The sequence below is a fragment of the Ranitomeya variabilis genome, chromosome 4 (genome assembly GCF_051348905.1).
Source record: "Ranitomeya variabilis isolate aRanVar5 chromosome 4, aRanVar5.hap1, whole genome shotgun sequence".
In the NCBI taxonomy this organism is placed as follows: domain Eukaryota; kingdom Metazoa; phylum Chordata; class Amphibia; order Anura; family Dendrobatidae; genus Ranitomeya; species Ranitomeya variabilis.
This window is the reverse complement of record NC_135235.1, coordinates 754,159,377-754,231,465: the sequence shown is the minus strand read 5'-3', so window position 1 is coordinate 754,231,465 and position 72,089 is coordinate 754,159,377. Positions and strand designations below refer to the sequence as shown.

Sequence of the window (72,089 nt, the reverse complement as noted above, 5' to 3'; positions counted from 1 at the left end):
TTCCTCAGTATCTCGACTACAAGAAATCTCTGTAACGCTTTCAGGTTACTTGGTTAGAAGCAATCAAGGACTGCTTGGACCTTAACGGGGTCCATCTGAAACCCCAATGCAGAAGCCAAATGTCCTGAGAAGTGGACCTGCTGTACCTCAAATTGCCATTTCTCCAGGTTAGCAAATAAAAGAACCTGGAGAACCTGTCTGACATGCTCACCATGTTCCTCCAGAGTACGTGAGGAACTCAATATATCATCCAGGAAAATTACCACAAATCTACCAATCAGTGAGAGAAAATATAATTAACCCCTTCATGACCCAGCCTATTTTGGCCTTAATGACCTGGCCGTTTTTTTGCAATTCTGACCAGTGTCCCTTTATGAGGTAATAACTCAGGAACGCTTCAACGGATCCTAGCGATTCTGAGATTGTTTTTTCGTGACATATTGGGCTTCATATTAGTGGTAAATTTAGGTCGATAATTTCTGAGTTTATTTGTGAAAAAAACGGAAATTTGGCGAAAATTTTGAAAATTTTGCAATTTTCACATTTTGAATTTTTTTATTCTGTTAAACCAGAGAGTTATGTGACACAAGATAGTTAATAAATAACGTTTCCCACATGTCTACTTTACATCAGCACAATTTTGGAAACAAATTTTTTTTTTGCTAGGAAGTTATAAGGGTTAAAATTTGACCAGTGATTTCTCATTTTTACAACAAAATTTACAAAACCATTTTTTTTAGGGACCACCTCACATTTGAAGTCATTTTGAGGGTTCTATATGGCTGAAAATACCCAAAAGTGACACCATTCTAAAAACTGCACCCCTCAAGGTGCTCAAAACCACATTCTAGAAGTTTATTAACCCTTCAGGTGTTTCACAGCAGCAGAAGCAACATGGAAGTAAAAAATGAACATTTAACTTTTTAGTCACAAAAATGATCTTTTAGCAACAATTTTTTTATTTTCCCAAGGGTAAAAGGAGAAACTGGACCACGGACGTTGTTGTCCAATTTGTCCTGAGTACGCTGATACCTCATATGTGGGGGTAAACCACTGTTTGGGCGCACGGCAGGGCTCGGAAGGGAAGGAGCGCCATATGACTTTTTCAATGAAAAATTGGCTCCAATCTTTAGCGGACACCATGTCGCGTTTGGAGAGCCCCCGTGTGCCTAAACATTGGAGCTCCCCCACAAGTGACCCCATTTTGGAAACTAGACCCCCAAAGGAACTTATCTAGAAGCATAGTGAGCACTTTAAACCCCCAGGTGCTTCACAAATTGATCCGTAAAAATGAAAAAGTACTTTTTTTTCACAAAAAAATTATTTTAGCCTCAATTTTTTCATTTTCACATGGGCAACAGGATAAAATGGATCCTAAATTTTGTTGGGCAATTTCTCCTGAGTACACCAATACCTCACATGTGGGGGTAAACCACTGTTTGGGCACATGGTAAGGCTCGGAAGGGAAGGAGGGCCATTTGACTTTTTGAATGAAAAATTATCTCCATCGTTAGCGGACACCATGTCGCGTTTGGAAAGCCCCTGTGTGCCTAAACATTGGAGCTCCTCCACAAGTGACCCCATTTTGGAAACTAGACCCCCCAAGGAACTCATCTAGAGGCATAGTGAGCACTTTAAACCCCCAGGTGCTTCACAAATTGATCCGCAAAAATGAAAAAGTACTTTTTTTTCACACAAAATTTATTTTAGCCTCAATTTTTTCATTTTCACATGGGCAACAGGATAAAATGGATCCTAAAATTTGTTGGGCAATTTCTCCTGAGTATGCCGATACCTCATATGTGGGGGTAAACCACTGTTTGGGTGCACGGCAAGGCTCGGAAGGGGAGGCGTGCCATTTGACTTTTTGAATGGAAAATTAGCTCCAATCGTTAGCGGACACCATGTCGCATTTGGAGAGCCCCTGTGTGCCTAAACATTGGAGCTCCCCTACAAGTGACCCCATTTTGGAAACTAGACCCCCCAAGAAACTTATCTAGATGCATAGTGAGCACTTATAACCCCCAGGTGCTTCACAGAAGTTTACAACGCAGAGCCGTGAAAATAAAAAAATAATTTTTCTTTCCTCAAAAATGATTTTTAGCCCAGAATTTTTTATTGTCCCAAGGGTAATAGGAGAAATTGGACCCCAAATGTTGTTGTCCAGTTTGTCCGGAGTACGATGATACCCCATATGTGGGGGTAAACCACTGTTTGGGCGCACGGCAGGGCTCGGAAGGGAAGGCACGCCATTTGGCTTTTTAAATGGAAAATTAGCTCCAATCATTAGCGGACACCATGTCGCATTTGGAGAGCCCCTGTGTGCCTAAACATTGGAGCTCCCGCACAAGTGACCCCATTTTGGAAACTAGACCTCCCAAGGAACTAATCTAGATGTGTGGTGAGCACTTTGAACCCCCAAGTGCTTCACAGAAGTTTATAACGCAGAGCCATGAAAATAAAAAATAATTTTTCTTTTCTCAAAAATGATTTTTTAGCCCACAATTTTTTATTTTCCCAAGGGTAACAGGAGAAATTGGACCCCAAAAGTTGTTGTCCAGTTTCTCCTGAGTACGCTGATACCCCATATGTGGGGGTAAACCACTGTTTTGGCACACGTCGGGGTTCGGAAGGGAAGTAGTGACGTTTTGAAATGCACTCTTTGATGGAATGCTCTGCGGGCATCAGGTTGCGTTTGCAGAGCCCCTGATGTGCCTAAACAGTAGGAACTCCCCACAAGTGACTCCATTTTGGAAACTAGACCCCCAAGGGAACTTTTCTAGATGTGTGTTGAGCACTTTGAACCCCCAAGTGCTTCACAGAAGTTTATAACACAGAGCCGTGAAAATAATAAATGTGTTTCCTTTCCTCAAAAATATTTTTTTAGCCCAGAATTTTTTATTTTTGCAAGAGTAACAGGAGAAATTGGACCCCAAAAGTTGTTGTCCTGTTTCTCCTGAGTACGCTGATACCCCATATGTGGGGGTAAACCACTGTTTGGGCACATGCCGGGGCTCGGAAGGGAAGTAGTGACGTTTTGGAATGCAGACTTTGATGGAATGGTCTGCGGGCATCATGTTACGTTTGCAGAGCCCCTGATATGCCTAAACAGTAGAAACCCCCCACAAGTGACCCCATTTTGGAAACTAGACCCCCCAAGGAACTTATCTAGATGTGTGGTGAGCACGTTGAACCCCCAAGTGCTTCACAGAAGTTTACAACGCAGAGCCGTGAAAATAAAAAATCATTTTTCTTTCCTCAAAAAAGATGTTTTAGCAAGCAATTTTTTATTTTCACAAGGGTAACAGGAGAATTTGGACCCCAATATTTGTTGCCCAGTTTGTTGTTAGTACGCTGATACCCCATATGTGGGGGTAAACCACTGTTTGGGCACACGTCAGGGCTCGGAAGGGAAGTAGTGACATTTGAAATGCAGACTTTGATGGAATGGTCTGCGGGCGTCACATTGCATTTGCAGAGCCCCTGATGTGCCTAAACAGTAGAAACACCCCACAAGTGACCCCATTTTGGAAACTAGACCCCCGAAGGAACTTATCTAGATGTGTGGTGAGCACTTTCAACCCCCAAGTGCTTCACAGAAGTTTATAACGCAGAGCCGTGAAAATAAAAAATAATTGTTCTTTCCTCAAAAATTATGTTTTAGCAAGTAATTTTTTATTTTTGCAAGGGTAACAGGAGAAATTGGACCCCAACAGTTGTTGCCCAGTTTGTCCTGAGTACGCTGGTACCCCAAATGTGGGGGTAAACTACTGTTTGGGCGCACGTCGGGGCTTGGAAGGGCGGGAGCACCATTTGACTTTTTGAACGCAAGATTGGCTGGAATCAATGGTGGCGCCATGTTGCGTTTGGAGACCCCTGATGTGCCTAAACAGTGGAAACCCCTCAATTCTAACTTCAACACTAACCCCAACACACCCCTAATCCTAATCCCAACTGTAGCCATAACCCTAATCACAACCCTAACCCCAACAAACCCCTAACCACAACCCTAACCGCAACACACCCGTAACCCTAATTCCAACCCTAATCCTAACCCTAATCCCAACCGTAACCCTAATCCCAACCCTAACCACAACTGTAACCCCAACACACCCCTAACCCTATCCGTAACCCTAACCACAAGCCTAATCTTAACCCTATTTCAAACCCTAGCCCTAATTCCAACCCTAACTCTAATTCCAACCCTAACCCTAAGGCTATGTGCCCACGTTGCGGATTCGTGTGAGATTTTTCCGCACGATTTTTGAAAAATCTGCAGGTAAAAGGCACTGCGTTTTACCTGCGGATTTACAGCAGATTTCCAGTTTTTTTTTGTGCGGATTTCACCTGCGGATTCCTATTGAGGAACAGGTGTAAAACGCTGCAGAATCCGCACAAAGAATTGACATGCTGCGGAAAATACAACGCAGCGTTTCTGCACGGAATTTTCCGCACCATGGGCACAGCGGATTTGGTTTTCCTTAGGTGTACATGGTACTGTAAACCTGATGGAAAACTGCTTCGAATTCGCAGCGGCCAATCCGCTGCGGATCCGCGGCCAATCCGCTGCGGATCCGTGGCCAAACCGCTGCCGATCCGCTGCGGATCCGCGGCCGATCCGCTGCGGATCCGCGGCCGATCCGCTGCGGATCCGCGGCCGATCCGCTGCGGATCCGCGGCCGATCCGCTGCGGATCCGCGGCCGATCCGCTGCGGATCCGCGGCCGATCCGCTGCGGATCCGCGGCCGATCCGCGGCCGATCCGCTGCGGATCCGCGGCCGATCTGTGTGCACATGCCATAACCCTAACCCTAACCCTACCCGTAACCCTAACCCTACCCCTAACCCTACCCCTAGTTCTAACCCTAGTTCTAACCCTAACCCTAGTGGAAAAAGAAAAAAATATATTTTCTTTATTTTATTATTGTCCCTACCTATGGGGGTGATAAAGGGGGGGGTTTATTTATTATTTTTTTTATTTTGATCGCTGTGATAGAACCTACCACAGCGATCAAAATGTACTTTGCCGGCCGGCAGATGCGGCGGGCGCACTGCGCATGCGCCCGCCATTTTGGAAGATGGCGGCGCCCAGCGAGGAGGCGTACGGACACCGGGAGGATCGGTAAGTATGAAGGGGTGGTGGGGGGGTGGATTGGAGCACAGGGGGGGTGATTGGAGCACAGGGGGGGTGATCGGAGCACAGGGGGGAGCGGACAGCAGGACGGGGGAGCCGGCAGGCGGACGGAGGGGACCGGAGGACTAACGGAGGACTGGGGGGGCGATCGGTGGGTGTGGGGGGGGTGACTTCAGGTTTTCCAGCCATGGCCGATGATATTGCAGCATCGGCCATGGCTGGATTGTAATATTTCACCAGTTTTTTAGGTGAAATATTACAAATCGCTCTGATTGGCAGTTTCACTTTCAACAGCCAATCAGAGCGATCGTAGCCACGGGGGGGTGAAGCCACCCCCCCTGGGCTGAAGCACCACTCCCCCTCTCCCTGCAGATCGGGTAAAATAGGAGTTAACCCTTTCACCCGATCTGCAGGGACGCGATCATTCCATGACGCCACATAGGCGTCATGGGTCGGATTGGCACGGGTTTTCATGACGCCTACGTGGCGTCATGGGTCGGGAAGGGGTTAATGACATTTTCATAGACTGCCGGAGCATTGGTTAACCCGAATGGCAGCATCAAATGTTCAATCTGCCCCTCAGGTGTACTGTGTGCGGTCTTCCATCCGTCACCATGGCGATACGTATAAGGTTATATGCCCCTGCAGCGCCCCAGAGTCCTGGCCCTTTGTTTACCCGGGGTCTCCGCTGTTTCAACCACTGAACTGAGAGTCATAAACTGTGCATGACCTAACTTTCGCAACGTTCAAGAGTCCTCACCTCCCATAAAGGGAAGCACTGTTATGTTTAATTGTTTATTTCAAAATTCTGTGTGTTTTCTGTTAACATGTATTGTTGTTCTTATTTTCCCAGTCCGGGAGTACTGGATTTAACCGGGGGGGAGTGCAGCGCCCCAGAGTCCTGGTCGTTGCAGTAACGTCGCTCTGAGGCTAAGGGGGAGTGATGTTGCGTCTGATTGCACTAAAGGAGTTCACCTGACCAGGTATCACACACACTACACTTCACACTCCGGCCACCAGGGGGAGTGGTTCTATCTAGTAGGCCACTCCTCCCACTCTGGTAAAACTGGGGGTTGGACAGGAAGACAGGGAGAAGTAACTGGAAAGAGCTAGAGAGAGGACCTGTCAGGGATGGGATCACTCCTAAGAAAAGGACAAACAAGTGAGCAACGGGAATACAGCAGAGAGGCGATAGGACCAGAAGGAGTCGTGCTGTAAGATCGAGGCAACATCCTTCTGAGGCGCAAACAGTCGGTGGCCGGAATGCCGAGCAAGTAAGAGACTACAAGCATTACTTCAAACCACGGCCAGACAGCCAATTATAGGTTGGCTGTCTCACTTAAACACCTAAGCAGACAACGGAGGCAGCTGTGGGAGAGGGGCGACTCTAGGGTCCCGGAAGAACTCCAGGCCTACCCCGTCATACGGGTGCGTCCTAGCCATATCATCTGGGGGACGGAGAGAACGAAATCAGAGACAGACACAGCAGTTGTGAGGACTATCCCGGGGTGCTCAGCAGGGAAGGACTACAACACACAGGCGCTAGGAGGTAGACACTGATTCCCACCTGTTAAGGGAACTCCGGATGTGCCATCGGACCGGCCGGTCTCAGACAGCCCTGTTAACAGTGCTCTGGATTGACTACCTCGAAGCCTTCAGTAAAGAGGTAAAGAGACTGCAGCCTGGTGTCCTCGTTATTTACCGCGACCTGCGCCGCACACCACCGTTCACACCTTTCATTGGACGCTCCTCAGCAGGGTCACGGGCCGGGTCTAGCCACCGTGACAACCCCAGAGCAGAGACTCAGAGGCCCGGTACCGGGTACCCCTCGGCCCTGCGGCAGTGGGGGCGCTCCATCTTGGCGTCACGAACAGGATCTACTTAAGCCTGAAGAATCAGGTCATGTGTGCATTGGAATTGTGATTTATTGTGCTTGGATTGTGACTTATTGCAAAGACTGTGCATTGTTATTGCCGCCAAGAGTTCCCGCCACAATTCGCCATTACCGCGCACGGAGGGAGGAGCCTTAGCTTCGTGGGCGGAACCAGTCAAAAGAAGCGCGGAACGAGAAAGCGCAGTAAAGTGCCAACCCTGGAAGAGGAACTCCGACCTCCAGCAGGTTAGTGGGAGGAAGGGACAGCCATGTCTGAGTCAGGAGGAGCGGAGGCGGCGGTCGCAGCCGTGGACACAGAGGCAGCTCCGGTCCCCATAGCGGGCGTAGCCGCGGCCCTAATACCACCACCGGTGGCCGCAGAGCCCGCTGCCCCATCAGCCAGTCAGACACTGCCGCTACCACAAAGGCCATAATGCCCTTCTCTATGCCGTACCTGCCCGGAGCGGCCTGGCTCCCGCGATACTCTGGGGAGTCGCATACATTCACTGACTTTAAAGAAGGGATCTGCAGCCTGCTCGAGTTCTATCCCCTGATAGAGCCTCAGAAGGTTCTTATGATAATCGGCCAACTCTTCGGGGTGGCTCTGAGAGAAGTGAAGTCCTGGCCCGCCGCGGATAAGGGAACTGCACAGCAGGTTTTTGCAAAGCTTAAAGCCACCTTCGATAACCGTACTGCTACAGAAATTAAATTGACTTTCTATGGATGCAAACAGAGACCGCAGGATAGCTTACGGGACTATGCCCTTAATCTCTAGGAGGCGCTGGGGGCCATTAAGCAGAGTGACCCTGACAGCATGCAGGATGAGGATAAACTCCTGAAGGAGCGGTTCATTGAGGGGCTCCTGTGCAGTCACCAAAGGGGCCAATTGCACTTCCTGGCCATGCAAAATCCAGACTTGACTTTTGCGCAATTCAAGGATAAAGCTATCCAGGCGTTGAAGGAGTGACAGCCCAGCCGTACAGTGCCTCCCAGGCGTCCCGCTCTCACATACCACCAGGAGGTGGCGTCGGATGCCCCAGTTGCCGCCGAGGCCAATGCCCAGAGGCTAGAGGATGACTCCCCTGCAGGACTCCGCCTCCAGATGCAGGAGCTGACCAAGAGCGTTGCTGCCCTAGCCCAGACGGTGCAGTCCCTACAGGAGGCCCCCAAGGAGAAGATCCAGCTGGCCTCCAGACCAGAGGATGTCCCTTGGATGCGACAGAGGAGGACTCCGCCGACCAGAGGCCGGGACGACGATCGTTTCCATCGGGACAGACGACCCATCTGCCGCCGCTGTCATCAGGTGGGCCACCTTGCAAGGTACTGTCCTTTAAATGAGCAACCCCTGGGGCAAAGGGCCAACCCCCAGGAGTAGGACGATCAGGCCCGCAGCATTGGAGAGCCAAATACATTGCAGGGCGACCAGTCCTTCCTGTTGTGATTGACGGTATCCCCATGAACGCTTTGCTGGACACCGGTTCTCAGGTGACGACTATGCCCTACGTGCTTTATAAGCGGTAATGGGAGGACACCGATATTACTCGTGGCCCCGATGACGATTTCACCATAATAGCCAGTAATGGTCAGCCGTTGCCACAAGTGGGGTATAAAGAGGTCACTATCAAGGTGGGGCGGGTGGAATTGAAGGCCCAAGGGATTGTGATTGTTGATATTGACCGCCGAGAATGTAATCCCATGATGACTATCGGTACCAATGTTATAGAAAATTGTCTTGCAGAAGTTATTGTCTTGTTGCAACAGGTAGCAGAAACCACCGGCCACAGTGAACAACGCGCCCTGCAAAAAGAAATCCGAGCTCTGATGCAGAGACAGCAGGTAGAGCTGACTGGTGGTGAGATTGGTCGTGTCACTGTGAGTGATTCAAACCCCATCACGATACCCCCCAGGAGTGAGATGTTAATATGGTGTCGGGCAGCCATAGGCCTCAGGGGTAAGGACTACCAGGCCCTGGTAGAACCCGTATATTCAGACAATAGGCCTACTATCCTGACAGCCCGGGGGGTGGTCGACGTCCGCCAGGGGAGGATGCCCGTACGTGTCCTCAATTGTGGGGAGGAAGAGGTCCACCTCACCAAGTATGCCACGCTCGCTAAACTGTTCGCTGTCCATAATAGTGTGATACAGACACCTGGACCCTTGGTCCCGTCAAACGTGGCGGAGGACAACGGTTCTGCAGGGCACTCGAAAGATTGGTGTTGGGAATTGCATGTGGGCGCTGACTCCACCCCATCCCATCAGAAACAGGGGGCCTACAGGGTGGTTCACGAGTACGAGCGGGTATTTAGCAAACACCCCTTAGATTTTGGACAGGTGAAAGGGATCCAACATCACATCCCCACGGGAGATCACCGACCCATAAAAGAGAGATACCGCCCTGTACCCCCAGCTCATTACCAGTGTGCCAAGGACATGTTGCGAGAAATGAAGGAGGCTGGGCTGGTGAGAGACAGTTGTAGCCCCTGGGCAGCTCCATTAGTCCTTGTTAAAAAGAAAGATGGCACAATGAGGATGTGCGTTGATTACAGGCAGTTGAATCGCATTACACATAAGGATGCATACCCACTGCCCAGGATAGAGGAGTTTCTGGCTGCCCTAAAATCTGCTAACTACTTCTCTACCTTAGATCTCACCAGTGGGTACTGGCAGGTTCCCATGGCGGAGGCGGACAAAGAGAAGACGGCCTTCACGACACCGATGGGTCTCTGCGAATTCAACTACATGCCCTTCGGATTGTGCAATGCCCCGGGGACGTTCCAGAGGATGATGGAGTGCTGTCTGGGGCACAAGAACTTTGAAACCGTACTGCTGTATTTGGATGATGTCATTGTCTTCTCTAAGACCTACGAAGACCATCTGAAGCACCTGGCTGAGGTGTTTGAAGCCCTGTCCAACTTTGGCTTAAAGGTGAAGCCGTCTGTAACAACTCTGCTGGCATCACGGCATGGCCTCACATCTCTCACACTATCTTACCCACTGCTCCAGGTCATGTTGTGGTTTCTGTTTCTTGCCAGCACCATGTTCTATGTCTCTGCTCTCCTGCATGCTTCATGGCTGTGTGTATAGGGGGCCGGCGCCTGAACTCTCTGGTTCTTATAGGAATCAGGTGCATCTGTCCAATCTGTTCCTGACCAATTACCAAGAGGCCTCCAGTATATAGTGCAGCTCCACCCAGTGTTCTGGGCCTGTGCAATGTGTTAGCTCAGTTAGTGTCTTGCTTCTGAGTTTGCCTGGCCTTGCTCTGAGTTACTCCCTCTCTGGAGGATTCTCTGTGTTATTTCCTTGGTCTTGTTGTCTTCCCACCAGGAGGCAGTATATCCTGGTCCCAGTGTCTTTGTCCTTGTGTCTTGTTCCATTGCCTTGTCTGCACTTAGTCTTACCTCGGTCTCCTAGTCTTTAGCTTCCTTCCCTGTTGTCTTTCCTTGTATTCTCAGTCTGCTTTCACTCCACACTCTTGCAGCTCTGCCTGCTCTGAACCTTTGTGACTTTACCTCTGCTCCTCCCTTCTGCGTTTCTGCTCCTCTCTACTCTGCTTATCTTCTGCTGTTGCAGTTATCCCTTGCTGCAGCTTCTCTCCACATTCCTTGTGGCTCTGCTCAGCTTTGCTGCAGAGACCTCTCCCGCAGCTCCTCTCCGCTCCTTGCGGTTCTACCTGGCTCCGCTCCTTGCGGTTCTACCTGGCTCCGCTCCTTGCGGTTCTACCTGGCTCCGCTCCTTGCGGTTCTACCTGGCTCCGCTCCTTGCGGTTCTACCTGGCTCCGCTCCTTGCGGTTCTACCTGGCTCCGCTCCTTGCGGTTCTACCTGGCTCCGCTCCTTGCGGTTCTACCTGGCTCTGCTCCTTGCGGTTCTACCTGGCTCTGCTCCTTGCGGTTCTACCTGGCTCCGCTCCTTGCGGTTCTACTTCTCCTGCACTTGGCTCTGCCTCCAGCTCTTGGCTCCGCCTCCTGCCTGTCTGCACTTGGCTCCGCCTCCAGCTCTTGGCTCCGCCTCCTGCCTGTCTGCACTTGGCTCCGCCTCCAGCTCTTGGCTCCGCCTCCTGCGGTTTTGCACTTGGCTCCGGCTCCTGCTCTTGGCTCCGCCTCCTGCATTTCTGTTCTTGGCTCTAGCTCCTGTGCTTTCGCTCTGCATCCGCTCTTGCGGTCTTTATCTACTTATTCCTAGGTCCTCGTGTCTGAACAGGTTCTTACCCGTTCTACATACCTGCCTGCAGACCGGTCCCTACCGGTTCTTCCAGTGTACCAGTCTTGTCCACCAGTCCTGCCAGAGAGCCAGCCATGCCCGTCTGCCTTTCCAGAGAGCCAGCCGTGCCCGCCTGCCTACCAGAGAGCCAGCCGTGCCCGCCTGCCTGACAGTGTTCCTGTTGTACCCGTCTGCCTGCCTATGTGCCAGCCGTGCCCGCTTGCTTGTCTATGTTCCGTTCCCCGGTGGGATCAGCAGCCACAACCAGACTCCACCCTGGAGTGGTACCTGGTAGCTTCCTATTGCACAAGTCTGACCTCACCATCAGAGGCTCCAGCGAACACCTAGGAAGCTACTTAGTTACGCCCCTTCCAGGGAGGTTTGGTCTGTGGCACAGTGGGGCCACACACCTCCGCACGCCCACGCCAACCAGTCTGGGCACGAGCATGACACCGTCCAAATGTGATCTGCTGAAACCCAAGGTGCAGTACCTGGGCCATGTGGTGAGCGCTGAAGGAGTGGCCCCAGACCCCGACAAGGTCACGGTGATCCAGGACTGGCCGAAGCCCAGCAACCTCCACGAAGTCCGGCAGTTCCTCGGGCTGGTAGGCTATTACCAGAGGTTCATTAAGGACTTCACCAAGAAGGCCGCGCCCTTGCAAGACCAGTTGGTGGGCCAATCAAAGAAGACCAAGGGGAGGAACACCCCATTTGATTGGAACGAGGGGCTGGAAGGATCCTTCACTTGCTTGAAGTCAGCACTGACGGTAGAAGAGGTACTGGCCTACCCTGAATACGACCAACCGTTTGTGCTGTATACGGATGCCAGCAACGTAGGATTGGGGGCCGTGCTGTCCCAGGTCCAGAAAGGCAAGGAGAGGGTAATCGCGTATGCCAGCAGGAAGCTTCGTCCCACGGAGAGGAGCCCTGACAACTACAGTTCCTTTAAGCTGGAATTCCTAGCCATCGTCTGGGCAGTGACAGAGAGGTTCAAACACTACCTGGCCTCGGCGAAATTCACCGTCTTCACGGATAACAATCCGCTGACGCACTTGGATACCGCCAAACTCGGGGCCTTGGAACAGCGGTGGATGGCCCGGCTGTCCAACTACGACTTCACCATCAAGTACCGGGCAGGACACAAGAATGCGAATGCCGATGCCTTGTCCCGAATGCCCAATTTGCCAGAAACGGGGGAGGACCCGGAGGCACTTGAAGAAGTAGAGCTGCCTGCATTCCATCGCCCCAAAGCCGCTCAGAACTCCCATCATGTGAAGAACAGGCACAAGAACAAACAGGATGCCACGCTGAATCCCCTGCCCCATCACGGATGGGCGGAGACCCAGGATGGTGACCCCACGGTCCGTCAGGTTAAAGAGCTCTTGACGCAGGTAGGGTTGCATCCTGGCCCAGATGATCCACAGGAGACCCAACAGCTGTGGAAGGGGAGAAACAAACTGTTTATCCATGATGGCAAGCTGTGCCGGAGGAGCATCGACCCACGTACTCACGAATTGGTATGGCAGATAGTGGTGCCAAGGCGAGATGCGCCCATGGTTCTGGGAGCCTACCACGATGGAGCCGGACACTTCGGATGGAAGAAGCTGGAGAGGCTACTCCGAGGTTCTATTGGATTGGCATGAAGAGAGCCATTGAGAAGTGGTGTCGAGAGTGCGGTCCATGTAGCCTACGCAGGAAGGACCGTGGCAGGCAACAGGTTTCCTTGCAGCCTATCATCACCAAACGGCCACTCGAACTGGTCTCGCTGGATCACGTGAAGCTGACACCTAGCCGGTCAGACTATGTCTACGCTCTTACCATCGTAGATCACTACTCCAGATTTTTGGTGGTTGTGCCTGTCAAGGATCTAACGGCCAGGACGGCCGCCAAGGCCTTCCAGCAGTACTTTTGTAGGCCCCATGGCTACCCGGAGAAGGTACTGACCGATCAGGGACCAGCATTCGAAGCGGAAGTGTTCCAAGAGTTCTGCCAACTGTACGGGTGCAAGAAGATCAGAACCACACCGTACCATCCTCAAACCAATGGGATGTGCGAAAAGATGAACCAAGTGGTGATCGACTTACTAAAGACCTTGCCCGTAAAGGAACGGAACCTGTGGCCAACAAAGTTGCCTGACTTGGTGGACATATACAATCACATCCCAGTAAATTCCACCAACTGCACTCCAGCGTACCTGATGCGAGGAAGGTCTAGCAAGTTACCCGTTGATCTGGACATGGGGGTCCTAACCCCCGAAGATACCTCGCCGGATGCCGATTGGGATACAGAGAGGCAGCAAAGGTACCGCAAGGTACAGGAGTGTGTGGAAAGAAGCCTCGCTCAGGCCAGGCAAAAACAGGAAAGGGACTACAACCAGCATGCCCCTGCAATTCCCTTGCCACCTGGTGAGCAAGTACTCAAGCAGAAGAGAAGGCTACACAAGCTTGACGACAAATGGGAAGCGGAACCGTATACCATCCTGCCGTCCGATTTCGACAATACTAAGGTCTGTCTCATCAGCAAGGATGGGGGAGAAACCTCAACGGTCATGTCCAGAGACCACCTTAAGGTATGCCCTGATAAGCTGAAAGAGAGGGAACCAGATCCAAGAACCTCACCACCTGCAGAAGAGAAGATGATACACACTGTTCTTGGCGATTTTCCCCAGTGCTGGACTCAGATAAATCAGGCCATCGTAGTACCTGTCCTAACGTTCTATCAACCGAACCCACTAGAACTACCGGTTGTGCCAGAACAGCCAAGCCTGCAAACTCAGCAGATCCCGCCCGAGGATGCCATGCCAACCGTGGAACTGGCAAGTCCTCCCTCTGCTATTGGCGAACCTGCCGTACCCACTGTTGGTAACAGCAGCTCTGAGAGCTCCAGCTTGCCAGTGCTACCCAGACTCACTAGAAGCGTAGCTAGAAGACAGTGCACTACACCAGCGGTAGCAAGCATAGCGGGCCCTGTTAGGCCAATAGCAACCCCTGCGCTGCGAAGGTCTACACGCAGCACCCAGAATCAAACTCCCCTCCGCTACAAAACTTGGAAGTATTAATGAGGGCTGCTATTTAGTTGAAAATGTTTGTGTGCATATCTTTTGTTACAGGTTTTAAAATGGACAATGGAGTATTGGACAGTGAATTGCTCCAAAAACTTCTAAAAGGGGGCCCCTTTGTTTACCCGGGGTCCCCGCTGTTTCAACCACTGAACTGAGAGTCATAAACTGTGCATGACCTAACTTTCGCAAAGTTCAAGAGTCCTCACCTCCCATAAAGGGAAGCACTGTTATGTTTAATTGTTTATTTCAAAATTCTGTGTGTTTTCTGTTAACATGTATTGTTGTTCTTATTTTCCCAGTCCGGGAGTACTGGATTTAACCGGGGGGGAGTGCAGCACCCCAGAGTCCTGGTCGTTGCAGTAACGTCGCTCTGCCGCTAAGGGAGAGTGATGTTGCGTCTGATTGCACTAAAGGAGTTCACCTGACCAGGTATCACACACTACACTTCACACTCCGGCCACCAGGGGAGGTGGTTCTATCTAGTAGGCCACTCCTCACACTCTGGTAAAACTGGGGGTTGGACAGGAAGACAGGGAGAAGTAACTGTGAAGAGCTAGAGAGAGGACCTGTCAGGGATGGGATCCTGGCAGACTCCTCAGAGAAGGACAAACAAGTGAGCAACGGGAATACAGCAGAGGGGCGGTAGGACCAGAAGGAGTCGTGCTGTAAGATCGAGGCAACATCCTTCTGAGGCGCAAACAGTCGGTGGCCGGAACGCCAAGCAAGTAAGAGACTACAAGCATTACTTCAAACTACGGCCGGACAGCCAATTATAGGTTGGCTGTCTCACTTAAACACCTAAGCAGACAACGGAGGCAGCTGTGGGAGAGGGGCAACTCTAGGGTCCCGGAAGAACTCCAGGCCTACCCCGTCATACGGGTGCATCCTAGCCATATCATCTGGGGGACGGAGAGAACGAAATCAGAGACAGACACAGCAGTTGTGAGGACTATCCCGGGGTGCTCAGCAGGGAAGGACTACAACACACAGGCGCTAGGAAGTAGACACTGATTCCCACCTGTTAAGGGAACTCCGGATGTGCCATCAGACCGGCCGTCTCAGACAGCCCTGTTAACAGTGCTCTGGATTGGCTACCTCGAAGCCTTCAGTAAAGAGGTAAAGAGACTGCAGCCTGGTGTCCTCGTTATTTACCGCGACCTGCGCCGGACACCACCGTCCACACCTTTTATTGGACGCCCCTCAGCAGGGTCACGGGCCGGGTCTAGCCACCATGACAACCCCAGAGCAGAGACTCAGAGGCCCGGTACCGGGTACCCCTCAGCCCTGCGGCAGTGGGGGCGCTCCACCCCTCTCACGTTAAGTCTGTAAAACCATTTATCTCCAGGTAATTGGCTAAATAGGTCAGGTGTAAGGGGTGAAGGATAGGGAAGGTGAGCTGTGATTTTATTACTCTCTCTGAAGTCCAAGCATGGACGCCGCCCTCCATCCTATTACCAAATCCCACAGCGACTGGAGAGGAGCATGGCCGTATATGACCCTTAGCCGGACACTGGAAGGGGTTAAATAAGCGAGATTTCGGCATTTTAGCTCCTGGTGTGGAGGCGATAGCACAATCATATGCCGCCATATACTAGACGTCCGGTAACCGGTGATAATCCCCTCATGTGTGGGGTCTATTTGTCTCCAGAGAAATCACACGTTACATTCCACACAGAACATTGTGTAGAAAAGGCGGCGCGAGGTGATTGTGCCAGTAGTGAGGGCGAATAATGGCGGGAATGTCACTGACTGAGGAGAAGTCTCCATGTAGCGTCTTCACTGCGGATCACATGACCCCTGACTCCTCCCTCCTGTGACCTCATCACAGGTCCTGTGCACACAGAGCAGCCATATATGTGGAGTGCGGCTCTGCAGGTGGAGGTATGTGGAGATTCTTCCCCGCACCCCTTTCCTTTGCTTGGCGCCAAATCTGTTCTGCCTTTGGGGCTCTGGCCTTTATAATATCAGTAACTGCGTCATCAACGTCTCCTGACCAGGTGCACCCTCTAGACTCTTCCCTCCGGAAACCCTCCCTCTTCCCATTGGTGTCACATGGTCCCGTCTGGACGGCAGATAGCAGTCTGTACAAATGCAGCACAGCCCTGAGGAGGCTTTTTTATGACTCTCCTTTTTACACCCCTTATGTAATATATATGATGGCGCTCACACAGTATAATGTTTCCACAGTACTGGCATCTCTCATAAAAAAGGTATTTTCACACTACCGCCATACCCCCACACACAGTATAATGTTCTCATAGTACCGCCATACCCCCACACACAGTATAATGTTCTCATAGTACCGCCATACCCCCACACACAGTATAATGTTCTCATAGTACCGCCATACCCCCACACACAGTATAATGTTCTCATAGTACCGCCATCCCACCATACACAGTATAATGTTCCCACAGTACCATCCCACCTCATACAGTATTTTGTTCCCACATTAGTGGCTTCCCACAGACACAGGATAATGTTTCCACAGGACTGGCATCCCCCTCACACACAGTATAATGTTCCCACAGTACTGCCATCCCCCCCACTTTCTAATGTTTCCACAGTACTGCCCCCTACAAGCACAATATGGCACCATCCACCTCACTGACTACCTCCGACCACCGACAATTAATAAAATACTCGCTTAGTCTCATTCTTGGTGCAGAAACTAATGAACCCAGGATCTATGAGATATTTACCATACGATAGTTGGATAGGCAGGAGTGTATCGTCCATAAAGGTAGCCCACTCGGTTGCTATGATGCCTATGAATTGACAGGGCTCGGTGGGGTGTGGTATTGGTCACCCTCTCCTTCCCATCATCACAATTTCAGTGATATCCACATTCCCATGATGGTGATACCGATGAATAGATTAGTGAATCAGGGAGTGGAAAGCTCCTGATCCACCATTCAGCCTTCACTTCTGAGTCTGAGACTCCGTGCTCTGCAGGCACAATGACGTCACTACATCACACCTGTAGTACGGAGCCTCAGTACTCACACCGCACAGACCAGAGCAGCGCACCTCAGGAACCGGGTTGGCTGAGCAGTGTGTTTTTTTTTTTTTTCAAATATCAGGAATTGTGGGGGCATCATATTAAGAGAAGAGCTGTTGGGACTCTCATACTGAATGTGTGGCTGGTAGGGGCCATTATACTGGGGTTGTGGTGGACTGTAAATGCCTCCATACTGAGTGGGGGTTATTATTTTGTGTAGCAGGTTGTGGTGGCCATAATTAGAGATGAGCGAATATGTTCGGCAAATGAACGCCAAACATAAATTCGGTAGAAATATGGTATATTGGGATTCATGATCGGTAACACGAGCATTTTTCTTAAGATCGGAAAAAGTCGGTAACATTCGGTAAAAGATATAATAGAAGCCGGCAATACATGTGCCACATTTAATAAAATCACAGCCACCAATGTGGAGACTGGGATTCAAATCCTGGCTCTGCCCTGTTGGACATAATATACCAGTAGTGGTCCATAACACTATGGTGCCTACCTCAATAAACATGAGAGAGTCACGAACAAAGAGAGTCATGCCGGCTCAGATGTTGCCTGGATTAACAAGGTCTGCATCAGATGTCGAGGAACCAGGACAATCTGATGATAAATGGACTACTGGACCAAACCATACATGGACAAGTCAAGAGAACCTGGATCTGATGAAATGCTACTATAACAGCAGACCAAATGGGAAAGGATATATGATGCATATGAAGACACTCTGGATGGACACAAGACCTGCATGTCCACTAACTGAGAAACAACTAGTCACCCAACGTTTCAATATCATAAAGAGAAAGCTATTATCACAACTTGAGATGGATCAACTGCACTGCAGATCCACCCCACATGAACACCTGGAAGAACAACATGTGCAACCCCCAGAAGATCCTGATCCAACCCTTCCATTAGAGTGCACTGCAGCTGGTCTGAAACAGAAGATCTTAGATAAACTAAATACCATCAATACCAGAAATCGAGTGCCAAGGCTCAGCAAAGAAACACCACCAGACAGTATGCTAGAGGATGCCCATAGAGCACTTGCATCAATACCTACCACCACCATAACTCAAACTAATAATCTGATCTATGCTACTGTCTCAGCAATCATGGAAATGCTTGGCTATCCAACCAGCAAGAAAAACATAAGTATGTGCTCCCCTTGGAAAAGAAGACTAGACAAAGATCAAGGTGCCACGAAAGGAAGTCAGCCAACTATCAAAAATACAGAAGTGTGTAAAGATCAATAATAATACCAAGCTGGATAACTACAAAGGCCTGACCTCAACTGAATAGACGGCTAAACAAAGGCTCACTGCAAGACTAAGGAGATACATTAGAGAAGCTGAGGCCAAGAAGATAAATGCCCTGTTCTCCAAAGAACCATCCAAAGTGTAAAAAACACAACACCAGTGCAATGTGGCTGCAATATCTGAGAATGAAACACAGCAACCACCTAGAGCAGGAAGCAGTCACCATTACAGTAGCAGACATCCAACAGCGGGTCAAGGACATGAAGAGCTGGACAGCACCTGGCCCAGACATGATCCTCACCTACTGGCTAAAGAAATTCACAGCGGTACATGGTACATGAATTAACGGCAATGCAGATGAACCAACTGCTAGAAGCAGGCCACCACCCAGCTTGGCTAACACAAGGAAGAACAGTGCTGATCATGAAGGATCCTCACAAAGGAACAGTTCCATCCATCTACCGCCCAATAACCTGCCTTACAACAACATGGAAACTTCTACAACCACAAAATCCCACATCATTACATGTTAGGGAAAAGAAGAGATCCCACACAATATATTAAAATAATTATTTTTATTCAAACCAAAAAGGATAATAAACAGTAAAAGCAAAATGCTGTCTAGGAGACGCCAGAATTATTCAATAGAAAAATTCCCCAGACATATTCAACACATTAATACAAACAATTCCCTTATTATCAACCAGTTTATGAATATTTGTAATTTCCACACCTCTATATTCCAACCAAACTCAATATCTCCAAAAGCAGGATTGTATTAGCATCAATAATCCTGTGTCATGGTTAACCAACAGGAAAAAAGGAGACCTGTCTTTACCAATCACCACATGGTCTCCATAAAAAATAAATGCAAATAACCTTCCCCTGATATTTGGTGGTTATTTCAAATAATACAATGGGAAACAAAGGTTGATAATTACCTAGTGTGTGGCTTGTTCTGGCGCCCCCTCACCCCGACGTGTGTTTCGCTGCCAGCTTCTTCCGGGGGCGTGTCAAGGTGAGGGGCAGCCGTGTTTTTATACAAGCGTCAGCCTATCAGCAGAAGCCTGGTGCCGGTCAGGTGATACGGCGCATTGCGCGTCCTCCCCGCCTCATATGTGCTCCCTCCTAGCAACGCTCAATGACACGCACGCTTCTTTGCGTGTCAGTGTAAGAGCGCAGCCTGGAAGTGATGGAGTCCGGGATGACAGCGCATGTGCACCACTGAATAGCACCACATGCACCGCTGATGTCCAAAGCAAAGCCCGGTGCCGGTCAGGTGATACGGCGCATTGCGCATCCTCCCCGCCTCCTGAGTCCTCCTTCCTAGCAACGCTCAATGACACGCACGCTTCTTTGCGTGTCAATGTAAGAGCGCAGCCTGGAAGGGATGGAGTATGGGATGGCAGCGCATGCGCACCACCAGACGGCACCACAGGCACCGCTGATGTCCAAAGCAAAGCCCGGTGCCGGTCAGGTGATACGGCGCATTGCGCTTCCTCCCCGCCTCCTGAGTCCTCCTTCCTAGCAACGCTCAATGGCACGCACGCTGATTTGTGTTAGTGTCAATATAAGAGCGCAGCCTGGAAGTGATGGAGTCCGGGATGGCTGCGCATGCGCTCCACCCAGCGGCACCACAAGCCCAGTCGCTGTCTGAATAGAAAGGTGTGGAATTAAGTAAATCAGACTAAAATATAAAGGACAATTCTCATCATTACTATAATAAACACAATAACCCTCTATATAACATCAATGTATATATAAAGCAGCCTCCCTTTATGGTGCTGCTGGGTGGAGCGCATGCGCAGCCATCCCGGACTCGTCACATCCAGGCTGCGCTCTTATATTGACACTCACACACAAATCAGCATGCCTGCCATTGAGCGTTGCTAGGAAGGAGGACTTAGGAGGCAGGGAGGACGCGCAATGCGCCGTATCACCTGACCGGCCCCCGGGCTTTGCTTTGGACATCAGCGGTGCCTGTGGTGCTGTTCGGTAGTGCGCATGCGCTGCCATCCTGGACTCCGTCACTTCCAGGTGGCGCTCTTACACTGACACTGACATGCAAAGAAGCGTGCGTGTCATTGAGCGTTGCTAGGAGGGAGGACATAGGAGGCGGGGAGGACACACAATGCGCCGTATCACCTGACCGGCGCCAGGCTTCTGCTGATAGGTTGGCGCTTGTATAAAAACACAGCTGCTCCTCACCTTGACACGCCCCCGGACGAAGCTGGCATCGAAACGCGCGTCGGGGTGAGGGGACAACAGAACAAGCCACACACTAAAAAATTATCTGGCTAACCAACCAGACATTGTGATAGTAGACAAGGATCAGAAGACAGCAGTGATAAAAGATGTGGCAGTGCCAAGTGATAGCAACATCAGAAAGAAGGAATATGAGAAGTTGGAGAAATACCAGGGCCTCAAAGAGAACTGGAGAAGATGTGGAAGGTGAAGGCAACAGTGATTCCAGTGGTGAGTGGAGCTCTTGGAGCAGTAACCCCTAAGTGGGAAAAATGGCTATAACAGATCCCAGGAGCAACATCTGAAGTCTCTGTCAAGAAAAGCACAATGCTGGGAACAACTAAGGTTCTGCACAGAACCCAGGTCTCTGGTAGAGGACCCGAGAATGAGAAAGAACAACAAATACCACCCCCATTGGGGGTGAGAAGGAAGTTTTTTTTTATAGATATCAGTGACACAGTGTATATATATTACATAGATAGACAGATAGAAGAAAAGCCAGTAATTCTGAAGCCGTCGTAGTGTAAAATCACTACAGGAGCCGACAGGATAGAAGACATGGATTACATACAGTAAATAGAATAGGTAGATATATAGAAGTCAGTGACAAATACATTAGTACAGTGTGTGCAGCTTACTATATATGTATTTATTAATAAAAGATAATTTTTCTGAAAAAAATGGTGTTGGCTCTGTGAGATCCCCGCTAGCACCATGAGGAAGTAGCACAGTGCAGAGGCGAGTTCACTGGGAGAATTTCACTGCACTGAATTTCAACTCGCCTCTGCACTGTGCAACTTTCTCATGGTGCTAGCAGGGATCTCACTGAGGTCACCGCAGTTCAGCCCGGCTGGGAACGCAGCCTCAGTGACGTCACTGACTCTGCGTTCCCAGCAGCTCATTCACCAGTGGTTCTCAGCCTGGACGGTCACATCTTGGCACTGTCCAGGTTGAAACCTATTTCTCCCCCAGACATGGATTACGGCGTGGGACAGAACGACAGACAGGTATGGTATATTGTTGTTTTTTTATTTTAGTTTTAGTACAGGAGATTGAGGGCTTTGGTGGAATTAGGCAAGGTCATAAGTATTGTTTAATTGAGATTATTAAAGGAGTCTGTGTCATTTTTTCAATTCACTTTATTCTTGCTGTGTCTTTATTTACCGTATAACTATAGGATTAGTAATGAATAGGTGTCTTACTCTCCATTACTAAGCCATGGGCTTGATGTCACCTGACAATACAAAGGTGACATCAACTACACAAATTTGAACCCCACTTGCCACCACTACAGGGCAAGTGGGAAGAGCCGGGCAAAGCACCAGGATTGGTGCATCTAATAGATGTGCCTTTTCTGGGCAGCTGCGGGCGGCTATTTTTAGGCTGAGGGGGTCAATATCCATGGCCCCTTACCAGCCTGAGAATACCAGCCCCCAGCTATCAGCTTTAGAAAGGCTGGTTGTCACAAAATGGGGTGGACCCCATGCCATTTTTTTAAATTATTTATTTAAATAATTAAAAAAAGCTGGGGGACCCTTTTACTCTTGATAACCAACCTTGCTGAAGCTGACAGCTGAGGGTTGCAGCCCCCTAGCTGTGAGATTTGCCTGGCTGATTATCAAAAATAGGGGGGAACCCATGCCTTTTTTTTATTATTAATTTACAGCGCAAGAGCAGCTTATGAATACTCCCCATCATCTGCTCCTGCTGTCACGGGTATGTTCACACTGGGCGTTTTTGCTGCGCTTTTTTGACATAGAGCATGTCACTTCTTTCAGCGATTTTGCAGTGTTTTTCACCCATTGACTTGGATGGATGGTAAAAAAATGCTGCAAATACGAAGGTTAACCTTTTTTTGCAGCGTATTTGCTGCAGAAAAGTCAAGGACAGCAGGATGTGACCTCATACTCGGCTCTGCTACCTCTAGATGGCAAGATGCATGATGCATCCATACAGCCTGTCATTGAGCAGTGGACCCAAACCTCATTCACTTGAATGGAGGGCCCGACAATACAGTGTTTGATACTCTGTCATATGCATGACAGCGCGGCAAACACCGCTTCTGAATGGCGGTCAAACCATCCCCGCTGGTCAGAGTGCCGCAGTTCCCCCACTGTCAAAAGACAGCGGGAGCGCTCAGCTGTGATCGGAGGTATACAGGTTACCTCCGGTCACTGGTGTCAGCTGATGGGACAACTGCTCCTATCATCCAACACCTGCTAATAACAGTGAGAGCAGGAGGGGATGATAGGAGTATTTATCAGCTGCTACTGTGAGGTAAATACATAATTAAAAAAAAATCTGCATGGGTTCGCCCTATTTTTGATAACAAGCCAGGCAAAACTCACAGCTGGGGGCTGCAACCCTCAACTGTCAGCTTCAGCAAGGCTGGTTATCAAGAATAGAGTGGTCCCCACACTATATTTTTTTAATAATTCTCCCGGTGAACTCACCTCTGCACCATGTGACTTTCTCACGGTGCTAGCGGGGTTTCTCACCGAGGTCACTGCAGTTCAGCCTGGCGGGGAACGGAGCATCAGTGATGTCACCGGTAGACACTGAGGCTGCACTCACAGCAGCTCATTCACCAGTGGTTCTCAGCCTGTACGGTCACATCTTGGCACCGTCCAGGTTGGAAACTATTTCTCCCCCAGACATGAATTACTGCATGGGGCAGAATGATGGAGAGGTGAGGGATATTGTTGTTTTATTATTTTTGGTTTATTACAGGAGATTGAGGGCTTCGGTGGAATTAGGCGAGGTCGTAAGTATGGTTTAATTGACATTATTAAAGGAGTCTGTGTCAATCTTTCAATTAAAGAACTTTTTTCTGGGTGTCTGTGTTTTTTTACAATGTGACTATGGGGTTAGTAATGGGGGCGTCTTATTGATGCCTCTCCATTACTAACCTCGGGGCTTGATGTCACCAGACAATACAAAGGTGACACTAACCCCCCCAACTATTACCCCACTTGCCACCGCTAAAGAGCAAGTGGGAAGAGAGAGGCTAAGTGCCAGAATTGGTGCATTTAAGGCTACGTTCACATTTGCGTTGTGCGCCGCAGCGTCGGCGCCGCAGCGCACAACGCAAACAAAACCGCGGCAAAACGCACGCTAAAACGCTGCGTTTTGCGCCGCATGCGTCCTTTTTGGCCGAAAGTTGGACGCAAAAAAAATGCAACTTGATGCGTTTCTTGCGTCCAACGCTTGCGGCCATGCGGCGCAAAACGCAGCACAACGCATGTCCATGCGCCCCCATGTTAAATATAGGGGCGCATGACGCATGCGGCGCCGCTGCGGCGCCCGACGCTGCGGCGCTGACCGCAAATGTGAACGTAGCCTAAGAGATGTGCCTTTTATGGGGTGGCTGAGAGCTGATGTTTTTAGCCTGGGGGGCAGTATCCATGGCGTCTTCCTAGGCTATTAATATCAACCCACAGCTGTCTGCATAGCCTTTGCTGGTTATTAAATATAGGGGGACCCTATATCACTTTTTTTGGGGTCCCTCATTTTAATAGCCGCTAAGTATACAGTTGTGAGCTGATAATAATAGCCTGGGAAGCTTCATGGATATTACCCCCTTCCTAGCCTATAAACAAACTTCTGTGTGTGAATCAACCTAAGATCTAACGTGATAGGAGATTACAGTGCGGGGAAGACGGGAAACCTTCATATAGACGGCCGGCAGGGATGTAGTTGATGCGCCCACAGGGCAGTGGGGTACTTGGTACCGGGTCCAGTTGCAAAAGGGATGTCACGGTGGATGTGACCCAGTCCGTGGCCCTGGGCATCAACATTAAAGGGGGTTAATGTTCAAGGTTTGTCGTGATTCCACTTGTGGAGTTCGGTCAATAGGGGGACTGACGCTGCATTAGAGGGGTCCCCTGGGGGATGTTGCAGCAGCCCAGATGATATACTTCCCACAGGTGAAGCGGGGTCCTATGGAGTGTGGCGTAGATGGTGTAGCCAGTGAATAAAATGGAGGAGACAAGTAATGAGTCTTTACCTGGTTTACTCGTAGTTGGCAGACCACAGTCCAGGGTACCAGGCACGGATGATGGTGGTCCGGCCGGCTCAGAGACAAGTCAGACTTCTCTTGTCCCAGTAGAGGTCCATGAGCCTTTCCTATTAGCTCCTTTCTAGGTGAGGTCCCTACTGCTTTAAGCTTCCTACAAGGTCCTGCAGTTTCCTCCTGTCCTGTGACAGGTACCTGCACGACGGGCAGCTTGAGCCTTTTTACAGGGACTCTTAGATGCACCGGGCTCCTCAGGTGCTGCTGCGTCTCAGGTGTGATGCAGGCAGGTAAAGTGTAGTGTCCTGCCCTTCGGTTCTGCTCAGTGTCGTAGAGTCCACGAAAGCCTCGGGCTCCCGGTTCCTGGCTGCTGCGCTGGCTGAGGGTGTCCTTCCACTGTTCCCCTGCTGAGCCCTGTTCCTCTCCTGTGCTCTTTCCCTTCTGGCTGCTCCACATGCAACCCAACAGGTTACTACTTCCCAGAGGATGCAGCTCCCTCCTGGCTTCCAGGCCTCTCACATCTGCTCCAGACGTCCTTCCACTACAGTGTTTCTCTTTCACTGTCCTGTGACTAACTGCCTCACTCCTCCTCCAGGTCAGGAAACATATAGCTGAGGGGAGCTCCCCTGAATCTGGGTCTTGAGCTCCCCCTCCTGGCCTGGATTTGGAATATGTTGCATGCAAGTTCATTACCTGGTGAAGAGAACTCCTTTGCCTCTGAGCATGACATCACCTTCCCTGAAGGAAAAGTAACATCACTGCAGCAACCAGTCATCTGGGGTGCTGCAGAGTCAGTGACCGACTCTGGCCATATATGTTTCTAGAGCCGTAGTAGAAGATGAAGATGTCGTCCTCATCATGAAGTAGTTATTTCTCATGTAATGAATATCTCCTGCAGTATTGCTAATGCCGATTCCAGTGTCGGTAAATGAGATGAGAATTAGCGTTATGGAAGATGAGTCTATGAGAAACGTATTCAGCTGCCGACTCCGAGGAAGAAACTGCTTGCTGTCTGTGGCTTAAATATATAGGTTTTATTTAAAGCACAGGCAGCCCCCTCATGCCCTCTCCTGCTCCCACCTGCTAACACTTTCTCTGCTCCTTCTCACTGCTGGTGATATCTCTCCAAATCCTGGTCCTCCTCACCATATTCCCACAGTCATTTCTACCTCCCATCCACGCTCCATCACAAACTTCCGTAACCTCTCTAACCTTATACCCATTCGCCCAGCCACCGCTTCCCCTGTCCCACTAACAGGAGCTCTGTGGAACGCTCGCTCTGTCTGTAACAAGCTTTCCTACATCCATGATCTTTTTGTTACTACCAAACTTTCCTTCCTCGCCATCATCGAAACCTGGCTCACCCCTTCTGACACAGCCTCCCCTGCTGCACTCTCTTACGGTGGCTTCCACCTTTCTCACACACTCCGCCCCAGCAGCAAGCATGGCGGAGGAGTTGGTTTTCTCCTGTCAGATAACTGCTCCTTCACCCCAATCCCACTGCCACCCTCTGTTACCCTCCCTTCCTTTGAGGTGCACTCTGTGCGCATCTACTCCACCTCCAACTGGCTGCCATTTACCGCCCCCCAGGGCCAGCCACCACCTTCTTTGACCACTTCACCACCTGGCTACTTCATTTCCTTTCTGCGGACATCCCCACTATCATCATGGGCGATTTCAACATCTCCATTGACACTTCCCTCTCAGCTGCCACTAAACTTCTATCTCTCACTTCCTCCTTTGGCCTCACTCAGTGGTCTTCTGCAGCCACTCACAAAGATGGTCACACACTGGACCTCATCTTCACCCGCCTCTGCTCCCTATCTAACCTCTCTAACTCACCTCTTCCACTCTCTGACCACAACCTTCTCACATTCTCATCTCTCTCCACTCCATGTCTACAATCCCCACCCCACAAACTTTCACACCCTCGCAGAAATCTTAAATATCTTGACCTACATTCATTCTCTGAATCCCTCCTCCCTCTCACAGACATAAGTTCCATACACAATGCGGATGACGCTGCCGCTCTATATAACACCACAATAGCTGTAGCTTTGGAATCTACTGCCCCACTTACACATACCAAAGCTCGCAAAATCAACAGACAGCCCTGGCACACCAGCCTGACCAAAGAACTGAGGCGAGCTTCCAGGGCTGCTGAGCGCAGATGGAAAAGATCCCACTCCAACGAGCACTTAATTGCATTCAAACAGTCCCTCACTACTTTCAAGACCACACTCGCCACAGCTAAACAAACCTACTTCTCATCTCTCATATCCTCCCTATCTCACAACACTAAACAGTTATTCAACACCTTCAATTCTCTCCTCCGTCCCCCAGCACCTCCTCCCTCCCCACTTATCTCCGCTGAAGACTTTGCCTCATTTTTCAAGCAGAAGATTGATAGCATCAGAGACAGTTTTGGTCAACAACCCCCAGAGCCCTTCCTCCTGACTTCCCAGCCCTCCACCTCCAAAACCAACTTCTCCACCATTACAGAAGATCAACTCTCCACTCTGCTCTCAAGATCGCATCTCACCACCTGTGCACTTGACCCGCTCCCATCCCACCTCATCCCAAACCTCACCACAGTCGTCATCCCAACCCTAACCCATCTCTTCAACCTATCACTAACAACTGGTGTTTTCACCTCAAGCTTTAAACATGCCTCCATCACACCTATCCTCAAAAAGCCCTCTCTTGACCCATCCTCTGTATCTAGCTATCGCCCTATATCACTTCTCCCCTATGCCTCAAAACTACTGGAACAACACGTCTACCTTGAACTGTCCTCCCATCTGTCTTCTTGCTCCCTCTTTGACCGCTTACAATCTGGCTTCCAGTCACACCATTCCACTGAAACTGCCCTAACTAAGGTCACCAACGACCTCTTAACCACCAAGAGCAAGCGACACTACTCTGTCCTCCTCCTCCTCGACCTGTCGGCTGCCTTTGACACAGGGGACCATTCCCTATTATTACAGACCCTCTCATCCCTTGGCATCACAGATATGGCCCTATCCTGGATCTCATCATACCTAACAGACCGGACGTTCAGCGTCTCCCACTCACACACCACCTCCTCACCTCGCCCCCTATCTGTCAGAGTCCCGCAAGGTTCAGTCCTTGGGCCCCTGCTCTTCTCCATTTACACCTTTGGCCTGGGACAGCTCATAGAATCTCATGGCTTTCAGTATCACCTCTATGCTGATGACACACAGATCTACATCTCTGGACCAGATATCACCTCCCTACTAACCAGAATCCCTCAATGTCTGTCCACTATTTCATCCTTCTTCTTTGATAGATTTCTGAAACTTAACATGGACAAAACAGAATTCATCATCTTTCCCCCAGCTCACGCGACCCCCCCCCCCAACGAACCTAACCATTACAGTAAATGGCTGCCCACTCTCCCCAGTCCCACAAGCTCGCTGCCTCGGGGTAATCCTTGACGATGATCTCTCCTTCAAACCACATATCCAACCCCTTTCCACTTCCTGCCGACTTCAACTCAAAAATATTTCACGAATCCGTTCATTCCTCAACCAAGAATCTGCAAAAACCCTAGTCCATGCCCTCATCATCTCTCGCCTTGACTACTACTGCAACCTCCTGCTCTGTGGCCTCCCCTCTAACACTCTTGCATCCCTCCAATCTATTCTAAACTCTGCTGCCCGACTAATCCACCTGTCCCCCCGCTATTCCCCGGCCTCTCCCCTCTGTCAATCCCTTCACTGGCTCTCCATTGCCCAGAGACTCCAGTACAAAACCCTAACCGTGACGTACAAAGCCATCCACAACCTGTCTCCTCCATACATCTGTGACCTCGTCTCCCGGTACTTACCTACACGCAACCTCCGATCCTCACAAGATCTCCTTCTCTACTCCCCTCTTATCTCCTCTTCCCACAATCGTATACAAGATTTCTCTTGCGTATCACCCCTGCTCTGGAACCCTCTACCACAGCACATCAGACTCTCGCCTACCATCGAAATCTTCAAAAAGAACCTGAAAACCCTCCTGTTTCGACAAGCCTACAACCTGCAGTATCCACCGATCGACCAAACCGCTGCATGACCAGCTCTATGCTCACCTACTGTATTCTCACCCATCCCTTGTAGATTGTGAGCCTTCGCGGGCAGGGTCCTCACTCCTCCTGTACCAGTTATGACTTGTATTGTTTAAGATTATTGTACTTGTTTTTATTATGTATACCCCTCCTCACATGTAAAGCGCCATGGAATAAATGGCGCTATAACAATAAATAATAATAATAATTAGTAGATGTCAAGAACACGAAATACTGTAAAATAATAAGTCTCATATGTTTCCCTTATTATCTCCAGTAATTGTATTATTACACAGGATTCTTATGATGTTACATCGGCTCATCTTCTCATTCAGGTCTCTACAATATCGGATCCTCTCAGTAAAGATCTTCTGCAAAAGAGAATTGTCCTGATTTACCCATCAAAGATGGATATGGACAGAGACAAGATGGCGGAGAGGATATTACACCTCACCCTAGAGATCCTCTTCCGGCTTACTGGAGAGGTGAGAGATTCTGATGACGTCACATTACATCATTCTTATCTATGGGAATAACAGATGGACAGAACTGTAGAGGTGAGGACTCTTGAAATGTCTGTAGTGAGATTTATTAATGTGTCTCTCCATTACTAGGATTACACAGTGGTGAAGAAGACCTCTAGTGATCGCTGTCAGGTCCCTGTGTCTGAGGGAAGGGCAAGACCCCTGAGCCCAATAACGGGGCCTCCATCTCACCTCCTGATACATGAGGACATCAATGACCAGAAGATCCTAGAACTCCTCTACAAGATGATTGAGCTGCTGACTGGAGAGGTGACACTGCTGGGAATGCTGGGACATTATACAGTAACACTATGAAGGGATCGGGGGATGACGGTATTATTGTATGTGTCAGGTTCCTATAAGGTGTCAGAATGTCGCTGTCTATTTCTCCATGGAGGAGTGGGAGTATTTAGAAGGACGCAGAGATCTGTACAAGAACGTCATAATGGAGGTTCCCCAGCCCCTCACATCTCCAGGTAATAGACAGGACTAAATACACACAGCCTATAATTATCTGTATGTAAAGAACGAATTCACTCCCTGTATGTGTTTCCTCCAGATCTATCCAGTAAGAGGACAACACCAGAGAGATGTCCCCGTCCTCTTCTTCCACAGGACTGTAACCAAGAAGATCCCAATGCTCCTCAGGATCATCAGGTAGATGGAGAGAAGGTGTCAGGAGATCTCCCCTATGATGTGTAGACGCCGGTGAAGGTCTTGTGCTCAGTCTTGTTTTATCCACCAGTATTACCGTATATACTCGAGTATAAGCCGAGATTTTCAGCCCAAATTTTTGGGCTGAAAGTGCCCCTCTCGGCTTATACTCGAGTCATGATCGGTGGTGGGGTTGGCGGGTGAGGACTGTCATATACTCACCTAGTTCCGGCGTTCCTGTCGCTCCCCCTGCCCGTCCCACGGTCTCCGGGTACCGCAGCTCTTCCCCTGAGCGGTCACGTGGGACCGCTCATTAGAGAAATGAATATGGACTCCACTACCATAGGGGCGGAGCCGCCTATTAATTTCTCTAATGAAGCGGTAACGGTGACCGCTGATAGAGGAAGATGCTGCGGCACCGAAGACCAGCTGTCCGGGGGAAGGAGCGGGACGCCGGGAGCAGGTAAGTATGTCATATTTACCTTCCCTCGTTCCACACGCCGGGCGCCGCCCCATCTTCCCGGCGTCTCTCCGCACTGACTGTGCAGGTCAGAGGGCGCGATGACGCATATAGTGTGCGCGCCGCCCTCTGCCTGATCAGTCAGTGCAGAGAGACGCCGGGACGGGACGCTGAGGAGCTGCAAGCAAGAGAGGTGAGTATGTGTTTTTTTTTTTTTATTGCAGCAGCAGCAATGGCACAGATTTATGTGGAGTATCTATGGGGCAACGGTGCAGAGCACTATATGGCACAGATATGGGGCAATAATGAACGGTGCAGAGCACTATATATATGGCACAGCTATGGGGCAATGCTGCAGAGCAGTACATATATGGCACAGCTATGGGGCAACGGTGCAGAGCAGTATATATATGGCAGAGCTATGGGGCAACGGTGCAGAGCACTATATGGCACAGCTATGGGGCAACGGTGCAGAGCACTATATATATGGCACAGCTATGGGGCAATGGTGCAGAGCACTATATGGCACAGCTATGGGGCAACGGTGCAGAGCAGTATATATATGGCAGAGCTATGGGGCAACGGTGCAGAGCATTATATATATGGCACAGCTATGGGGCAACGGTGCAGAGCACTATATGGCACAGCTATGGGGCAATAATGAACGGTGCAGAGCACTCTATATATGGCACAGCTATGGGGCAATGGTGCAGAGCACTATATGGCACAGCTATGGGGCAACGGTGCAGAGCAGTATATATATGGCACAGCTATGGGGCAACGGTGCAGAGCACTATATGGCACAGCTATGGGGCAACGGTGCAGAGCACTATATATATGGCACAGCTATGGGGCAATGGTGCAGAGCATTATATATATGGCACAGCTATGGGGCAACGGTGCAGAGCATTGTATATATGGCACAGCTATGGGGCAATGGTGCAGAGCATTATATATATGGCACAGCTATGGGGCAATGGTGCAGAGCATTATATATATGGCACAGCTATGGGGCAACGGTGCAGAGCACTATATATATGGCACAGCTATCTATGGGGCAACGGTGCAGAGCATTGTATATATGGCACAGCTTTATGTGGAGCATCTATGGGGCCATAATGAACGGTATGGAGTATCTATTTTTAATTTTGAAATTCACCGGTACCTGCTGCATTTTCCACCCTAGGCTTATACTCGAGTCAATAAGTTTTCCCAGTTTTTTGTCGCAAAATTAGGGGGGTCGGCTTATACACGGGTCGGCTTATACTCGAGTATATACGGTATATGTTTTATACTTGTGTAATGATAACGGTGGAGATGGCAGGATTAGAGCTGATCATAGATGGGACTTCTCCTTCTGTCGGTGACTTTTACAATATTTGTTTCAGGGTGAAGATCTGACCCATATTAATACTACAGAGACATATGTGAGGGGGGATGAGTGGTGTAAAGAGGAGATTCCTGCATATGACTACCCAGGTGAGTAGTGACCACTAAATGCAGAGAAGTCACAGATTCTTCTCAGTCTCCGGCTGTGGCTGCTTTATCAGTGGTGTAGTCCGGCCGTATTACCATGATCACCATTTTCCCTCTAGACCACAACATTCTCCTCCACCCAAAACTGTTCTAATGACTTTGGTAATTGAAAGCCCTTTTCTATAGAACTTACAACCTGGAGGATCCATCTACCCTCTAGTATTTTTTTTTATTCATTCTTAGTTTTACACTGTGTCCCACTATGGGACAATCATTTTGTGCTGGCTGATCGCTTCTATACACTGACCTGAGAGACTTTCCCGATCATCACTGCGCATGACATCGGGTCTCCATGGCAGCGATCGGGATCACGCATCATGCCACGGGGTCTCCAATTCAAAGTCAGAGGGGCTGTCAGCCCCTGTAGTGAGGGATTTGTGACCTGTCATAAGCCAATGCAGATGAATATGTAATCAGAGCACCACATAAAGCCCCGCCCCAGAGCACCACAAAGCCCCCGCCCACAGCTCCGCCCCAGAGGACGAGAATCTCATTAACTGAAAACTACAAATACAGATTAAACAACAACCACAAGACGGATTTCATCACCAGGTATCAGTGTAATCAGTATAACGGCACCGACCTGACAGTGTCTGGAGTCACTGAGCACAATCCTGCTGACAGGTTCCCTTTAAGACATCTCCGCTCTGCACTATTATACACAGTTCTCTTTAAATGTGTAATATTTCTTCTTGAAACTCATCTGACAGAAAATATTGGAGCTTCCGATAGTTTAGATTGTGAAGTCACCGAGCCCCGTGCTCTAATTACCCCAGAGAGGTTTCACCACTAGCTCCTCATTTATTACTGACTAGATGGTGGCCCGATTCTAACGTATCGGGTATTCTAGAATATGTATGTATGTATGTATGTATATAACAGCCACATAGTATATAGCACAGGCCACGTAGTATATAGGAGCCATGTAGTATATAGCAGACAAGTACTACGTGGCCTGTGCTATATACTATGTGGTTGCTATATACATACATACATATTCTAGAATACGCGATGCATTAATACAGGCCACGCAGTATATAACACAGCCCACGTACTATATAACACAGCCCACGCAGTATATAGCAGCCACGCAGTATATAACACAGGCGATGTAATATATAGCACAGCCCACGCAGTATATAACACAGCCCACGCAGTATATAACACTGCCCATGTAGTATATAGCACATCCCCCGCAGTATATAACACAGCCCACGCAGTATATAACACTGCCCATGTAGTATATAGCACATCACCCGCAGTATATAACACAGCCCACGCAGTATATAACACAGCCCACGCAGTATATAACACTGCCCATGTAGTATATAGCACATCCCCCGCAGTATATAACACAGCCCACGCAGTATATAACACTGCCCATGTAGTATATAGCACATCACCCGCAGTATATAACACAGCCCACGCAGTATATAACACAGCCCACGCAGTATATAACACTGCCCATGTAGTATATAGCACATCCCCCGCAGTATTTAGCAGTGTGGGCACCATATCCCTGTAAAAAAAATAATTAAAATAAAAAATAGTTATCCCGAGATCTCAATTCTTCCGTTATCTACAATTAAGATCAGCTTTCCAATCGCACATGCGGAATATGGGTACAGGTCGAGCTATTTCATCTTTGCCCTTAATAGGAATTCTCAATTCGCAAGGTCCTGAAGGACTTATTTCCTCTTTATATACCTATCTGCTATCCATAGGAGTGGGGTCTACTATAAACTCTATTAAAGGGAAGTGGGAGGGACTTCTTCCTGATGTACTGGGAGAAGAATGGGAAGATATTCTGCAATCTCCATCTAAAGTCTCCCCATCAATTAATAATAGGATGACCCAGTTATATATTATATACCAATCCTATCTGACCCCGACTCGTCTTTTTAAAATGGGTCGCCTCCACTCATCAGATTGTTTGAGATGTCACTCACGTGATGCAGATTTCATTCATATGATTTGGAAGTGTCCTGTTATTCTTCATTATTGGAAAGAGGTGACGACATTATTAACATCTTTATTGTCGATCCCTGTCCCACTTGAGCCACTGACCTGCCTATTTGGGGTGTGGGATGCGGAAACCTGGGACCATTATGCTGGGATTTTTCTGCGAGAGACACTTTTTATGGCACGGAAGGTGTTGGCCTTATGGTGGATGGGTGGTTCTTGGCCATTTCTTAGAGCTTGGGTTGATTTGGTGAACTCGATTATCCCGTATGAACGAACACTATATCAGAATAGAGGATGTCCAGGCAAATTTGAAAAAATCTGGGGTAGATGGAACTCGTCTTATCATACTCTATAGTCTACAATAATTTAATATTTATGCAAGAAGCTGGGTTTATGGTTTCGGGGACATTGCTTAAAGGGTGAAATTTCTGTGGAATTTTCTTTTTGGCGGCGCACTATTAGTAGTTAATGTAGTTAATGTTATACAATAGGAGATTTATAAGGCACTAGTGATTGACATGCGCCATTTGTTATTCTTGCAATATTTTAGAGGTGGCGATGCATTGCAATTATCTGTACTTCATGTTATAATTGATAATAATGAACACGAGTACAAATGTTTTAATCAGATATGTAACCACTTATATGTAAAATAAAGTGTCATGCACTAAAATGAACATAAATCATCCAAAAAAGAAACTGTGCAAAAAAAGACAATGTATAAAATTATTTTATTAAAGAATTATAACATATAAAAAAACTAATTTGATCAAATATAGCTGATATACATAAGCACAATGTAATAGTAAAATTTGATGCCAACCAATAAACATAAAAAATGATACACCCCCCCGGAAGAAGGCAGGCGCCGAAACGCGCGTAGGGTATCGTGCACATGTAGGTATTATGAGGCACCTTATTTATTGAATCTATTGATTATATCCTCCCTGGTATGTTTATATGTTATATGGATTTTAGTTGTCCAGCACTTCCTGCACTTTAATGCTTCACTCAGCACTTTTTTAGTGGCATTATATCTCTATGGGCTTATGTGCAATTAGTTGTGCAATATAGGCCTGGTTGAATTTTTTGGGCACATTTTTTTGGGCACTTTATTTAGCACATTGCACTTTGATGTATTGCAATTGATTGTGCATTTATTTTTATTTTATTTTAATATATAGGCTTGTGCAATATAGGCCTAGTTAGCACTTTATTTAGCACATTGCACCTTGATTTTTGCAAAAAAAAAAAAATTTCTATATATATATATTTTTTTTCTTGCCTTTTGCACAATTAATTAATATATTTTTGCAATTTTTTTGCACTATTTTATTTTTGTGTAATTTTGTGAGGTTTCTTTAGTGGGAAAAGTACTGGCATGTACCATATCATTGTGGAGGTTTATTAATGTTTTTTATGTTTATTGGTTGGCATCAAGTTTTACTATTACATTGTGCTTATGTATATCAGCCATATTTGATCAAATTAGTTTTTTTATATGTTATAATTCTTTAATAAAATAATTTTATACATTGTCTTTTTTTGCACAGTTTCTTTTTTGGATGATTTATATATACAAGTACAAATGTGTGTATTGTATGATTTATTCTGAAATTAATAAACAAATTTAAAAAAAAACAAAACAAAAAAAAATAGTGATATACTCACCCGCCGGGATCCACCAAAGCTCTGGCGATGCGTGCGCGGCTGCCGCCATCTTCTCGCGAGACGCTAAGTCTTCTGGGTAATTTCGCAATGCATCTCTGGGAACGGAAGATGGCGGCAGGTGCGAGCACATCGTCGGACGACGAAAGGTGAGAATAGCAGGTTTTTATTATTTTTAACATTACATCTTTTTACTATTGATGCTGCATAGGCAGCATCAATAGTAAAGAAGTTGGGGACACACAGGGTTAATAGCAGCGGTAACGGAGTGCATTACCCACTGCATAACGCGGTCCGTTACCGCTGGCATTAACCCTGTGTGAGCGGTGACTGGAGGGGAGTATGCGGGCGCCGGGCACTGACTGCAGGGGAGTAGGGAGGGACTAATCGGACTGTGCCCGTCGCTGATTGGTCGCGGCAGCCATGACAGGCAGCTGGCGAGACCAATCAGCAACGCGGGATTTCCGTGACGGAAGTTGCAGACAGAAAGACGGACGTACCCCTTAGACAATTATATATAGATGGAGACTGTTCAGTTTGAGCATTTCAGTAGATGTTATTGTCTATAGTCAGTTTTTGATTACAGTAGTGTCCAGAATACTCTGATTTATCCTCTTCCCGCAGCCAGTTTTGTGTTCTTAATCAGGCCCCATTTTTACAATCTGACGTGTGTCACTTTATGTGGTGATAACTTTGGAATTATTCACAAAGGATAATAAAAAACAAATGGATCTTACAAATTATTTTCCAGCTCCTCACAATACCCTACATACGATTGTACACTACTCTCTGGGCACACGGCAGTGTTCAGAAGGGAAGGAGCGCCATTTACCAGTTTGAATGCAGATCTAGCTGGAATAGTTTGCATATTAGTAAAAAAAGGAACAGCACAAATCCTTTACTTATCTTCGGGTGCAAAGCCCTCCAACAGCCTGTCCACTGGTTGTCCTTAGTCCATATAATTCAAAAAAGCAGGCAGCACTCCATATTCTCTTAAGTGATATGCAGGATTTATTTAGACCCACATGTCTGGGCAACGTTTTGGCTTCAAATGAGCCTTTCTCAAGGCTTGAGAAAGGCTCATTTGAAGCCGAAACGTTGCCTAGACATGTGGGTCTGAATAAATCCTGCATATCTTTTCAGATAATATGGAGTGCTGCCTGCTTTTTTGAATTATATGGAATAGTTTGCAGACACAATGTATTGGGAGCACTGTTCGTGGTCAGCTGGCAGCTTAAAAGATCTCCACCATGAACATGCTTGGCACTGTCTTCTCTGCTTTCCATATCCCAAGGATTGCCTTGCTCATCGCCCTTTAACACCATTACATGGATCTGGACTTACACTTGGACCCCTAGACTTGGACCATGGTGTTACCTGCTATTCTGTGGTATTAGATGGCAAGAAGAATAGTCAGGTAGCTGGGTCAGAACCAGAAGGACAGAATACAGAATCAGAAGACACAAGAGTAGTCAGTAAACGGGCCACGGTCACAACAGTAAACAAATACTCAAGCCGCAAGCTGACGACAGGGGACTGAACCAGAGGAGAACAACACTGTTTCTGGCAGATTCCGGCCATGTGCTTTGAGCTTTAGTAGGGTGTGGTACTTTCCAATTGGCTGAAGTAGGGAGCAGATTACTCCAGCTGGACAGCTGGAACAGATCCCAGATGAGATTGGACACACCATATGCAGAAGCCATAATATGACTAAATGACAGAAAACCAGAATAGTTGAAATCCTCACAAAGTGATTCCATTTTATAAATTAATTCACTGAGGGTTATAATCTATTCACACGTGGTCAAAATTGTTGGTGCCCCTCGTTTAATAACAGAAAAACCCACAATGGTCACAGAAATAACTTGAATCTGACAAAAGTAATAATAAATCAAAAATCTATGAAAATGAGCAAATGAAAGTCAGAAATTGCTTTTCATCCATGCTTCCACAGAATTAAAAAAAAAATAAAACTCATGAAATAGGCCTGGACAGAAATGATGGTACCCCTGAAAATAATGTGACAAAAGGGACATGTTAAATCGCGGTGTGTTCACTAACTAGCATCACAGGTGTCTACAATCTTGAAATCAGTGAGTGGCCTGTATATAGGGCTACAGATCCTCACTGTGCTGTTTGGTGACATGGTGTGTATCATGCTCAACATGGACCAGAGGAAGCGAAGGAAAGTGTCTCAGGAGATTAGAAAGAAAATTATAGACAAACATGTTAAAGGTAAAAGTTATAAGACCATCTCCAAGCAGCTTGATGTTCCTGTGACTACAGTTGCACGTATTATTCAGAAATCAGGAGGAAAACTGATGACAAACCAAAGAGACGGATAATACGAATGGTAACAAAAGAGACCAGAAAAGCTTCTAAACAGAATAAAGGTGAAATTCAAGCTCAAGAGCATCAGTGTTAGATCGCACCATCCGTCGTTATATGAGCCAAAGTGGACTTCATGGGAGACGACCAAGGAGGACACCATTGTTGAAAAAAATCATAAAAAAGCCAGACTGGAATTTGCCAAACTGCATGTTGACAAGCTACAAAGCTCCTGGGAGAATGTCCTATGGACAGATGAGACAAAAATTGATCTTTTTGGCAAGGCACATCAGCTCTATGTTCACACACAAAAAAATTAAGCATATCAAGAAAAGAACACTGTCCCTACTGTGAAACATGGAGGAGGCTCTGTTATGTTCTGGGGCTGCTTTGCTCCATCTGGCACAGTGTGTCTAGAATCTGCAGGGTACAATGAAATCTCAAGACTATTAAGGGATTCTAGAGAGAAATGTGCTGCCCAGTGTCAGAAAGCTCGGTCTCAGTCGCAGGTCATGGGTCTTGCAACAGGATAATGACTTAAAACACACAACTAAAATCACCCAAGAATGGCTAAGAGGGAAACATTGGACTATTCTGAAGTGGCCTTCTATGAGCCGTGACCTAAATCCTATTGAGCATCTTTGGAAAGAGCTGAAGAGCCGTCTGGAAAAGGCAACCTTCAGATACGAGACAACTGGAGCAGTTTGCTCTTGAGGAGTGGCCAAAATACCTATCGAGAGGTGCAGAAGTCTCATTGACAGTAACAGGAATCGTTTGATTGCAGTGATTGCCGCAAACGGTTGTGCAGCAAAATATTAACCCTTTCACGCCAGAACCTGTTTTTGCCTTTGTGACTGGGTCACTTTTTTCCAATTCTGACCAGTGTCAATTTATGAGGTCATAACTCTAAAATGCTTCAATGAATCCTGGTAATTCTGAGATTGTTTTCTTGTGACATATTATACTTTATGATAGTGGTAAAATTTCTCTGATATAACGTGTTTATTTGTTAAAAAATTGGAAATTTAGTAAAAATTTTAAAAATATCGCAAATTTTCAAAATTAAAATTTTTATGCCCTTAAATCAGAGAGTCATATCACACAAAATAGCGTAACCGGGTTTGTGAGACAACATCCGGCATTATTGTAAATGGCCGGTATGTGTCGCAGAGTAAGATACTCTGCACTGTAAGCCTGAAGTAAGGTTGTTCTGGGACCTTTAGTTCCACAAGTATTGGGGTAGCTTTAAAGGGAGACTTGAAGGGTTAGTTGGAGAGCTGGGCAGGTCTGACTAACCACACACACCTCCCATCTATGGGAGTGGTTACAAGTATGTAATGTGACCAGGGTGTGGGTCACATGGTTATGAGTGTATGGACCTGAATGGTTCTTAGCTGTAATATCCTGTGAGAGGAAAGGCCTGGCTGTTGGGAGGTCCTGTGTGTGGACCGGATCCCTGAAAACACGAGGTGAGGCCATGATCCTGAGTGGCCTTTGTATTGGGAGGTCCTGTGTGTGGACTGGATCCCTTTAGAGCACGAGGATAGGCCACGGATCTGCAGAGCCGATGATCGCTACTGTGTTGGGGAAGCTACCGTCCTTCGGTGGGACTGGAGCTGATTGATGTGTGTGCAGCGCCCCAGAGTCCTGGTTATTGCAGTACTGACGCTCCGCCACTAAGGGAAGTGATGGTACGTCTGATGGCACTTAAGGAGTTCACCTGACCAGGTATCACAGACACCAATACACTTCATAGTCTGGCCTCCAGGGGGAGCAAAGAGTACTATGTATTAGGCCACTCCTCACAATCTGGTAAAACTGGGGGTTGGATAGGAAGTTAGTGAGAAGCTGACTGGGTTGGAACCAGGCAACATCCTGTGGCAGAGGGTGCTGCGGGGAAAGATTCAGGGGGGTCCCTGTCAGGGGTGGGATCCTGACAGAGGCCTAGCGAACAAGACAGAGCGTTAAGGAACCGCGCCTGCACGACATTGCGGCGGTATCTCAAGAAAGGACAAGAAGCGAGGTTTATTGTGGAGAGTGAGAAACGAGATCACAGCAAAAAGGAGATAACACCAGTAGGAGTCGTGCCGTAAGATCAAGGCAACATCCTACTGAGACGCGTAGCCGGTGCCCGGAACGCCGAGGAAGTATTGGGCTCCAAGCATTATGTCACGATTCACACCGTGACTGTCACCAATTGTCAAGATCCCTTAGTCGCTGCCCACAATATGTCACGGATTGGGGTGACTTTAGACCGACAGACGGCTCTCACATGTGCAGGGGGGTTATCCTAGTTATCCCTCCACTGCCACAATGTGATGAAAACACACACCCGAGGCTATTGACCTCTTAGTTTACAGCAGGGGCTTATTTTAGGTATCCCACTGCTCTTCAATATACCATGAACTGCAGGGATTTGTGTATCCCGCTTACAGTTCCACTTAAACCTTGCAGCTCTCTGGCGCCCCCCTTTCTGTCAGGTCAGATTAGGTACTGCACCTAGGGTGATTATTCGCCAGAAAGGCTGCCTGCTATGTACTGGCTATTGGGCGCGCTGCAGCGACGCGATAACTACTCCCGCTCAGGCAGGAACAATAATTATCAAGCCGCAGTCGCTACAGTGACCCCCAAAAGCCTGCACACGGTCGCTGCCACCAGCTCCAATTGAACGGGTCTGGAGCTAACCCCAAAACAGTAGCGTAATTCCCTTCAGAGACAGGGTACGGATTAGGGCAGGAAGAACGAACTAGTATTAAATATTATACCCCATAAATGATTTTTAGGCAGTGTTTATAAAATATTTTACAAAGATGTTACAAATGAGACAATTGCAAATATGTACAAGGTAATTATGAAAATAAAAGGATTAAAGGAAGAAAAGATAACTCACATGTTCTTAGTTCATATCAGTTCAGGCAAACACCATGCTAGGGGGAGGGGCTCCCAAAAATCCCAATGCATGAGGTACAGCTCTTCAGGTCAGACCCACATGTTCTTCCAGCAACAGACTCACTGCTGGAGTCCGGCCAAAACAGTTATAGCTTAACCTGGTGACATCACCAAAAAGGCTGGCTATCCCAGTCCCTCCTCTCTCTGCATTCTGACTAAGTATAAGCTAAATCTTTCTAAGACTTGTAATTCCGCTGCTGAACATATCATCATCGCACCATACCCCTCATTCATCTCGTATTATCGCTGGCATTCTAGTGAGATCAAATATGTCCTATTTGGGATGTATATTTACAGAGAAATCCCTACTTCTTCACCTGATGGAGTTAAAAGCTCATGTTTAGAGTGATGGGTAGCTCCTTCGATGGAGATTACAAATATATGTTTTCGTGGTCTTAACTTAAACGATTTGCCTAATATCTTCCAAAAACAGAACAAAAGACTTTCATATTCTGGAAGGTTCTAATCTAGTAAAAGCTGGGCACTTTCCACCACAGGAAATACTGGTCGTAAATACCTTTCGTCAATAAAACTCCCCTCTCACATACATTGGCAAGGCAGCTCTTGGCTGAGTGAAAGGGAAGGGGGGTTTTTAACCCACAGCTTGCTAGCAACAGAACTAAACTTATATGATATTTCATACCATATCGTGACACATTACTTCAAACCAACGGCAGGACAGTTAATTATAGGTTGGCTGTCTCACCTAAATCACCTAAGCAGACATAGGGGGCAACTGTTGGAGAGGGGCGTCACTAGGGTCCCGGAAGAACTCCAGGCCTACCCGTCATACGGGTGCGTCCTAGCCATATCATCTGGGGGACGGAGAAAAACATCAGAACAGATATGAGTTGTGAGAAAGAACATCAGAAACAGACACAACAGTTGTGAGGACTATCCCGTGGTGCTCAGCAGGGAAGTACTACAACACACAGGCGCTAGAAGGTAGGCACAGATTTCCACCTGCAAAGGGAACTCTAGAGGTGCCTTTGGACCGGCCGGTCTCAGCCAGCCCTGTTAACAGTACTCTGGACTGAGGATCTTGAAGCCCTCAGTAAAGAGTTAAAGAGACTGCAACCCTGTGTCCCCGTTATTCACCGCGACCTACACCATGCACCATCATCACACCTTTCATTGGACGCCCCGTAGCAGGGTCACGGACCGGGTCTAGCCACCGTGTCAACCCCAGAACTGAGACAGAGAGGCCCGGTACCGAGTACCCCGCGGCCCTGCATCTGGGGGCGCTCCATGTGCTTGCCAGGCAAGTTGGTGATCCCCGTAAGGCAGCTTCTCTGGAGGTCAGAACCCGTGTGCTGCCAGCCGGTGAAACCTGCAGCGCTGTCAAGCAGGTAACTCAGACTGTGTTTATGGGATACCTCTGAGAATAAGAGGCATCCGGGAACCTGTGTGGCCAACACCAACAGGTAAAGGAAAGAACCGCGGTCGGTGAGAGACTGTGTTTAGGCTGTAGAGCCTGCGGGCTGGACATGGCACAGCCTGTGTGCCCACAGGCCTGAGAGAGCAGAGCTCTACTATGGACATTGATGATTCGTCTGTCTGATGTAAGACTGTTTGCCTTTTGTTCATATTTCTATGGTTTATGGAGACAATAAACCACAAACTGTTTTAAGTGAAAGATCGTTCCTGCGTGCCTGAATATCGCAGCCAAGCGAGTGTCCCCCAAACCTGTTGGTGATCGCTGCATCACAGAAGCTATAACGGTTAAAAGTTGACCAGCGATTTCTTATTTTTACAAAAAAGTTTACAATACCTTTTTTTAGGGACCACATAACATTTGAGGTGAGTTTTTTGGGGGGTCAATAGGATAGAAAATACCCAAAAGTGGCACAATTATAAAAACTGCACCCCTCAAGGGGCTCAAAACCACATTCAAGAAGTTTATTAACCCTTCAGGTGCTTCACAGGAATGAATGAAACGTGGAGGGAAAAAATAAACATTTACTTTTCTTTCACACAAATTTTCCATTAGACCTAATTTTTTTTACTTTCACAAGAGAAAATGGACTATACATTTTGGTTTGCAATTTCTCCTGAGCATGCCGATACCCTGTATGTGGGGGAAATCTACTGTTTGGGTGCAAGGCAGGGCTTGGAAGGGAAGGAGCGCCATTTAACCTTTTGAATGAAAAATATGTTGAAATAATTAGCGGTTGCCATGTCCCGTTTGGAGAGCCCCTGATGTGCCTAAACAGTGGAAAACCCCCACAATTGATACCATTTTGGAAACTAGACCCCTTAGAGAACTTATCTGGATGGTATTGGACACATTGAACCCGCAGGGGCTTCACAGAAGTTTATAATGTAGAGCCGTGGAAATAATAAAAAAAAAAACATTTTTCACAAATGATTTTAGCTCCATATTTTGCATTTTCATAAGGGTTACAGGAGAAATTGCTCCATACAATTTGCTGTGCAATTTCTCCTGAGCACGCCGATACCCCATATGTGGTGGAATACTACTGTTTGTGCGCATGGCAGAGCTTGGAAGGGAAGGCGCGCCATATTAGAGAGCAGATTTTGCAGGAATTGTTTGTGGATGACATGTCACGTAGTCAGAGCCCCTGACATGTCTAAACAGTGGAAACCCCCAACAAGTGACCCCATTTTGGAAACTAGACCCCTTAGGGAACTTATCTAGATGTGTAGTGGGCACTTTGAAAACTCAAGTCCTTCACAGAAGTTAATTACGTAGAGCCGTGAAAATACAAAATCATATTTTTTCTACAAAAAATTATCTTTTCTCCCTCAATTTGTTTTCCAAAGGGTAGAGAAATTGGACCCCAAAAGTTGTTGAGCAATTTGTTCTGAGTATGCTGACACCCCACATATGGGGGTAAACCACTGTTTGTGTGCATGGCAGAGCTCAGAAGGGAAAGAGCACCATATTGGAGACCAGATTTTGCTGGAATTGTTTGTGGGTGACATGTCACATTGTCAGAGCCCCTGAGGTGCCAGAACAGCATAAGCCCCCAAAAGTGACTGCATTTTACAAAATACTTCCCTGAATGAATTCTTCTAGTGGTGCAGTGAGCATACTGACACCACAGCTGTTCCATAGAAAATTATACCATTGGGCAGTGAAGAAAAAATAATAACATTTTTACCACTGAAATGTTGTTTAACCCCAGATTTTACATTAGAAAATAGGTATTGAATTCCCAGAGGAGTGTCATTTCCAAAATGGGGTCACTTCAGGGGGGATTCTGCTGTTATGGCACTTTGGAGACCCGCTAAGTGCCAGAACAACAGAATCCCCTTGAAGTGACCCCATTTTGGAAATGACACCCCTCTGGGAATTCATCTATGGATATAGTGACCATTTTCACAACATGGATGATTTCCAGAAACACGTAGTGGAAATTTTAGAGCAAAAATGTCATTGTAGTGCCCAATATATTGTGCCCAGCTTGTCTCTCTGGAGACATCCCCCCACCTACCCCCGGAAATTGTTAAGTCAGCTCTACTCAGATGGGTCTGTCACTAAATAAACCAAATGCTTGAATGTCAAAACAGTTTAAAAACGTGGTTCTGTGTGGAAGATTATAAATCAGTCATGGAGGCATAAGGCTGGCAATGATGGGCATTGTGGGCAATAATAGCGGGTATCATGCCTCATTCCTCTCTTGGAACATACGCGACATCTTCTCTGGAGGTTCTTTCTTGTTTCAGTTGCTGGAATGAGTGCAATAAAATGTCGCTCAGTGAGTCTTCTGAGATCTTCAGATTCTAAAGGATTGGCGGGGACAACATTTTCAAAAACAAGAATTTCAATGAGGTACCAAGAGGTTGCAGTCCAATAAGCTTTATTGCAAAATCTTCATTAAGAGCATGGACAACCGACAATAGAAAAATGGCATAAATAGCAGGGGTCCCAGACACGGGTTTACGCATTTCAGGGACAAATATCCCCCTTAGTCATAACCTAGTGTTATACCAGTGAGTCAGGGTTTATATAAAACGCCCATCACATGGTTCAGTTATTTCACACCCACAACATTAAAACTCTTTTACCAGTACAAAAATACAAACTTAAACCCAACAATATGCTGCTGTCATTATATGCAGTCAAGAGGTCGGTGAACAATATTAATAACACAATATTCTATCTGTGTGCTTATTTACACCGGTGGGACGGGCGGTCTCCATCATCGGGATCCAATGGGTTTCTCGGCTAAGAAGTTTTTGTTGCCAAGCTCCGCCCCTTCTCGGCTTGCTGACCCTTTCCATTCCGTAAAACTGGAAACCGCTCAGATCACCACCGTGCACCTGATAAAATGTTTGGATACATTAGAGGGATTAGGTCTCTGGTCACTGATCCCTGAGATGTTCACTGAGGCTGCCGGAGTTCTCGTTGTGCAGCCGATATAGGAGAGATCACAGATACTGCAGGTAACCATGTATGTGACACATGTACTACTGCAAGTCATAAAGTCACCAATAACCATTGTTTCAGGCCTCACTTTCTTAATAAATTGCTTGGTATTTCCTGTATATTTACATAATAAAAGTAGCATCAGTTTTTTGGACTTATTGATCTCGGTGGATCAGTGACCAGAGACCTAATCCCTCCATTGTATCCAAAAATGTTATCACGTACACGGTGGTGATTTGAGTGGTTTCCAGTTTTTCGGAATGAAAAGGGTCAGCAAGCCCAGAAGGGGCGAAGCTTGGCCACAAAAACTTCTAATATTGTTCACTGACCTCTTGACTGTGAAATAACTGAACCATGTGATGGGGCGTTTTTTTGTTATTTTTTTGCTATATAAACCCTGACTCACTGGTATAAGGCTATGTGCACATGTTGCAGAAATGTCGCAGCATTTCTGCAACTCCCTGCCGCGGGTAACATGCATGTGGAGTTCGCATGCGTTTTCCCACAAAACACATTTTTAGCTTGCAGAATGCTAGAGTTTTCCAAGCGATTTGAAGAATCGCTTGGAAAAGTGATTGACAGGTTGGTCACACAAGCAGAGTGCTTGACAGCTGTAACCAACTTTTTACTATTGATGCTATCTATACAGCATCAATAGTAAGAGATAGAATGTTAAAAATAATGAAAAAAATGGCTATTCTCACCTTCCAATGGCCACCGATCTCTTCAGCGACGCTCCTGGTACGTTCCGTTCTCAGGGATGCTTTGTGCGAAGGACCAATGTGACGTCACGGTCACGTGACCGCGACGTCATCCCGGGTCCTTCGTGCAATGCATTCCTGGGAACAGAAGGTGCTGCGTGCACCGCTAAGAGGCAGGAGGACTCCGGGGGCCATCAGAAGGTAAGTATATCCCTATTTTTTATTTTAATTCTTTTTTTTTTACCGCTATGCGATTCCGCAGCTGGAATAAATGCAGCATAGGCACAGCAACTGCGGAATCCCATAGGATTGCATGGGAATGCGGTTTAAAGCGGTTTTATGCTTTTCCGCTGCGGCAAAAAAACAGCAGAAACGCATAAAAAACGCAATGTGGGCACACAGCCTAACACTAGGTTATGACTAAGGGGCATATTTGGCACTGAAACGCATAAACCGGTGTCTGGGACCCCTGCTATTTATGCCATTTTTCTATTGTCGGTTGTCCATGCTTTTAATGAAGATTTTACAGTAAAGCTTATTGGACTTCAACCTCTTGGTGCTGGATTTTTTACTACTTGTTGGATTTTCCTGGGATGGCAGCCATGCAAAGAATGGACAGATGAGCTGAAAAAATACTTTTTTTATTTACTTAAGAATTTCAATGACCTTTTCCTGATAATCAAGGAAAGTATCTGCATTTCTGGCTTTTTTGTATAACCCAAAAGATTTATATGTGGCCACCTGAAACAAATAAATGACTAACTTTTTATACCAGGTATATGATTTTCTTGATACCTGGTATGGCTGTAGAACCTGATCTGCAAGGTCCGCACCCCCCATATATTTGTTGTAGTCAATGACAGACACAGGTTTTCGAGTAGTGGATCCCTGTTGGTCTGCAGTGGACCTTGTGGCATCTGTGTGGAAAGAGTTCAGGATAAAAACATCTTTTTTATCCTTATACTTAAGGTCACACGGTTCTCAATTGCGTAAAGCCCCTGACTGCCCCTTTCAGAACTTTTCATTGACCAATGATTGTGGAAACCCCTGACGGTTTTTGCGAATGGTCCCACAAGCCCCCATGTTATGTTCAACCAGACTTTTAAATAGGGGTATGCTGGTGTAGTAGTTGTCAACATACAGATTGTAGCCTTTTTGTAAAAATGGAGTTATCAGCTCCCAAACGGTTTTTCCACATGTCCCCAGATAAGTAGGGCATCCTGGTGGGTTTAGTTGGCTATCCTTCCCCTCATAAATGTGAAAAGCTGATGTGTATCCGGTTGAACTCTCCCACATTTTATAGAGCTTTATTCCGCACCTTGCCCTCTTAGAAGGAATAAATTGCTTGAGGTGCAGTCTTCCTTTGAATTTTACAAGGGACTCATCAATGGAAATGTGTTCTGTTGAGGTTTAAAGCTTTAAGAACTTTTCTGTCAAGTCTTCGATGATGGATCTGATTTTGAATAGTCTGTCATGTTCTGGGGCATTTCTGGGCAGGCATTGACTATTGTCTTTAAAATGGAAAAATCTCATGAGCATTTCATAGCGGGTCCTAGGAAGAATGGCAGAAAACATTGGGGTCGCTTGAACAAGGCGGTTGGACCAATAGGACCGAATGGATCGTATTTAAGTCCTAAAATTTTTTTCATTTCTAGGACATAAGTTGGTGTTCATAAATTTGACCTAGCATGATAGGATTGTGGATTCTGGCTGATGAATTGGGACGCATATAAATTTGTTTGTAGGTCAATATGCTCTAGCAAGCTATCTGTCAGAAACAAATTAATTGGTCCAAAATTTTCCACCTCCACATTTATACCAGGAATGGCAATAAAATTAGGTATGAATGGAGTAGCCGAATCCGAAGCCTTCCATCTGGGAAATGCTACATCAAGAGGCAAAGCCCCTTGGACATTGGTGTGCGCCAATTCACGAGCACTAGGGACAGCGCTAGTACTGGGCATTGTTCCCTGAGTTGGAGACATTTCTCCAGAAGCGCTATTTGTCCTTCTTGTTGTACTGGTCCTTGTGTGTGAGGATGGACCAGATTCACTGCTCATTTCTGAGCTATCACTGTCGCTGCTACTAAAGCCCGCAAAATCCACATCGCCATCTGGCACTGCACTTTCTTCGCTGTCAGAACATAAAAGTGCATAAGCCTCCTCTTCACTATAATACTGACGGGCCATTTAATAATTTTTTATTATTTTTTTCCGTAAATAGAAAACTCTGATGTGACTGACGTGACCAAATTATTGGGGAGACAATTGAGAAAAGCCTAATTCTTTAGCTTAACCCTAACTTTAGAATAAATCCTAACCCTAACTTTACCCTAACAGTAACCATAACTTTAGCCCTAACACTAACCCTATCCTGCCTTATCTGTTTTTTTACTTTATAACAAGATCGCTGACTGACACAGCTGTTGCCAGCAGCACTTGTAACAATCTTTCTCCTCTAATCTCTCACTGACAGGAGATCTGAGGAGAAACAGCTTTTTTATGAGGCAGACCGCCCCGGAGAGTTCGTTGCTACAACTAACTGTCCAAGTAATTTGTCCGGTGTGATGCTGACGTCATCAGGACATGAACCAATCAGGTCTCGATGAGGTTGGGGGTCACAGTAAACATTGTGCACCGGAATCCCCTCGTTATAAGTTACGTGGGGGTCCCGATGAGCACAAAACCACTGACCATAGACAAACTTTGGCGCTGCACAAAGCCCTGCTAGCACCAATGTTTATCTACCATTGGCAGTCACGAAGCGGTTAAGTTAATGGTACCATCATTTCTGTCCAGGCCTATTTCATGAGTTGTACTTTTTTTTTAAATTCTGTGGAAGCATGGTTGAAAAGCAATGTCTTCTTTTGTTCATTTTCATAGATTTTTGATTTATTACTTTTGTCAGATTCAAGTTATTTCTGTGACCATTGTGGGGTTTTCTGTCATTAAACGAGGGGTACCAACAATTTAGACCACGTGTGTAGGAGGAATGAATATTTTGACTCCACAGCCACTTTCTGGAAATTAGTATGAAGTGGATATTGGTGAAAATTACACATTTGCCATTTTATTACCCAGCACATAATGCTCAGATTGTGCTCCAGGAGACACACACAGCAAATTAAGTGGATTCTTCTCACTATAATATTGCTAAACACAGGGATCCTAAATGTTGTTTGAGCACACTGCAAGACTCAGAAGTGACAGCGGATTTTTCTGGATTGGTTTATAGAAACGCTGTTGCTTTTCGACAGCCTTTGAGTCACTAATAGTGTGGGAACCTCTGTTTTTCCATTAACAGATGATGGATCTGAGTGGGGAACTTGTTTTTGTGACATGAGAATTGGTATTATTTTCGCCTACATAACATTGATTGGTTTCTTTTTATTCGATATTTGGGAGACAGAATGAACAAACAGTTGAACACCACACACTACTTGCTAATCCAACAAGGTTTTCTATTAAACTGTGAACTGTCATTGTCTTGGTAAATAATTAAAGTTTTTTACATAGCTTGCCATTTTTATGGACAGTTTAAGTAGAAATGTTCAGAAATATAAAACTCAAGGATATTTTATTTAAAAAAGTGTTTTTTATCTTAGCAGATGACTGTACCAGGAGATCAGAGGGACAGCTGACATCTTCAATTTTTAAATCTGATGATCTTGAGATCCTACAAGATACAACTGAAGTGATTGCTGTTACTCCAGATATATCATCATCCATTCAAAGCAAAGATCTGTCATATGATGCTATGAATCAGGTCTCATCTTCTGATTCATTACTGACTACTAAGGAAAATCAAAGTCACAAAAGAGGCATTAAAAAACAAACTGCTCCTAAAGCAAAGAAGTCATTTTCATGTTCACAATGTGGGAAATGTTTTAACAAGATATGGCATCTTGTTAGACACCAAATAACTCACACAGGGGAGAAGCCTTTTTCATGTTCAGAATGTGGGAAATGTTTTGCACGTAAATCACCACTTGTTACTCACCATAGAACTCACACAGGGGAGAAGCCTTTTTCCTGTTCAGAATGTGGGAAATGTTTTACCCTCAAAGAGAATCTTGTTAGACACCATAGGACTCACACAGGTGAGAAGCCTTTTTCATGTTCAGAATGTGGGAAATTTTTTACCTGCAAAGGGAATCTTGATGAACACCAAAGAACCCACACAGGAGAGAAGCCTTTTTCATGTTCAGAATGTGGGAAATATTTTACCCACAAAGGGAATCTTGTTAGTCACCAGAGAACTCACACTGGGGAAAAGCCTTTTTCATGTTCAGAATGTGGGAAATGTTTTAAATGGAAAATAGATCTTGATAGCCATCAAAGAACTCACACAGGGGAAAATCCTTTTTCCTGTTCAGAATGTGGAAAATGTTTTAACCACAAAAGGAATCTTGTTAGTCACCAGAGAACTCACACAGGGGAGAAGCCTTTTTCCTGTTCAGAATGTAGGAAATGTTTTAACCAGAAATGGCATCTTGTTAGTCACCAGAGAGCTCACACAGGGGAGAAGCCTTTTTCCTGCTCAGAATGTGGGAAATGTTTTAAATGGAAATCAACTGTTAATAAACATCAGAGATGTCACATGGGGGAGAAGCCTTTTTTATGTTCATAATGTTGGAATAGTTTTAACCAAAATAGAATCTTCTGAAATGGGTTGTCTATTGTCATTCCTAATGTTTGCTGACAAAAGGATAAAACTAAACTTTATTAATTCCAAATGTAAAACTATACCCATTATTCACCCCCTGAAGGTTAGTCAGTAGGTGACTAATAGAAAAAACATGTACCCCACATTTCATTATATAGGATGAGGTGACGTATACACACTGACTCTCCAAGCCTCTCATTTCTTTGGGTTTCATCGTCCTCACCAAAGGCGACTCATCAGGAGACTATTTAATATTGGCCTATATTCAAGCGAGACTAGACAAAACAAAAACTAAAGTCATATATCATGTTATCCGAAACCTCAAACTATATACTTCGTAAGTTTATAAGCCACTCCAGTGTCAGGAACAGATAGTATGTGAAAATACAGTATAATTCTTGTGTTTTTCTCCTATAGGGACTGCCCTAGTTTGGTATTGTAACAGCTGTTAATTAGTAGTGTAGACAAATTGTCCTAGGCTAAACTCCGTTTTCAGATGGCCCAATATGTACCACTCAGGGAAAACTTACCTGCTCCAAAGATCAATAGCAGCTTCTAACTAATGGCCATGCTGTGGTCTGTCAAGGAATGAGTGCAATATCGTTATAAAGACTAGGGCTGTGTGCAACCATAATGTCTGGAAGATTTGTGCCATTATTTAGTATGAATATGGAGATTATCTCTGGAAGTTAAGTGTTCCCTGAGCGGTATATATTGTATTTTTTATATTTCTATATTTAATGCTTGTTCAGCACTTATGGTAGACATAACACATAATTATTTTTATTATTATTTATTATTATTCATTACTTTTGTTTTGTTCGCTGCTCTTCCTGGTATTCTTTCTTAAAAAAATGTTATATTTCTCTATTACTTCAATGGTGGTATCTCCGGTTAAGGATTCTATCATAGTTCTTAATATCATCATAAACTATATATATTGACTTGATTTGCTGAAATTGCAGTGCGATCAGTCTGTCGCTCTCGCCTGTGCGCGTGCGCGCCTCTCGCTGGGTTGCTAGGCATCGCTGTTGGCGTCATCCTTGGACAGCATGGATATGGATTCATTCACGTGTGTGGGTGGTCCAATCACGGCAGTGCCCTCTGATGACGCCGATGGTGATGTGGGCGCCCTGGCGATCAGCGACGCATGCGCCGTACAAAGCGGTGGCACTATGACACAGCGATTGTATTGTATTCTCATTGGTCAACTCCAGTAATTAACACGTACCTGGACCTGATGTTGCCTCTCCCCCCGGAAGAAGGCACACGCAGCCGAAACGCGCGTACGGGCCGTGGCACCATCAGACCAAAAGGTAACTATTACCAATTCATATGCACCATAACTATGCCATCCTCTTATTAACCCATGTGTGACTTTCATATAGTTTCTCTGTCCTTTATGGCATTGCGTATTAATTGTTCACACGGTGTATCTATTCTTTGGCGGAACGGTTCACATTTTTTGGATATAACCTTCCTCTGGTCTGTGGTGCCTTTCTCATTTGGTACTGCTCACCATCTGTTGATACTGTTTATGATTTTAATTGTTATTATTCAATAAAATTACTTCTTCATATTCTAGTACTGTTGTGCAAAAGTTTCTTTTATAGGGTAATATATACAGGAGGAAATGACACAGGTATATACTGTATACAGGGGAGATGACATACAGGTATATACTATATACAGGAGGAAATGACACAGGTACATACTATATACAGGAGGAGATGACACACAGGTATATACAGGGGAGATGACACAGGTATATACTATATACAGGAGGAAATGACACACGTATACACTATATACAGGGGAGATGACACACAGGTATATACAGAGGAGCGGACACACAGGTATATACTATATACAGGAGGAAATGACACACAGGTATATACTATATACAGGAGGAGATGACATACAGGTATACATTGTCTGCAGAATTATTAGGCAAGTTGTATTTTAGAGGATTATTTTTTTATTGATCAACAACTACTGTATAAACTCAAGTATAAGCTGAGATTTTCAGCCCAAAAAAATGGTCTGAAAGTGCCCCTCTCGGCTTATACTCGAGTCATGGTTGGGTGAGGGGGAGCGATGACTGTCAAATACTCACCTGATCCCGGCGCTCCTGACGCGGTCCCTGCATGTCCCATGGTCTTCGGGCGCGGCAGCTTCTTCCCCTGTTCAGCGGTCACTGGTACCGCTCATTAAAGTAATGAATATGGACTCCACTCCCTTAGGGGTGGAGCCGCATATTCATTACTGTAATGAGCGGTACCATGTGACCGATCACTACAGGAAGAAGCTGCTGCGCCCGGAGACTGTGGGACATGCAGGGACCACATCAGGAGCACCGGGAGCAGGGAGCAGCCCCATCTTCTGTGTCCTCTGCACTGACTGTTCAGGTCAGAGGATGCGATGACGTATTAGTGTGCGCTCCGCCCTCTGCCTGAACAGTCGGTGTGGAGAGACGGGACGCTGAGGAGCAGAGGGCAGCGACGAGAGGTGAGTATGTCTTTTTTTTTTAGTGCAGCAGCAGCAGCATTACAGGTGCCACAATGTTATATGGAGCATCTATGGGGCCATAAAGAACTGCATGGAGCATTATATGGGGCATCTATGGGGCCATAAAGAACTGCCTGGAGCATTATATGGGGAATATTTGTATATGGAACATCTTATGGGGCCATAATGAACTGTATGGAGCATTATATGGGGCATATTTGTATATGGAGCATCATATGGGGCCATAATGAACTGTATGGAGCATTATATGGATATTCAAAAACACTTAACCTACTAATGTCTCAATTAATTTTACTTTTATTGGCATCTATTTTTATTTTTGACATTTACCGGTAGCTGCTGCATTTTCCACCCTAGGCTTATACTCGAGTCAATATGTTTTCCCAGTTTTTTGTTGCAAGATTAGGGGGGTCATGGAAAAAGAGAGTGGAGGGCACCATCAGCCTTATAAAAAATGGGATCAACCCGGGGTATGTCCAAGGAAGTAATGTCAACAAGAAAAGAAAGAACATTTGAAAAAACTGACCGTCACATCCAAACATAGATCAAGTGTGAACAGGTGCTGAACCTTAGAGTCACCAACTCCTATACAGTCAAGCAAAAAAGGCAGCACACTGCAGCGCTAACACATGCAAAAATGAAACACAGAAATTGAACTGCATTACTGCACTAAAAATATGAAAAATGAGAGCGTTTAGCTGCATTTTTAGTGCAGTAATGCAGTTCAATTTCTGTGTTTCATTTTTGCATGTGTTAGCGCTGCAGTGTGCTGCCTTTTTTGCTTGACTGTATAGGAGTTGGTGACTCTAAGGTTCAGCACCTGTTCACACTTGATCTATGTTTGGATGTGACGGTCAGTTTTTTCAAATGTATTGTCTAGCCTTCTGACCGAGCACTCCGCCTCCTAGTCACAAGTGTCTTAATTGCATCAGGTCCAGTACCCCTCCACAGAGAAAGAGAATGTTAGTCTCATGAGAGGTTTTCATAGGTGCCCATTCACATGGAGACGTTTATTCTCAGCGAGGAAGGATAGCGCAGGACCTGGTATAAGAGAGATGCCGTAAAGTGGCTACCAGGTACACATAAAATTGGCCTTTTTTATGCGCTAAACGCTCTCATTTTTCATATTTTTAGTGCAGTAATGCAGTTCAATTTCTGTGTTTCATTTTTGCATGTGTTAGCGCTGCAGTGTGCTGCCTTTTTTGCTTGACTGTATAGGAGTTGGTGACTCTAAGGTTCAGCACCTGTTCACACTTGATCTATGTTTGGATGTGACGGTCAGTTTTTTCAAATGTATTGTCTAGCCTTCTGACCGAGCACTCCGCCTCCTAGTCACAAGTGTCTTAATTGCATCAGGTCCAGTACCCCTCCACAGAGAAAGAGAATGTTAGTCTCATGAGAGGTTTTCATAGGTGCCCATTCACATGGAGACGTTTATTCTCAGCGAGGAAGGATAGCGCAGGACCTGGTATAAGAGAGATGCCGTAAAGTGGCTACCAGGTACACATAAAATTGGCCTTTTTTATGCGCTAAACGCTCTCATTTTTCATATTTTTAGTGCAGTAATGCAGTTCAATTTCTGTGTTTCATTTTTGCATGTGTTAGCGCTGCAGTGTGCTGCCTTTTTTGCTTGACTGTATAGGAGTTGGTGACTCTAAGGTTCAGCACCTGTTCACACTTGATCTATGTTTGGATGTGACGGTCAGTTTTTTCAAATGTATTGTCTAGCCTTCTGACCGAGCACTCCGCCTCCTAGTCACAAGTGTCTTAATTGCATCAGGTCCAGTACCCCTCCACAGAGAAAGAGAATGTTAGTCTCATGAGAGGTTTTCATAGGTGCCCATTCACATGGAGACGTTTATTCTCAGCGAGGAAGGATAGCGCAGGACCTGGTATAAGAGAGATGCCGTAAAGTGGCTACCAGGTACACATAAAATTGGCCTTTTTTATGCGCTAAACGCTCTCATTTTTCATATTTTTAGTGCAGTAATGCAGTTCAATTTCTGTGTTTCATTTTTGCATGTGTTAGTGCTGCAGTGTGCTGCCTTTTTTGCTTGACTGTATAGGAGTTGGTGACTCTAAGGTTCAGCACCTGTTCACACTTGATCTATGTTTGGATGTGACGGTCAGTTTTTTCAAATGTATTGTCTAGCCTTCTGACCGAGCACTCCGCCTCCTAGTCACAAGTGTCTTAATTGCATCAGGTCCAGTACCCCTCCACAGAGAAAGAGAATGTTAGTCTCATGAGAGGTTTTCATAGGTGCCCATTCACATGGAGACGTTTATTCTCAGCGAGGAAGGAAAGCATAGGACCTGGTATAAGAGAGATGCCGTAAAGTGGCTACCAGGTACACATAAAATTGGCCTTTTTTATGCGCTAAACGCTCTCATTTTTCATATTTTTAGTGCAGTAATGCAGTTCAATTTCTGTGTTTCATTTTTGCATGTGTTAGCGCTGCAGTGTGCTGCCTTTTTTGCTTGACAAGAAAAGAAAGAAGACATACACACAACCGGGGATCACCAAGAGAACAAATATTGGATAAATACTTAATTTTATTAAAGTCAATACAAGACACCGCACACATTAAAAACAATTAAAAACCTGATGGGTACATCCCCATAAAGGGGTAGCCCCCCAAACACCGGATACAAATTAGTACCAAGCAGATATATCCTATAAATATACTATGACAGGTGCACCCAATAGTATAACAGATGTGGAAAAGCGCATATAAGATATACAATATACAATTACTCAAAGAGTACAATTTGTGGTATTAGCCCTGTAGGCATGTAATTGTTATGGCCATAACAAATGTAAAAGTGTAATGAGGCTCAAAAAATGGTAGAGCTCAAGAAATACTAGTAATCAATCTAGAACACCCCCTTGCAAACAGATGTTTTTGTATATGTTAAATAGAAAATCATATCGAAATAAATAATCAGATCTGATAATTAGGTCCCATGTACTATACTAATCCCGCATATGTATAAAATGCTGCATGCAAGGTCTGAAGCAATTGCTGCATGAAATAGAAGAGGCGTACAGACATGTATTCTGATGAATCAAAGATATATAAATATATCCTAAATGCCACAAACAACTAATAGAAAACCAAGTAAATAAGCTGGTAGAAGCAGATCATATACAGGTTGTGGTATAAAATAAAGGACAATACCTAGATACCACAGATTATAGATGGAATATATACAGGACTGCACATGCAGTGTAAAATAAATACCAAATTTGCCTGCACCAATGGCTATATGGAAAGGCATACAGATGCATGCAAGGGGGAGCAAGAGGGAGTTATGGACGCCAAATACAACCTGCCCAAGGCTAAACCAGCGCTAAGCCAGCATGGCACCGGTGGTGGGGGGCAAAGAACGCCCAACGCGTATCGCCACAACGTGGCTTCGTCAGGAGCGGAAGTGCTAGTGTCCGTATATTGTCGACTATTTATAGACCCAAATCAAGATCAATACATACCAGCTGAAGAAACTCCCCAAACAGGGAACGGCGATGTGTAGGCTGATGGACGCCGAAGCGTCATACTAAAGACCGGAAGTATCCCAGCGTCATAAGCATATGACCGGGCAAGGAGCCAAAAGATGGCGGGCGATATAGCCATTGCGCATGCGCCAAGGGCAGGGAACGGCGAAATGTGGACTGATGGACGCTGAAGCGCCATACTAGAGACCGGAAATGTCCCAGCGTCATAGGAATAAGACCGGGCAAGGTGTCCCAAGATGGCGGGCGATATATCCATTGCGCATGCGCCCAGATGCTTCACACGTTCGTTATAATGCATTCCAAGTATCTACGGCAACAATAAACAAAGTGCCAAAATAAAGGCACAATGACAGCATATAAATGCGCTAAGTATAAATACTGGAAAAGTGGGTCCCATAACCAAGAAAGCGAACAATATAACGCAAAGATGCTTTACATATTTGTTGTCATACACTGCATGTGTCAGTCACAGCAAAAAAAAAAAAAAAAAAAAAGAGTGCCAAAATTAAGTCGTAGTGATAACATATTCATGCGCAAAATATATACACTACAGGGTAAATCCAGTTCCCGGGATGACTCATGGCGCATAAAAGAAGAAGAACAATCATGTGACCCCCATACCAATGTGCCACATGAATGGTAAGGACCGACCTCCTAGATGGGACCCTAAATGTGTTTGCCCAAGGTTATATGCGCATAACTCTACATATTATGCTTAGGCCAAAAATTGGCAAAAAATGTATGTAAGAGTAATTAATATATTATCACAATGTTGTCAGATAGCATATTTACACAAGCGCCAAACGGTCAAGCACAAAAAAATGCATGATATGTCACAAATGATGTCTTATCATGGACAGGAGTATGGATAACACAACCAAAATGAAATAGAAACCCTGACTACAAGGCAGCAAAGAAACAATTGTGGATGTACATCCAAAACAGGGAATAAAGATGAAAGTAATAAAATGCCGCATGGAATAGTATATAACATGCCCCTACACCCACCAAGACCCAAAGGGCCATATGAGTATCGGCACCAGAAGAAATACTATTAGAGGAGCTAAATAGTGATCACAATAATAGGCTCCAAAAGTATGACAAACAAAACCCCACCCCTGTGGTGCTATCTATACCATACTGAAAAGTTTCATCAAAGGTACTAAAATAGCCTATTAAACAGATTAACCCAATGCCAGTGACTATTACTTCTGTGAACAAGGCCACCAAACCCTGTAGGTACAGGTATCCATATGAATGAATCAAGATAAGATGTCACAACAGCAGTTTAATATGAAAGAAGTAAATGTAGAGAGATTAGACTCCCAAACATATTAAGCACATATTGGAGCATATAGGTGCATCATAGATCTATTAGATAGTACTCAAGTGAGGAAACATCACCTCAAAGAATCAGACTTCTTTACAGAAGCGGTTTACAAAATACGGGATATGTATCCATCCCAAAAAATGAAGAGGACGAGTAGAGAGTAAAGAGAGCCAACAAGATAGATAATGGCCAAATATGCAGGGTCATAATTTTTTATAAAAACCTGTGAAGAGTATTTCTTCGTTCAGGCCCTGAGGAGCCAAACTTTTCAGATTAAATATCCACTTCGTTTCACAACGGAGTAGACTGTTGGTACTATCTCCACCCCTAGTATTAGTCCGAACACTCTCAAGTCCCATAACTTTGAAGCCAGATGTTTTGCTCTGATGGACGTCCAGGAAGTGCATAGCCACTGATGACAGGACTTTCTTCTTTTCTCGATCCTTGCGAGCCATTGAGATGTTGGATAGATGTTGTTGAATGCGTCTTCTGAGTTCTTGTGTCGTTTGTCCAACATAAATTTTTGGACAGTCGCAGAAGATCGCATAGATAATATTTCTGGATCTACAGGTGAAAAATTCTTTAGGTCGAATCTGAAAAGAAAGGGTAGATATTGAATGACCATCCTGTGCAATCATATATTGGCAAATCGTACAACCACCACACGGATATGAGCCATATATCCTAGTGCCACTATTTAATCTTGAAGAGGGTCGTTGATAATGGCTGTGGCACAGTGTATCCCTCAGGTTTTTGGCTCTTCTGGCCACCAGACAGGGCGAGCTGGAGATGAAGGGTACAATTCTTCTCTCACTCATGAGAATATCCCAGTTGTTCTGAAGTATTTTTCGAATGTCCGCCCACTGGTTGTTGTATGTGGTAATTAGAGACAAAGGCCGAGAAGAGTCACGTACCTTTTTGGTAAGAAGATTGCTCTTGTCTTGTTCTGCAGCATGTTGAAAGGCACCAGAGATAGTCCTGCGAGGATATCCTCTCTTCCTGAACCGACACGATAAGTCTCTAGCCTCTTGTAGGAAGTCACTGTTGGTACTGCAGTTTCTTCTGAGATGGAGAAACTGTCCCTTAGGGATCCCCTTCCTGAGATGATATGGATGGAAACTTGTGTAGTGGAGGAGGCTATTGGTTGCAGTAGTCTTCCTGAACAAGGAGCTCACAATACCTGAATTAAAAATAGAAAGTCTGAGATCCAAAAATTCGATGCTATGATCCGAAACAACGGAAGTGAGTTTGATATTGAGAGAATTATCATTTAGCTCCGTAATGAAACTATTGCACTCTTCCAGGGGGCCAGACCACAACAGCAGAATGTCATCAATGTAACGTTGCCACACCAATACATTAGATGTAAAGGCCTGATGTTTGTACACAATCTGCTCCTCCCACCAACCAAGAAAAAGGTTGGCATACGATGGTGCACAGCGTGCACCCATCGCTGTACCAGATAGCTGCCGAAAGAACTTTCTGTTGAAAACAAAATAATTTTTGTCCAAGATAAAAAACAACAAATGGAGGATAAAATCGTTATGCACTGTTACACGATGCTCGTCTTTTTCCAAAAAATATTTGACAGCCTGCATACCTGCTTGATGCTGGATGCTGGTATACAGCGATTCCACGTCCATGCTCACTAGGAACGTACCCGCAGGAATCTCCAAAGTCTCCAGAATTTGCATGAGGTGAGTCGAATCCCTAGTGAATGATTTCAGAGAGGTGACCAAAGGTTGAAGAAAATGGTCGACATAAATACAAGGTCTCTCAAAAATACTGCCTATGCCCGAGACTATAGGCCTACCCGGTGGTTCAGTTAGCGATTTATGAATCTTAGGCAGGGCGTAAAAGGTAGGTACAACAGGATGTGGTGTTATCAAAAAATCAGTCTCTTTTTTCGTGATGACCCTGTCTAAGAAAGCCCTATTCATTAGATTATCAATTTTGTCTTTAAAGACCCATGTAGGGTCCGAAGGTAACAAGGTGTAACATTGCCCATCAAGTAGTTGGCGCATAACCTCTTTGACATAAAGTTCATGGGGCCACAGGACCACATTCCCTCCTTTATCCGCTTCACGTATTAGAAAGTTGTTGTTAGTTGTTAAACGCAGCAAAGCATCTCTTTCGGTCTTACCCAAATTTTCTTGTTGGTGTCGGTCCAGTCTAAGTCTTTTGATGTCTTTACATACTTTGTCAAAAAAAATTTGAACTGCTGGGAATAGAGAAAATGATGGTGTGGCTTGGGAAGGAAGTCGTCTAGTGAATCTGTCCGAGGTGTCGGGAAGCTCGTTTTCCTGCAACAATTCCAAAAGATCACAGAAGACACGTCTTTCATTATCGGGCAAAGTGTCGATTAGAGATGGTTGATGATACAATAATTTGAAGGTAATTTGGCGACAAGACAGATACAGATCTTTGACAAGCACAAATTTGTCAAGCGGGTTCATAGGGGAGAAAGAGAGACCCTTGGAAAGTACCTGTTTTTCAATGTCTGATAGTGTATAGGTGGAGAGGTTGATAATTTGTAGATTACCATCTAATCCATCATCACCGTGAACCTCCATCATGGTCTCTTGTTGAACCTTGTTTCCCTCCTGTACGACGGTGACCACTTCTTGTAACCTCTGCCCTTCTTGCGGGTGTGGTTTGTTTTTCCTACGACCCCGCGACAGCACCTTCTGCGTCGCTGGGGTCCGAGGATAAAAAATCACTCGAGGAAATATCTTGTCTGGAAGGGGGTTCAGTCATGCCTCTAGTTTCTTCAAAGAGAGGGCGTCTATTTCCCCGATGTGACCACCTGTATGCCCTTCCATTGCCAAAATCAGTTTTGTCTCTGTGAAATTTATTTCATTTTCGATTGATAACTTCTTTCTCAAAGGTATCAATTAGGTCCTTGAGCTTTAATTGAAATGGACCGACAAAGGTGTCGTTGTCAAACTCCACCAAAGTACCTTCGCAAGTTTTAATTTCATTTTTAATTTTAATTAGTAACGTCTGGTCATGTTCAATCAACATGTCAATCAGTATGGTGGAGCATTTAGCAAGTCCCATTTCCCCAGTTTTTTGAAAGTCGGAGGAGACCTCCCATGCTGGGAAAATTTGTACACGAAGACCACGAGGTATAAATCCTGCTTTTTTGTACTCCTCGAGACTCCTAATATTCCACCACACTTTTGTCAATGATTTGTGTAGACCAATGATTTTTTGTGACAACACCTGGAAATCCATTTCTCTGCTGGGTTCACCCACTATGGTACTGCCACTGCTACTATCAAATAGGCCAAGGGCCCTATTACTCCACGCCGTTTCTCTGCTAGAGAGATCCATACTGGAAATAAATACAACAAGATGATTATAAACAAAGGTATTTCAATATTTCCTGATGTGCCACAACTCCAGAAAAGGGGGAGAGACAAGTGTCACCCCACAAAAACAACAGCCATGGAAAAAGAGAGTGGAGGGCACCATCAGCCTTATAAAAAATGGGATCAACCCGGGGTATGTCCAAGGAAGTAATGTCAACAAGAAAAGAAAGAAGACATACACACAACCGGGGATCACCAAGAGAACAAATATTGGATAAATACTTAATTTTATTAAAGTCAATACAAGACACAGCACACATTAAAAACAATTAAAAACCTGATGGGTACATCCCCATAAAGGGGTAGCCCCCCAAACACCGGATACAAATTAGTACCAAGCAGATATATCCTATAAATATACTATGACAGGTGCACCCAATAGTATAACAGATGTGGAAAAGCGCATATAAGATATACAATATACAATTACTCAAAGAGTACAATTTGTGGTATTAGCCCTGTAGGCATGTAATTGTTATGGCCATAACAAATGTAAAAGTGTAATGAGGCTCAAAAAATGGTAGAGCTCAAGAAATACTAGTAATCAATCTAGAACACCCTTTGGGTCTTGGTGGGTGTAGGGGCATGTTATATACTATTGTATGCGGCATTTTATTACTTTCATCTTTATTCCCTGTTTTGGATGTACATCCACAATTGTTTCTTTGCTGCCTTGTAGTCAGGGTTTCTATTTCATTTTGGTTGTGTTATCCATACTCCTGTCCATGATAAGACATCATTTGTGACATATCATGCATTTTTTGTGCTTGACCGTTTGGCGCTTGTGTAAATATGCTATCTGACAACATTGTGATAATATATTAATTACTCTTACATACATTTTTTGCCAATTTTTGGCCTAAGCATAATATGTAGAGTTATGCGCATAATATGTAGAGTTATGCGCATATAACCTTGGGCAAACACATTTAGGGTCCCATCTAGGAGGTCGGTCCTTACCATTCATGTGGCACATTGGTATGGGGGTCACATGATTGTTCTTCTTCTTTTATGCGCCATGAGTCATCCCGGGAACTGGATTTACCCTGTAGTGTATATATTTTGCGCATGAATATGTTATCACTACGACTTAATTTTGGCACTCTTTTTTTTTTTTTTTTTTTTGCTGTGACTGACACATGCAGTGTATGACAACAAATATGTAAAGCATCTTTGCGTTATATTGTTCGCTTTCTTGGTTATGGGACCCACTTTTCCAGTATTTATACTTAGCGCATTTATATGCTGTCATTGTGCCTTTATTTTGGCACTTTGTTTATTGTTGCCGTAGATACTTGGAATGCATTATAACGAACGTGTGAAGCATCTGGGCGCATGCGCAATGGATATATCGCCCGCCATCTTGGGACACCTTGCCCGGTCTTATTCCTATGACGCTGGGACATTTCCGGTCTCTAGTATGGCGCTTCAGCGTCCATCAGTCCACATTTCGCCGTTCCCTGCCCTTGGCGCATGCGCAATGGCTATATCGCCCGCCATCTTTTGGCTCCTTGCCCGGTCATATGCTTATGACGCTGGGATACTTCCGGTCTTTAGTATGGCGCTTCGGCGTCCATCAGCCTACACATCGCCGTTCCCTGTTTGGGGAGTTTCTTCAGCTGGTATGTATTGATCTTGATTTGGGTCTATAAATAGTCGACAATATACGGACACTAGCACTTCCGCTCCTGACGAAGCCACGTTGTGGCGATACGCGTTGGGCGTTCTTTGCCCCCCACCACCGGTGCCATGCTGGCTTAGCGCTGGTTTAGCCTTGGGCAGGTTGTATTTGGCGTCCATAACTCCCTCTTGCTCCCCCTTGCATGCATCTGTATGCCTTTCCATATAGCCATTGGTGCAGGCAAATTTGGTATTTATTTTACACTGCATGTGCAGTCCTGTATATATTCCATCTATAATCTGTGGTATCTAGGTATTGTCCTTTATTTTATACCACAACCTGTATATGATCTGCTTCTACCAGCTTATTTACTTGGTTTTCTATTAGTTGTTTGTGGCATTTAGGATATATTTATATATCTTTGATTCATCAGAATACATGTCTGTACGCCTCTTCTATTTCATGCAGCAATTGCTTCAGACCTTGCATGCAGCATTTTATACATATGCGGGATTAGTATAGTACATGGGACCTAATTATCAGATCTGATTATTTATTTCGATATGATTTTCTATTTAACATATACAAAAACATCTGTTTGCAAGGGGGTGTTCTAGATTGATTACTAGTATTTCTTGAGCTCTACCATTTTTTGAGCCTCATTACACTTTTACATTTGTTATGGCCATAACAATTACATGCCTACAGGGCTAATACCACAAATTGTACTCTTTGAGTAATTGTATATTGTATATCTTATATGCGCTTTTCCACATCTGTTATACTATTGGGTGCACCTGTCATAGTATATTTATAGGATATATCTGCTTGGTACTAATTTGTATCCGGTGTTTGGGGGGCTACCCCTTTATGGGGATGTACCCATCAGGTTTTTAATTGTTTTTAATGTGTGCGGTGTCTTGTATTGACTTTAATAAAATTAAGTATTTATCCAATATTTGTTCTCTTGGTGATCCCCGGTTGTGTGTATGTCTTCTTTCTTTTCTTGTTAAGATTAGGGGGGTCGGCTCAGTGACGTATCCAGGGGGGGCAGCCAGGGCATGTGTGTCGGCGGAATTCTGCTGCCCCCACACTGAGATTCTTCCGTTCTCTGAGCTCGCTGTCAAATTGACAGCCGACTCAGAGAAAGTGCTGTGCGTCAGTTCCCAAGGATGTACTAGCGTCTTCAGATGCTAGTACCCATAATCTATGCCCTGACCGCCGCCGGCACTTCCGCATCAGTGAAGCGCCAGCAGCGTGATCAGGTCACATGATCACGCTGCTGACGTCACTCGCCGGCTCTTCACAGGCAGCCTTATGGTTTGTGGTAAGTGCTCCAGATGGCTGGGTAATGGAGGCTGGAGCTGAAGACACCGAAGGCTTAATGTTGGAAATTTAAGGGGGCTGCTAAGTACCCGGCTAGGAAGGGATGGTTGTGGTCGGTGGGGATGCTATTTGGCAGCAGACATCACACAAGGTCGCAAGGATAAGGAGGGAGCAGGGCAGGGGGAGTAAATTGACTGTGTGAGGACTGAAGCAAGGCCAGGGGGCTGGATGGGTGCAATGTCCTGATTTCTGTCCCCATAATGTGCTCAGATTTCTTCTGTCCCTCTAATGTCCTGATTTCTGCCCCCATCCCCCCATATGTTCCTCAGATTTCTCCAACACATGCAACTGCACCCGGGAAGGGGGGGGGGAATGAGGGCAGAAATCAGGACATTATGGGGACAGAAGAAATCTGAGCACATTATGGGGGCAGAAATCTGAGCACATTATGGGGGCAGAAATCTGAGCACTTTATGGGGGCAGAAATCTGAGCACTTTATGGGGGCAGAAATCAGGACATTATAGGGGGCAGAAATCTGAGGACATTATGGGGGCAGAAATCAGGACATTAGAGGGGGCAGAAATCTGAGGACTGTACCTTGGCTTGGTCAAATAGAGTTTCAATAGAGTGAAGGTTCAAATGGGGGGGGGGGGGGGCAAATTGATCCTTTGCCTCGGGTTCAGGAAAAGCTAGATACACCTCTGGGTCGGCTTATACTCGGGTCGGCTTGTACTCGAGTATATACGGTATGTTCTCAATCAACCCAAAAGACTCATAAATATCAAAGCTTTAATATTTTTGGAAGTTGGAGTGGGTTTTTTTTAGATTTGGCTATTTTAGGAGGATATCTGTTTGTGCAAGTAGCTATTACTCAGGGGCGGACTGGGCCGGGTGGCAAAGATGCAAATGCCCCCCAGGCCGCTCCCCCAGCAGCTGCTCAGGGCCGGCCGCCTGGTGGTGGATGTACAGCCGCACATCAAATTGTGCACGGTTGTGTGCGCTGCACTGTGACGCAGCCGCTGCACTGTGACGCGGCCGGCAGCAGTCACAGTCGGCGCACACGTCCATGCCGGGTCTGGGAGTTTGACGGCTGCACAGCTCCTGCTCCCTCCATGATCTCTCTATGCTTCCGGGTCAGGTGTTGGGCGTGCATGATGATGTCATCGCGCACGCGCCGACATGTCCCGACCAGGACGCTAGAAGCAGAGAGGCGCTGCAGGGGAGCGAGTGGTGATGTAAGTATAAAAAAAACTTCTTTTTTTTATTAAATGGTGGGTAACTGCAAATGAGGAAGGGGGAGGGGTGAAAGGAGGACTGCACATGATGGAATTTAGGGGGGTTAAAGGGGGCTGCACATGATGGAATTTGGGGGGTTAAAGGAGGCTGCACATGATGGAATTTGGGGGGTTAAAAGAGGCTGCACATGATGGAATTTAGGGGTTAAAGGAGGCTGCACATGATGGAATTTGGGGGGTGAAAGGAGGCTGCACATGATGGAATTTGGGGGTTAAAGGAGGCTGCACATGATGGAATTTGGGGGTTAAAGGAGGCTGCACATGATGGAATTTGGGGGATGAAAGGAGGCTGCACATGATGGAATTTGGGGGTTGAAAGGAGGACTGCACATGATGGAATTTGGGGGTTGAAAGGAGGCTGCACATGATGGAATTTGGGGGTTAAAGGAGGCTGCACATGATGGAATTTGGGGATTAAAAGAGGTTGCACATGATAGAATTTGGAGGGTTAAAGGAGGCTGCACCTGATGGAATTTGGGGGTTAAAGGAGGCTGCACATTAAGGAATTTGGGGGGTTAAAGGAGGCTGCATATGATGGAATTTAGGGGGTTAAAGGAGGCTGCACATGATGGAATTTGGGGGGTTAAAGGAGGCTGCACATGATGGAATTTGGGGGTTAAGGAGACTGTACATGATGAAGGGGAGTGGGACCGCACATGATGGAATTTGGGGGTTAAAGGAGGCTACACATGATGAGGGGAGTGGGACCGCACATGATGGAATTTGGGGGTTAAAGGAGGCTACACATGATGAAGGGAATTGGGGCCGCACATGATGGAATTTGGGGGTTAAAGGAGGCTACACATGATGAGGGGAGTGGGACCGCACATGATGGAATTTGGGGGTTAAGGAGACGGCACATGATGAAGGGAATTGGGGCTGCACATGAAGGAATTTGGGGGTTAAAGGAGGCTACACATGATGAGGGGAGTGGGACCGCACATCAGGGCCGGCTCCAGGTTTTTGAGGGCCCCGGGCGAAAGAGTCTCAGTGGGCCCCCCCTTTAACACATACCACGATTCATGATGCACAGATACAGCAGCGAAATATAGATATAGTACAATGCCAGATTTCACTTCTTATATGAGTGATAGCTATTGTAAATTCTATAATACCATACAGCAGAGGGGCTTTATATAAGTCATCCCCTTATATGCCAATTATGCGAGAGCGATGTGTGAGCCTTGCATTGCCTCACCCAAATCGTCCGTTTTTCTATGCAGCTGCACACTCCTGTCCAAAGAACGGGCGGCTGTGCAGGGTGAAGTGATGCGAGGTTCTTGCAAGTATATACACTACTATATATAGTAGTATAATTCAGCGCCATAGCGGTATAATGCACCCCCATAGTGTATAATATGCCCCATAGCGTGGCTTTACAAAAAAAATCCAAGTGTCCTCCACTCGATGCATCTGAGGCCCGGACCTTCGCTCCGGCGTATGACAGTGATGTCATATGCCGGCTAAGGGCCTTCTGATGTCAGCTGCTGGCCTGTGATTGGCTGGCAGATGTTAACTGTTGCCGTGCAGTAGCAATCTCCCACACAGGAACAAATTTTAACTGCCTGTGCGTCTGAGGACACCCGATCAGATGCTGAGGTGGCAGAAGCCTTTAGGCTATGTGCACACTTTGCGGATTCCACTGCGGGTCCGCAGCAGTTTCCCATGAGTTTACAGTGCAATGTAAAGCTATGGGAAATGAAAACCGCTGTGCACATGCTGCGGAAAAAAACGCGCGGAAATGCAGCGGATTACATTCCGCAGCATGTCACTTCTTTGTGCGGATTCCGCTGCGGGTTTCCACCTGCTCCAATAGGAAACTGCAGGTGAAAACCCGCAGAGGAAACCGCACTAAAAACCGCGATAAATCCACAGTGAAAAACCGCAGCGGTTTTGCACTGTGGATTTAGCAAATCTGCTGCGGAAAAATCCGCAGCAGAATCCGCAAAGTGTGCACATAGCCTTAGCTGGGCCCGCTGAGCAGAGGAGAGGGGGCCCATCTGCTCATCGGGCCCCATCCAGTAAGGGCAGTAATGCCCTGATGGCGGCCCTGCTTAGGTCAGTGGGTTTGGGAAGAAGGATACTTATATTATAAAGTTTTCGGGAATATTAGGAATAATTAAAATATATAAAATAATTGTCCAGCTGAAAAAAGTGTAAGGCCAGGGTCCCACGAGTGATGATTCTCTCATGTGAGAGAATCGGCTCACTTATGCCACTGACACTCGGATCAAACTCTCATCCGAGTGTCATCTGATTCTCTTGCATGAGATAATCGGAGCATATTGAGAAGACAAGGACACTTAATTTCTACATCTTCTCTACTGTCTGAGGCCGTGGATGTCAGACTGCACTCAGATGACAGCTGAGTGCAGCCTGAAGTTTCACATGCATCCATAGATTTCAATGGGTCCGTGTAATCCGAATTCCAGAGCCACTCGAAGCGTGCTGCAGATTTTTCCACAGACGATTTTTCCACACGTCCTCAGCTGTGTTATACGCTCGTGTGAGCGAGGACTAAGACCCTTTATTCCCCCTGCAGATCTTCTCTCATTAGCCTCTCATGCTAAGTCCGGCCTCAATTACTTTTCTATAGTACTGTGGAATTTGTGGCATACTTTTACCATATACTGTGTTTGTATCTATCTCTCTCTCTCTCTCTCTCTATATGTCTATCTATATATATATATGTATATCTATATATATATATATTTATACAGTGTGTGGTCATGTTACATAACATCTCTAGAAGAGGAGCCTGTTCGGTGGCTATAAATCCTGACGAGCCCCCTCCAGAGAACAGAGAAGGATAAGGCTTCTGTGCCTCACAGCTGCCCCCTGACAGGACACCACAGCTCCATTCTGAAGACTGAAGTTTGGAGAAGTGCAGGGAATTTTGAGAGGGGGTTGCTGTGTCCTGTCAGGGGGCAGGTTATGCTTCTCTGCAGGAGGTGAAGGTGCACTCAGCTCTGCTATTTTCATGATAGACGGGTCAGACTCAGGACATACTGTGGCAGCTGCTGTGCTGATTAACGCTGTCAATGAGCACAGTAGCCAACTCACTGAGGATGGTCGGCTGCAGGGACTAGAGCCTGTCAGGACACCGTCCATAAACTTAAACAACACAGGCTCAGACAACACTCACCGGGGGAGGGGGCTGCTCCGTGACTCACTCCTGACTGTACTGTGTGACGGGACGGGAGCACAGCACACTGGAACTGCACTAAGCCCGCTCAGCCGGGATTGGATGCTGGAAAGTCCCGCCCTCCTGTTGCTCAGCACTGGCTGCCTCTCCCAGCTGTCTGTCACAATGCTGACTCCTGCTTCCGCCGCACACACACCGCTCTGGTTTGTAAAAATTCTGACCGCGGGCCCCTCCAGCTCCTGGGTCCCTTACACCAGTGTGTGTGCGCTGTATCCCAGACAGCGTGAGTGGGCCCCCCTGTCTCCCCAGGGCCCCGGCACTTGCCCAGGTACGCCGGGTGCTAACGCCGGCCCTGCCGCACATGATGGAATTTGGGGGTTAAAGGAGGCTACACATGATGAGGGGAGTGGGACCGCACATGATGGAATTTGGGGGTTAAGGAGACGGCACATGATGAAGGGAATTGGGGCCAAATATGATGGAATTTGGGGGTTAAGGAGAATGCACATGATGAAGGGGAGTGGGGCCGCACATGATGGAGTTTGGGGGTTAAGGAGACTGCACATGATTGAGGTGAGTGGGGCCGCACATGATGGAATTTGGGGGTTAAGGAGGACTGCACATGATGGAGGAGTTGGGCTGCACATGATGAAGTGGGGGAGTTGGGCTGCACATTATGAAGTGGGGGTAAGGGGGACTGCACATGAAGTGGGAGGTAAGGGGGACTGCACATGATGGGGGACTCGTAAGCTTGCAATCTATGAGGTTGCATAATAACCAATTATATATTGATTGTGGCTGGACCTCTGTATTCAGATGTGTAGTGTAGAAGAAAGGGAAAAAGTGGGGAATGTGCTCTGGAAGCCATGCTCTAGGTAACTGTTATCTTATGCAGAGGCGAGTCCTGGCTGGAAGAAGCGATGGTGGTCTTTGCTGCATGAATGAGAAAAGCAAAGATGAAGGACTTCAGCTACAGACGTCACTGGTGAGTCAGTGTAGTACCTGTACACTGACACTATACACTGTATGCTATATACAGAGCTCCTGTGTATAATGTCACTGGCAGTGGTGATCATTGTATTACCTGTACACTGGCACTTTTTACAGAGCTCCTGTGTATAATGTCTCTGGTGATCCCTGTATTACCTGTACACTGATACTATATACAGAGCTCCTGTGTATGTCACCAGTGATCACTGTGTTACCTGTACACTGACAGTAAATACAAAGTTCCTGTATACAATAGCACTTAGTATTGTGGGTTTTTTTTAAATTAATGATCAGTATTGTAGTATTCAGTCACCATGTGATGGTAATATGTGGTCTGGTCATGGTGTGGCATATTTGTTCCTTGTATGTGGTATTATTGGTCATCATGTGGTGGTAATATGTGGTCTGGACATGGTGCGTTGGTATTTGTTTAGTGATGAGCGAGCATACTCGTTACTCGAGATTTCCCGAGCACGCTCGGGTGTCCGAGTATTTTTTAGTCCTCGGAGATTTAGTTTTCATCGCCGAAGCTGAATGATTTACATCTCTTAGCCAGCATAAGTACATGTAGGGAATCCCTAGCAACCAGGCAACCCCCACATGTACTTTTGCTGGCTAACAGATGTAAATCATTCAGCTTCGGTGATGAAAACTAAATCTCCGAGCACTAAAAAATACTCGGAGGACACCAGAGCGTGCTTAGGAAATCTTGAGTATATTCGCTCATCACTATATTTGTTCCTTGTAAGTGGTATTATTCAGTCACTATGTGGTGGTAATATGCGGTCTGGTCATGGTGTGGCGGTATTTGTTCCTTGTATGTGGTATTATTCGGTCACTGTGGTGGTAATATGTGGTCTGGTCATGGTGTGACGATATTTGTCCCTTGTACTGTATGTGGTATTTATGGTTGTTTAAAACAAAATGTAAATGTATGTCACTCATTCTCTTAAAGAAAAATCCATAAAAATATATTTATTTTTAATAGTTTAGAGTAGAGTAGGGCCTGGCCGAAAGAGTCTACCGTGTTGTGGTGTCAACTTAAAAATTCTTTTGGCCAGAACAAAAGCTGCTGGTTATTAATGTAATCTGGTGTTTGATGGGAACTGTTAATATCTGATTGGTGAGGATGTGGTGGAGAAGTTGAGTTTTTCCAAGAATGAGCAGTGGGACAGTGGAGGTGGAGCTGGGGTGGAGCCTGGGCGGAGTCTCAAGGGAACCCAAAAATGTTGCCAGTATGGGGCCCCAAAATTCCTAGTGGAAACCCTGGTCTGTCTCATAAGCTGCAGACCGCAGCTTCCTGAGACTTCAGTGTGCTCACTCAGGCGGCGCGATGACATTATTGCCTCATGCCGCTCTGTGGACCGGAAGAGAAAAATATGGGGGAGAACTGGGGCCATCCTACTATATATATGGGGAGAACTGGGGTCATCATTCTAGATATTTGGGGAGAACTTGGGCCATCATTACATATATATATATATATATATATATATATATATATATATATATACTGTATATGCATGCAACTGGTGCCATCATCCTATATTTATGGTGGGAACTGGGGCCATTGCACTACATATACTATATATGTGGGGCAGTGGGATACCTTCATACTATATATATCATCATACATCATATGGGGATGTGGGGCCACCATATTCCATATGGGGGCTGTAGGGACATACTATATATAGAGGGGATACAGGATCATCATACTATATATAGGAAGCTGTGAGGTGCATAATATCGCAATTAGAGAGCTGTAGGGGTCCATCATACTATATATAGGGGGTTTGGTTACATACTATTTGTGGGGAGCTATAGTATATATAGGAAACTTTAAGGCCTCATACTACTGTATATATAGGAGGCAGTTGGGACATCATATTGTATATAGGGGCTATGTAGCCATTTTACTATATATAGGAAGTTTTGGGGTCTTCAATGTATAATAAAGGGGTATTGGGGGCTGTAGGACCATCATTCTGTATATACAGAGCTGTGTGGGTGCTCAGAGGACATTATTTGTTATGAATGGGCACATTATTAGTTTTGATAGGGGCACTCAGGATCCTTTTTTTGGGGGGACAGTGTTACTTTAAGTTAGCACTCAAGGGTATTTGTTGCTGGAAGGGGGCACTTGGGATATTATATCCTTCAAAGGCCCATACATGTCGTTGCACAGTAGGGGCATTACTACTTTCTGTGGGATACTTTTTTTGGGGGTGGGAGTAATCCTAGTAATGACACAAT

General features: G+C 46.1%; 1 protein-coding gene across 1 annotated transcript; it reads left to right on the top strand.

Annotated features, from left to right (window-relative positions):
* The first annotated feature begins 16,092 nt into the window (after nt 1–16,092).
* LOC143766842 (uncharacterized) lies at nt 16,093–52,292 on the top strand. Its single transcript, XM_077254827.1, has 7 exons — nt 16,093–16,146; nt 29,201–29,350; nt 29,480–29,659; nt 29,742–29,865; nt 29,949–30,046; nt 31,892–31,982; nt 49,651–52,292. Exons 1-7 carry the CDS (start codon nt 16,120–16,122, stop codon nt 50,670–50,672), a joined length of 1,692 nt encoding a protein of 563 aa, XP_077110942.1. The 5' UTR covers nt 16,093–16,119; the 3' UTR covers nt 50,673–52,292.
* The last annotated feature ends 19,797 nt before the right edge of the window (nt 52,293–72,089 follow it).

Bases quoted from the DNA above. Each gene is read 5' to 3' on its own strand.
- LOC143766842 (XM_077254827.1), top strand. From the start codon at position 16,120: ATGTGGAGTGCGGCTCTGCAGGTGGAG. The intron at 29,351-29,479 runs GTGAGAGATTCT...CTCCATTACTAG, and splicing joins TCTTCCGGCTTACTGGAGAG to GATTACACAGTGGTGAAGAA. The intron at 29,660-29,741 runs GTGACACTGCTG...TGTATGTGTCAG, and splicing joins TTGAGCTGCTGACTGGAGAG to GTTCCTATAAGGTGTCAGAA.